Source organism: Lolium perenne, chromosome 5 (assembly GCF_019359855.2).
Source record: "Lolium perenne isolate Kyuss_39 chromosome 5, Kyuss_2.0, whole genome shotgun sequence".
NCBI classification, from domain to species: Eukaryota; Viridiplantae; Streptophyta; class Magnoliopsida; order Poales; family Poaceae; genus Lolium; species Lolium perenne.
Genome location: NC_067248.2, coordinates 65474907 through 65529434, shown reverse-complemented (window position 1 = coordinate 65529434; position 54528 = coordinate 65474907). Strand labels below are relative to the sequence as shown.

The 54528-nt window shown below is 44.7% G+C and overlaps 6 protein-coding genes and 1 non-coding gene across 7 annotated transcripts; 6 read left to right on the top strand and 1 right to left on the bottom strand.

Annotated features, from left to right (window-relative positions):
• The first annotated feature begins 10367 nt into the window (after positions 1-10367).
• On the top strand, positions 10368-12730 carry LOC127299376 (uncharacterized). Its single transcript, XM_051329331.2, has 3 exons — positions 10368-10579; positions 11934-12061; positions 12210-12730. The coding sequence occupies exons 1-3, from the start codon at positions 10420-10422 to the stop codon at positions 12501-12503; spliced, it is 582 nt and encodes a 193-aa protein (XP_051185291.1). The 5' UTR covers positions 10368-10419; the 3' UTR covers positions 12504-12730.
• A 346-nt stretch (positions 12731-13076) lies between these two features.
• Positions 13077-17664, top strand: LOC127299374 (acyl-CoA-binding domain-containing protein 6). The gene is made up of 15 exons (XM_051329330.2): positions 13077-13392; positions 13786-13965; positions 14063-14140; positions 14309-14419; positions 14532-14598; positions 14679-14740; positions 14867-15006; positions 15357-15483; positions 15557-15671; positions 15841-15929; positions 16265-16348; positions 16424-16546; positions 16613-16768; positions 17081-17140; positions 17273-17664. Exons 1-15 carry the CDS (start codon positions 13387-13389, stop codon positions 17441-17443), a joined length of 1569 nt encoding a protein of 522 aa, XP_051185290.1. The 5' UTR covers positions 13077-13386; the 3' UTR covers positions 17444-17664.
• Positions 17665-20972: 3308 nt separating this feature from the next.
• Positions 20973-27419, bottom strand: LOC127299372 (tryptophan--tRNA ligase, cytoplasmic). Its single transcript, XM_051329328.2, has 11 exons — positions 27119-27419; positions 26907-27026; positions 23850-24035; positions 23685-23736; positions 23430-23582; positions 23115-23207; positions 22210-22290; positions 21997-22068; positions 21651-21719; positions 21434-21544; positions 20973-21266 (listed from the first exon to the last, which is right to left on the bottom strand). The coding sequence occupies exons 1-11, from the start codon at positions 27322-27324 to the stop codon at positions 21216-21218; spliced, it is 1194 nt and encodes a 397-aa protein (XP_051185288.1). The 5' UTR covers positions 27325-27419; the 3' UTR covers positions 20973-21215.
• A 93-nt stretch (positions 27420-27512) lies between these two features.
• LOC127299373 (riboflavin synthase) lies at positions 27513-28513 on the top strand. Its single transcript, XM_051329329.2, has one exon. It carries the CDS (start codon positions 27565-27567, stop codon positions 28441-28443), a length of 879 nt encoding a protein of 292 aa, XP_051185289.1. The 5' UTR covers positions 27513-27564; the 3' UTR covers positions 28444-28513.
• A 1884-nt stretch (positions 28514-30397) lies between these two features.
• TRNAG-CCC (transfer RNA glycine (anticodon CCC)) lies at positions 30398-30468 on the top strand. Its single transcript has one exon. It is a non-coding gene; the product is annotated as a tRNA-Gly (tRNA).
• Positions 30469-37452: 6984 nt separating this feature from the next.
• Positions 37453-43344, top strand: LOC127299371 (uncharacterized). The gene is made up of 20 exons (XM_051329327.2): positions 37453-37782; positions 37861-37895; positions 37976-38097; positions 38252-38341; positions 38446-38565; positions 38658-38741; positions 38838-38915; positions 39033-39158; positions 39232-39321; positions 39812-39847; positions 39918-39973; positions 40062-40209; positions 40281-40737; positions 40827-40918; positions 41035-41587; positions 41735-41873; positions 42120-42161; positions 42257-42425; positions 42697-42780; positions 42888-43344. Exons 1-20 carry the CDS (start codon positions 37538-37540, stop codon positions 42981-42983), a joined length of 2862 nt encoding a protein of 953 aa, XP_051185287.1. The 5' UTR covers positions 37453-37537; the 3' UTR covers positions 42984-43344.
• A 3744-nt stretch (positions 43345-47088) lies between these two features.
• Positions 47089-50854, top strand: LOC127299370 (respiratory burst oxidase homolog protein B). The gene is made up of 7 exons (XM_051329325.2): positions 47089-48038; positions 48146-48305; positions 48394-48556; positions 48654-49475; positions 49564-49778; positions 49886-50062; positions 50161-50854. Exons 1-7 carry the CDS (start codon positions 47561-47563, stop codon positions 50771-50773), a joined length of 2628 nt encoding a protein of 875 aa, XP_051185285.1. The 5' UTR covers positions 47089-47560; the 3' UTR covers positions 50774-50854.
• Positions 50855-54528: the final 3674 nt, after the last annotated feature.

Sequence of the window (54528 nt, the reverse complement as noted above, 5' to 3'; positions counted from 1 at the left end):
AGTTCTACAGGACATGGTTGATGATTACTTATTTTATACTTCAAAAGAATAACTTTTGAAGAACAGGTTAATTAAGGAATAGTAAGTATTTTAAATAAGAACTAGGGTGTCTATGGTTTGATTGATATCTATACTTCAGAAGAATAACTTTTGAAGGATAGGTTAAATAGAACAAGGACTACTATAAATAGAATCTATGGCTTCTAGGGTTTACTATTGGATTCATTTAGTTTTCTAATAGGGACTAGTTGGTTCTTAACTTGGAATGGGTTTATATGTAGCAAATATTGGTAGAGTTATTATTATGGTTTCCCATATACATCATATCAAAGGATGGTTATTAAGATGGTTCCATAGGTTTGTTATTAGGTTTACTATAGCTTCATATTTGCCTTACCAAATAATCTTTAATAGTTTCTAAGCTAAGTGGTTATTGATCCTTAAGTAGAGTTTAGTGGAATAGGAGCATGTGTTGTGAATTGCTACACAAGATTGGTACTAGGGTTTATCATTATGGTTCCACTAGGGTTTGATGGTTAAGGTTGATCTTAATGGTATGTTATATAGGATAGTGGTCAATGGTACTAATTCAATAAACAAGTTAGGGTTTATACCTAGGTGGCACTAGTGGATCATATAGGTTTTAAATAGGGACATGAAATGATAATCTCATGCGACTTGGTTTTATGCTAGTGGATCATAAGCATGCATTCAATTGTTGCTTATTAAGGTTCTATATGCATAGATGAATCTTACATGATCACATGTGACACATAACTAGGGTTTTAGAATTACTACTAAAGTGGAATGATCACATGGTTAAATCTTTAGGGTTTTTAGAATTGAAACAATTTGAGATGATCACATGAAATAATGGAATCCAGATTCTAACTTATATTAAAATTAGGGTTTCTAAATTAGGATACAATTCTTAAAATAATAGTTGGTACTAGAATTAATGTGATTAAGTAATTTTAACAAAATTAATATTAGCCTTAGCATTTAATTATTTCAAAAGGTTTAGAAATTAAGACATATATTATTAGGGTTTAATTTCTAGAGTTAGGGTTTTATAATTATGATTAGGTTTTAGAAATAATAATTTGCTAAGTAAAAATGTTTGAGTTCACAATATTTAAGTTACCAAATTAATATTGGTTTTTAATATTTTCTTGATTTATTATTATAGAAAATTAGAATTTTCAAATTAGGGTTTATGAATTACCACTAATATTTTAATTGATGAGAATATGATAAAGAAAATTAATCTTAACCTTTTAATTAGTTACTGAATATTTAAAACTTAAATTTGAAACTTCACTAATTATTGAATTCAAATTGTGTTTTAAATAAATGAAAAGGCCTAATTAAAAAAGTTAAAAATAAGTGAATTTTTATTTTGACACACATTTTTATTTTATATTTTATTTGAATAGAGTTTATTTTTGTGAGCATTTTGATATATTATTCATAATTTTCTGAGTAGAAATGAATTTTATAAATTTTGGCAAAGTTTCAGTATTTTACTGGATTTTTAAATAACTTGAAAACACTGGACATACCCGACTCATTTCTACCCACAGAGACTGACCAGTGGGTCCATTGACTGGGTCAATTGCCACGCGGGCAAAGACCAGTCAATAAAGCCAAGGGACCCCACCTGCCACGTTGGCCTCACCGGCGTTTAAACGCCGGCGGCCAGTACACGGTGGCGCCGCCGATTTAGGGCACCCCGAGATGCGTGGTTAGGGTCATTCGAACGAGCACTGCAAGACAAAGCTAATGGTGGTCTCGCTTTTCTAAGGGAAGCATCGGAGCATGGCCGGCAACCATGTGCTGCGGCGGCGAGCTCCGGCGAGATCTCGAAACCGAGATACAGAGAGATCTAGGATGCTCAAGTGGACTCTAAAGATGCGTTGACTCACCCTGAGGATGATGGTGTGCTCGATGGCGACGATTGGTGACCGTGGCAAGCAGTATTTCGCGGATCCCGGCGATGGCCGGAGAAAGGGAACACCGAAATTGGCGTCACACCGAGATCCCCTTCTCGATTCCTTCCGCCAGGAGTACCTACATCGCCTGCCGCATCCAACGAGCTACTACCCGGAGCTTGGGGTGGTCTCCTTAGTCGGATTCGTCCTCGACCCCGGCGACAGAGAGTGGATAGTGGTGAGAGATAGAGAGGGTTAGGGAGTAAATGGAGGGGCGGAGATGAACAAGGACAACACGGAGGTCCTGTAGGTGGTTTTATAGACCACGACGAGGTCGGAATCGTCACTTCACCGATGGTGACCGCCGGGATGCAATGGCTACGGTGAAGTGAGCTTGGGCGCTAATCTTGATGCTCCGGGATAAGCTCGGACGCGAGAGATATAGGAGAGGATTCTGGAAGCTTCTGCCGCGTCCGGGGTGATCCTTATCGCCAACGGTGAGGTGGCCGAGATCTTCTCTGTGCTGTCGACGCCGGGGAAGACGACGCCCTCGTCTTGTTTGATGCCAGCGATGAATCGGTACGAGGTCGTGGGCTGGGCTGGTGCTGGGCTGTGTTGGCCTGCTACGGTGCTGGTCCTGGGCTGCTGATGGGCTGCATGGCCAGGTAAGCTCCTCTTTCTCTCTCTTTTCTATTTCCTGTTTTTATTTTCTGTTTTGAATTTGTTATTTGAATTCAAATCTGATTTCTATTTTGTTCTACAGGTTCTAAAATATTTTAATATCATAATAATTTGATAATGATACTCACTGTATTGTTTTGTTTTTAAACAACCATTTAATAATTGAATATTTTGTGTTCTTATGAGACACAATTCAAAATTCAAAGTAGTTATAATTTTAGGGTTCATTTAAATTGCTTTTTAATTTAAGAATCAAATCTGTTTTAAATGATTTGAAATTTATATCATGTGCATAGTGAACATATTATATTTTATAATGCTTAACCATAGATTACTCACATACAATTTAATTATGGCTAGGGTTTAACAAATGATAAAGAGTATGGGATGGATTCATGATTTTATGCAGATGATGGTGTCTTAGGGTTCAAGAAGATGGTTGAACAAATTCTATAATAACTAATCTTGTTTAACAATTTTTAGTTTGTACTAATTAAAATAAATCATAAGATCATCATGGTCCATTCACTTGTTAGATGAGGGTCCAAGTCATAACACAATATTCCATTTGGGCAACTAAGCAAGGTTCTTGGAAATTAAAGTAGAATTAGATATTTGTTTCACTCTACTCACCAAATGGCATTTAGTCTTTAGGTATATATGGTTTGGCTTTTACTTATGATACATGATACACAAGTTAGAACATAATATTTTATGTGGAGTGGATTCTATTTGAAAGGTTTAGGGTTTTGGTGATGCTTCACTATTTGAAGTAGAAAATAGGCATGAGGCATGGCAGGGTTCTACTTATAATCCAAAATAATCCATGGGTTGGACTTCAAATGTAGTTTAGGTTTTGGTTATGGTTCACTAATAGGACATGGCTTTCACCTCCAGGATTAAAGGTTGATTTGAACAAGTAAGATTTAATACTACTCTAGTATTCTCTAGGATAGACATGGCTATGATTAGCATCTATAATCTCTCATTTCTAAATGTATTGGAATGGCCTAAGGTCCTACTCAAGAGATGATGATATGATCCTCTAAATATATATATGGTTTTCCTAGGAATTTCTACCTTGGTATCTTATGTAGCTTGTTCTTCTGGAAATCTGATAAACCTGCATCTTGTGGTATGCCTCCACCTCCTAGCTTCATCATCTTTATCCTAGCTAATGTATGGAGTGGCTCTATGTGTTAGTTTCCTTTTATCATGCTACAAGATGATCAAATGGATGAAGGGTGTGGCTCCTTTTATAGGCTTGAGCAAGCTCTAGTATCATGACACATAGGTGGTGACTCTTGTGTTGGTTTGATGAGTAAGGTGCTTGGGTGTCATGCCCTCATCCATAGCAATCCTTTGAGCATGAGGTGGCATAGCTTGGAAAGCAAGTCATGTAGATATTTTCATCCTATGTGGCATGATCCTTATCCTCTCATATGATTTATCCTTGGATAGCCAAGTGGCATTTGTTACTAAATATCTTGTGGATGGTTTTATTATTGTGGATGAGTCACTATGACATATTTGTTTGGATTAACATTATAATATTGGTCAAAAGGTCAAGATTCCTTAACTTTGGATAGTTGGTGTTTGATTTCACCAGGGCATGATCATATGAGTTTCAAAATACTCATGGCTAGATTTATTCAAATAGTTTGAACAATAATTTGTAATGTAAATGGATTTAGTTTTATTATATTCCTTATATTTAATAAGTTATGATTTAAATAAGAATATGTGGCCTTTATGCACTTTAGACCCTGTGATTTACCTTATTTATTAATAAGTTTAGAAGTGAATTAATTTACACACCAAAGTAGTTGAAGATATACCATGAGAATCATGGTAGAAACATTTATTTAGTAAAAGACATGGAAAAGATAACTAAAGAATAGTTTCTTAATTCTTTGATTTATGGTTGAATAATTATTATGTGTTGTTGTAAGGAATGTCATGTTGAGATCTTTTATAAGATCTTGTAGTTGACCCTTACTTAAGGTGTTGTTTGTTGTAAAACTACTTTCATTTGATCTAGCCCATAGATCAAATCATATCTACCCAAAACAAGGTTTTAGCAAAGATCACAATGAAGTTTATAGCGCTTGACTTGATGATCTACTTCAATTCCAGCAAGTCAAGTGAAACTTCAGTTACTGTGGTAAGTTTTATTTGGAAGCGCGAAAATTCCCCGGATTTTCTATGCATGAATGCAATGCACACTTTGGTGTTCTCTCATTTTATAGCCTCTAAACCTGGGATATTACATCAAGCAACTTTGCACAAAGAATCCTACAAGAAGTAATTACAATTTCACCCTTATAAAAACCTATGCCTCGCCGAAACATCGTCCATCGTCCTTCGCCGCCACCATGGTAGCACCGAAAAAAGAGGCAAATAGCCGCCATATCTAGATCTGGGAGAGCACCATCGCATTCAAGGATGCTTTTTGAGCGGATGAACCGGGCCGCCACAAACGACAAACCTGAGACTTTGTGGCACGTCGGCCGGGGATCTTCCCTGTGGTCACCAAATCCCAACGCCGTCAACTTCATCCGACATAGTCGAAGAAGAGAAACGCTGCCGCCTGCCGTCATCCATGCGCCCAACTGCAAGACGCCACACACAACAGCAGTAGTCGGCGCGACCAACACCCGCGAGAGTGCTGAACGTCAACCATCGGACACAATACTCACCAGATCCAGAGACCGGCGAGACGACTAGGCCACCTGCCCCATGACGCCGAGACGGAGGAAGAGCAGAGGCAAATTATTTTGACGCGGCGCAGTCTCCTCCGTAGAAGCAGCACCTCAAGAAAACACTAGGCCAACCCACTACAGGCCAGAGCCGTCACTCCAGGTCCCCACCCCCTCCCGTCGCTGGAGAGGCCGACGGAGGAGGCAGGGACCGGCGAGTTGGCTACTGTAGTTGGGGGGCAGCGCCGCCCATTTTCCTTTCCCTGGAGCGGTTCCAAGGCAGCGAAACCACTCGGGGTGTTTTTCCTTTCATGGGGGATTTTGGTTTGCTTAATTTGCTCGGTGAGGTGACGTGGCATACTTACGGTTCCGGTTTACCCTTTTTTTCTGGTTTACCTGAATCGCATTTCTGTTACACTGGCAGCATCTTTGGCAACTTTTGTTGATGTTGTGTCACACAAATCTCAGTCGTCCCGAACTTAGACAGACCCAATATAATTCCATGAAAATTTAACATGATTTAAAATTTTATTTTATTTTATTTTATTTCCTTCCAGGTAGCTCGATGCACTCTATTTCTAGATTTATATTCATTCCAATGTAATTTCATGTGTTTATTCATACGCACTAACAAAAGCACCAATGAAAAATTATTGTGTTCTGATATCCATAAAAAAGGTATCTCTCCTAAAAATTCCTATATGATAGCTCAATATAGTGTATAGAACTCTCGTTGTTCGACGAATGCAAGAGAGGATGAAACTTGAAAGCCCACTAAAGATTCAATTACTTCAACTAGAAGAGGTGATTAAGGAACTACAAACCTCATTAATTTATATGACAAGATGCAAGCAAACAATACACAATACATGATAAAAGTAGTAAAGTGCGGTATAAGGATAGAGGTAACCGAGGTGGAGCACGCGGAGACACAAGGGTATGATTCCCTTAGTTTCTTCCTTGTAAAGGGAAGTACGTCTACGTTGGAGGAGTGTGGTGCCATGAAGGCCAACCAACGCCACGAAGGCTTCACCCTATTCTCCGGTGAGCAACACCACAAAGGCCTAGCTCACGCTCCACTAAGTGATTTCCTTAAGTTCGCAACCTTCACCTTTACACAAAGGTTGGGGCACACATCCACAACTCAATTGGAGGCTCCCAACAACCGGCCACTGAGCTTTTACAACACAAAGCAAGCTCCGAGGACGATTTCTCACAAAACTAGGGTTTCACAACATGGAACTCCTACAAACAAGTGGGATACTCAAATCCCTTTTGTAGAAGTGTAGATCTAGGGTTCCTCCCTTGATTCCCAAGAGATCAACAAGATTGAATGGCTATGGAGGAAGATCTTGGAGTTTTGAGCTTTGGAGCAATGGAGGAGACAGAGTTGAAGCCTCAACCTCTCGTTGGACAAGAAGGGTCCCTTTTATACCCCCACAACATCAGTGACCGTTGCAGAGTCTTTTGGTCCGGAGTCTCCGGTGTAAGTCCAGAAACTCCGGTGTAGATTCCGGCCTAGTCCCCGGACCCCCATACCGTGAGTGAGGCACACTTCGCCAGCATCTCGATTCTGAAACTCCGGAGACTTTTCTCGAGTCACCGGTCAGGGGAGACCGGAGTCTCCAGAATGCAATGACCGGAGACTTGAGAAAAGTCTCCGATCGAGAATCTGGACCCCCATACAGAGAGTGAGGCACCTTGGATGGCTTCTCAAAGATGGTCAGTTCGGAGATTTGTCTAGAGTCTCTGCCATGGATGACCGGAGTCTCCGGACTGAAGAGCTGTATTTTGGTTCTTTTGATGTGGGTCTCTTCCACCACCATTTCCATCCAACCCTTGTTCTTTTCTTAAGCATTGCAGACACTTCACCACAAAGTTGCAATGTGCATCTTGTTCGTTTCACTTTTTAGGGGTCGGCTACCGTGACAAGCTTATCACAAATATTATCTATTATACATAAGCACACGGTTAAAAATATCTCTATGTTGATAACAAACACACAAAATCATATTAGGAGGGAAGTGACCTTTCATCCCTGCCATCCGTCCTAACAACGAGGAGACAACTCAACCATCTTTGCTGAAAGCCTTGCAACTAGCCATCGGCAAAGAATCTGAAGAAAAAATATCGCTTGGACCTACCAAGCGGTGCATTCTCCGGTTTTGGACCACACACTTATTGAAAATTTACACACGGCTAGAATACAACATTGACTATATTTAAGTTTGTTTTTATCTTAAACTTTGAAATTGAATTTCCAAATTTTGAAGAAAAAAATGGCGGCTACCTTAGGCTATGCTCAAAAAGGACGCACTCATTGTGTAGAAAAAAACTACAGTAGTTTATATCACATGCCTTGTTCAACTAAGAGCTCTGAACCAACTTCCTACTAGGAAAAACGTCTCAGGCGATGCTAACGTGTAGAACCTTCCTTGTGACGGTAAAGCACACGTCCGTTGGAAACCCCAAGAGGAAGGTATGATGAGCACAGCAACAAGTTTTCCTCAGTAAGAAACCAAGGTTTATCGAACCAGTAGGAGATGAAGGCCATGTGAAGGTTTGATACGTCTCCAACGTATCTATAATTTCTTATGTTCCATGCTAGTTTTATGACAATATCTACATGTTTTGTTCACACTTTATGATGTTTTGATGCATTTTCCGGCACTAACCTATTAACAAGATGCCGAAGCGCCAGTTCCTGTTTTCTGCTGTTTTTGGTGGAGGAGTGTAGTGCGGTGCAACACCAGTGATTCCGGCGCCAACGTGGAACCTGCACAACACAATCAAACTACTTTGCCCCAACTTAACAGTGAGGTTGTCAATCTCACCGGCTTGCTGAAAACAAAGGATTAAACGTATGGTGTGGAGAATTATGTTTGCTTGCAGAAAACAACAGAGAACAATGATTGCAGTAGATTGTATTTCAGATGTAGAAGAAAAAGGACCGGGGTCCACAGTCCACTAGTGGTGTCTCTCCAATAAGATAAATAGCATGTTGGGTGAACAAATTACAGTTGGGCAATTGACAGAATAGAGATGCATATACATATCATGATGACTACTATGAGATTTACTTAGGGCATTACGACAAAAAACATAGACCGCCATCCAACATGCATGTATGCCTAAAAAGTCCACATTCAGGTTAGCATCCGCACCCCTTCCAGTATTAAGTTGCAAACAATAGACAATTGCATTAAGTATGGTGCGTAATGTAATCAACACAAATATCCTTAGACAAAGCATTGATGTGTGGCAACAGCACATCCACAACCTTAGGGGTTGCTGTCACTCCCGCAGAATCAATGGAGACATGAACCCACTATCTAGCATAAATACTCCCTCTTGGAGTCACAAGTATCAACTTGGCCAGAGCCTCTACTAGCAACGGAGAGCATGCAAGAACATAAATAGCACATATATGATAGATCAATAATCAACTTGACATAGTATTCAATATTCATCGGATCCCAACAAACACAATATGTAGTATTACAAATAGATGATCCTGATCATGATAGGCAGCTCACAAGATCTAAACATGATAGCACAAGAGGAGAAGACAACCATCTAGCTACTGCTATGGACCCGTAGTCCAAGGATGAACTACTCACGCATCATTCCGGAGGCGGGCATGGTGATGTAGAGCCCTTCGGTGATGATTCCCCTCTCCGGCAGGGTGCCGGAGGCGATCTTCTGAACCCCCGAGATGGGGTTGACGGCGGCGGCGTCTCTGAAACTTTTTCCGTATCGTGGCTCTCGGTACTAGGGTTTTCGCGACGGAGGGATTAAGTAGGCGAAGGGGCAGCGCAGGGGGGCACCCGAGGGGCCCACACCATATGGCGGCGCAGCCGGGGTGGGGCCGCGCCACCCTATGGGGTGGCCGCCTCGTGGCCCTTCTCCGTCTCCTCTTCGGTGTTCTGGAACCCTCCGTGGAAAATAAGACCGTGGGCTTTTGTTTCGTCCAATTCCGAGAATATTCGTAAACTAACTTTTCTGAAACCAAAAACAGCAGAAAACAGGAACTGGCACTGCGGCATCTTGTTAATAGGTTAGTCTCGGAAAATGCATAAAAACATTATAAAGTATGACTAAAACATGTTGGTATTGTCATAAAACTAGCATGGAACATAAGAAATTATAGATACGTTGGAGACGTATCAGGCGACAGGGTGGCGATCGCCCATCTCCCTCCCATCTCCACCAGCGAAGGCGTTGGTCTTCTCTTCTTTCTTACCACTCCGACGGCAGGAGGGAGAGGGATCTCGTTCATTTGTGTCCTACTAGTTAGGGTTATGGTTTGTCTGTTGTGGTGCGTCATTAGGGTGGTGGGAGCAGCGCCCGGACGAATAAATCTGCCTCAACTTTTCTCCCACACCAGAGACGACCTTCACGATGGCCCCTTGTACTTCATGACAACGTGTTCTCGTCCTTCAGATCGACAACTGGTCTTCTCGTCGTTCTTCAGATCTGCGAGATCAGTTTCTTAGCGTGTCGTTGGGGTTCATCATTATCTACATCGGTGCTGGGGCCATGACGAGGTAGATGCTCTGAAGCGAAGATGTTGCTACAGAGGTGGTTATCGTTATTCTCTGACTTCGTCAACTGGATGTGGTGGATCTTGGTCCAAGGTAGCACGGGGACGTCTCCCAGTTGACATGCCACATTGACATGTGCCTTGCTACTTGCGCCAGGTTTGTTCATCGATTCACAAAGTCTCTTTAATGATGATGCTTCTTTGAATCTAGCAATGGTGGAGCCTCGATGTCTCTTCCAACATACGTTTATGTATCGTTGGAGTTTGATGATACCCGCTAGCTTCGACAATTTGACAAGTGCAGAAAACCTGTGAATGATTATGTATTCTTTATCCTTTGGGTTATATCGGCAAAGTTTGTAGAACAATTGTTTTCTCCTGATCTGTTTGTTCATGTAATTTATTTTTTACTAATGAGGCTGCTAAAAAAGAAACTAACGAGTTCCACGAGCCCGCTAACCGTATGGGCTGAAAAGCCTCCACGCCTCCAAAAACAGCCGACGAAGCTCCCCACGCGTGGCCACCACCCCGCGGAGCCACCGCTAGCTCCCGCCGGCGCCGACACATGGGCCAGGCCCTGCGCCGCGCCTCGGGGCGCCTGAGGCCCCCTCCCCCGCCTCCGCCGCCGGCGAGGCCGCCGCCGCCTCCACCCCCACCGCGAGCCTCGCCGGCGGCCGCTGCCGGCGACAGCCTTCCCCAGGACCGGCTCGACGTGTCACAGGATGGTAAGGCTGGCTCCTGATTTTCCCTCGGATCTCGCTTAGCATTCGCGTATTCTGCCATTTGACTTGCCGTTGGTTCTTAGTAGATGCCACCGTAGCTGTCGCTGCCGTGTAATTGATGCCCGGGTATCCTCGGGCTCTTGACTTGCACAAATGCTCCGTTTTCTGTTCATATCGAGCTACGGTTGTTATGGACTATGTAGAAGCTAGTTCTTGATTCTTGATGCTTCTTAGGCGTCCTGAACACGAAGATCCCCTGCATACTGTTGAATTGACATGTGACATGTTAAAGTAGGTAGTGAGTACTGTTTCATCTAATGAGGTATGGTCAGGGGAAAATCAGGTCTGTGATCCCTGTGACATTTGGGTAACTGAAACCAAGTATGACCAATTTAGCATGGGTTGTATTTAGGTAAGTTAGCCAATTCGTTCCTATTCAGCTAGTTTCGGAACCGGTCTTCCACAGGAACTTGTTTCAATTAGTAAAACTACAAAAGTTTGGTTACTTTGTGTGCGGTGTTCACTGATTACTGAAAGCAGCACAGTTGCCAGTACGTATGCTCTTGTTTCGGAAGAGAGTGCGGTGTGGTATGAAACGATCCACTCAAGTCGGCATTGCTGTTGGTTCATTGCATTATTGGTACCGTTAACAACTCAGTATGCTGTCAATTTCTGGTCAGCTTCCCTCCTAATAAACACATTGCTCTGTTAACTTGTTAAGGGATTGCAATTCTTTGTGAGCTGAACTAGATTTTACTTGCGTCATATGCATAAATCATCTGCAGAGTTAGTTATTTGATCTGCTAGGCGTGTGAAGTCCATATAATATAAAAATTCTAATTATCAGAAACGTGACTTCCCCAACGCAACACATATCTTCATGATAGGCACTGCATCTCTGTGTGAAGTGTGACCTGCGATCGAGATGGGTTTTAACTAGGGTTTACTGATTTCAGACTCTTGTATTAAGAGCCCCACAATATATTGGTTGAATTCTGTAGAAAAACATTTTATATATTGTACCGTGTCATTGTGTGAATCCTATATGTCGAAATTTAAATTACGTTAAAAGGTGAGCATATCTTCTCTAAATCAACACCATCTGCTATGATATTTGATTTGCTATGTTAACATCATTTACTTCAAGTCGGCTTTTCAATCATGCTAAATTTAATTTGGATATGTGGTGTCAATATGAGTTAAGAATAGGTGTACTTGTGGAGCGTGAATATGAGTTAAGAATAGGTGTCCTTGTGGTGTCAATATGAGTTAACACCATTTACTTCAAGGCAGATCTTCTCTCGATGTTTCAGTTTACCACTTTATGATTTATTTATTTATTAAAACTGCACTGCAGATGTTACAACTCCAACAAAAGATACCCATGGTGTACTTGTGGAGCGTGATCCAAGTTATGATGACATGCTTAAGCACATGGTCGGGAGAATCACTACTAAGCCTGGGGGAAAGCCAGAAATGGGTGAAGTAAGCCATCTGACTTTACACTGCTCTCCCAGGCTAAAATACCATAGTTCATTTGGTGATTTTATTTACATAAATCTTTAAACAGTGGAACTTATTTGGAATTTTCATTTGTTTGAGGAAAAGTGTAATCAGAGGCTTGTGTATGCAGGCTTCCGTCGTGGAACGATACAACAGGCCACTACCTAAGGTGAGAGCATCTGAACCCGAACCTGGGCAAGGTGGGCACAGACAGCTACCTCCAGGAACCCTGAACGTCGGGCACATCCAGGAGATCATTCAACTTTACCAAGGGAAGTCCGGTAGCCACCATGGCTCAATGAGCGTGGACGATATCGCCTCGAGGTTCAGAGTCGAAGCCTCCGTGGTCAGAGGAATCGTGCAGTTCGTCTCACTGCCACAGGACGAAAGCATCGGAAAGAAAGATGAGCACTGGGAGCCTTGAATGATCTTGCAGGCCGTCTAACATTGCGCCGACGCTCATGTTTCTTTCTGAATGAGTTAGTTGGGAAGAGAACAACTGGAGAGACAAGTTTCATAGTCTTTTCGTAGGTTTCTTTCTTGTTGTTGTTGCTGCTGAGCTGAGAGTGAGGTATGATGGGAATTGTAAACATTACATGCCATGTTGCCTAAATAAAGACGCTGGCTGCGTTTTACCGGAGTTTCTCTTTATTTTTGTTGCGTTTTCCTAAATCCGGATGCCATTTGATCAAGCCTGACAAACCAGCACTGATGCACACTCATCCTTGCGTGACCGTGTTGTTTTTCTGCAGCATTGAAGTGTCATTTTTTGGGCTTGTAGCTAAACTTACCCTACATGAAACCAAAATCAAACATAGGAGTAATAATTATTATTTTTCACCAGGTGTTAATAATGAAGAAAAAATCCGCAAGCAAAATTCTGAGTTTATTTTGGCAGTATGAATATTCAGTCAGAGTTTTATACATGTGCAATGGCGCTGCACTCTGAAGCAAAGGGGTCGTCGAGGAAGCTTCAGTGGCGAGCAGTCGGTCGCTTCGATCCGGACCTTTAATCGAGCACCTGCACGAATCGCGAGGCACGCCGCTCCCGTCGTCATCTCCCATTTCGCGGCTCGCCGGAGGAGTGGGCAGCGATTCTCTTCCGCGCGCGCCACCGTCCCTTCCGCGCCAGATCTCGAGCCTTCTAGAATCTTCCCGCGCCGGCCAGCCTCGTCCAGATCCAGAACCTTCTGCTGCCACCTCTCCAGATCCCGAGGCCGCGGCGGCCCGGAGGACGCGAGCGGGGGATCCACGGGCGCTCTGGATCGCCGCACCCGCTCTCCGTGTACCCTCTGCGCCTGCGCGGGATGCCGGTGAGTTTCTCAGGGGAGTAGTACTAGCAGTACACGGGTGATCAACTGATCGTTGTGGCTTCGTTCGGCTGCGTGCTAGCTCGTGAATCGTGATGCCAAGTTTTGGGCGAGTCGCGTCTCTCAGGAGCTTAGTGATGCTGCTGTGAGTGTAGAAAAATATTGTTCAGCTAGTCAGCGAGCACGTATGCTAATCGCCGGGATCATTAGCTAGCTGCAAAAATGTATCCCTTCTGCGGTATGTTGATTATCAGAATTGCGCTGTTCTAACAGCCTGACAGGTTCCGTGCTGCGAATTGCGATACATTCTTTTGAGGGGAGCATTTGGTTACGTGATCATGACTGATCTGTAATGCCTTATCCATGTTTTTTTTTGTTTGCTCCTGACGTCGCTAGAGTATACAAGAACCAGTGCGATCTAAACCCGAAGACCGCGAAGTAGTCGTGGCGGAGAACGTGAAGATGGTTGACATTCAGGACAAGGAAGTTACCATGGAAGGAATCTGCTCTATAGCCGCTTACGACGAGTGGACTCCTCTCTCTGTATCCGGACAGCCTCCGAAACCCCGATACAAGGTCCTTGTAGTACTTACTTGTTGGTCACCTTCTGGTTTTGTGCTGGACTGCTTTCTCTTGTTGGTTCTCATGTACTGGTTGGAATTATGTTCTGCAGCATGGAGCTGCTGTTGTTCAGGAAAAGATGTATGTCTTTGGTGGAAACCACAATGGCCGTTACCTTGGCGACATTCAGGTAAACCGATCATCATGATTCTCAGTGTGCTATGCCTTAAGATGCTATAACTGTTTTCTTGGCAATTGAATTCCAGCGAGGAATTTGCCTTTAATTGAGGCATAGATTCCTTAACTAGTTATGTTGGGGATCAACCTGATAAATGAATCTTAATTTCTTTGATCAAAGGTTCTGGATTTCAAAAGTTTGTCATGGTCAAAGCTAGAAGCTGAAATTCAACCAGTACCTTCAGAACCAGCTGAAGCAGTTTTAGTTGCTCCATGTGCTGGTCACTCTCTGGTAATCATCAAACACTCTTTGTAGTTAGTAGTGTGACTGTGAAGCTGCTATATCTTCCAAAGGTTGTGATTTATAACTTTATCAGATTGCACCTGCCTTATAATCCATGTAGATTCCGTCCGAAAACAAGATTTTGTCACTTGCAGGACACACCAGAGAACCGACAGAAAGTCTCATCGGTTAGCCATCGCCGCTCATTTTTTCTGCTCCTATCTTATTATGCCAGATCTCATTTTTTTATTCGATGTATTTGTACCAGTAAAGGAGTTCGATCCGCAAACCTGCACTTGGTCAACCTTACGCACTTATGGGAGGTCGCCGGTATGTATGTTTAGTTTCTATTTATATTTTCCAAAAGGGTCGCAAGTTTACACCTATACTATTGCCTGGAGGTTGCTCTGTATTGTTGGTCAATATATATCTCAGAATACTTTGCTTCTTGTGTAGAGCTCACGTGGTGGTCAATCAGTGACTCGTATTGGGAACACTTTAGTTGTGTTTGGAGGTGAAGGTGCTGGGAGGTCTCTTCTGAATGACCTGCACATTCTTGATCTTGAGACCATGACTTGGGATGAATTTGAGAGCACGTAAGTTCTGTGAATTTGGTTTGATGATATTGTTAAAATTGCACAACATTCTGTGTATTTAGTTTGATTGATCTAAAAAAAAGCGGAGCTGCTTTGTTGAAAAACGGCAATAAAAGTTCTTTGTTTTCAGAAGATTGCTTTGTTGTGGTCCTCATTAGAGAGGGATCGTTACATTTGCATGTGGAGACATAGATTATGAAGTTATGTGAAAAAGCTGCATCATTTATCACTACTAGTTGACAACCATACTCTGTTTAGAGTGTCAAATGAAACTTGCAGTTAATGCATTATCTGGTTCTGCTTTAAGGTGCTGGATTGATATGTGATTATTTAAAATTATTTCTTTGCAGAGGTACTCCTCCTTCTCCAAGGTCAGAGCATGCTGCTGCATGCTATGCTGATCGGTATCTCTTTATATTTGGTGGAGGATCTCATTCTACATGTTTCAGTGATCTGCATCTCCTTGACGTGGAGACAGTGAGACTTCTCTTCAGAGTTGGTATTCGTTGCATTGGGAATTCCAAGCCAATAACCTGATTGTTAATTGCAGATGGAGTGGTCAAGGCCAGACCATCATGGTATAACTCCAGAACCAAGAGCAGGGCATGCAGGCGTAACGTTTGGTGATTACTGGTTTATTACTGGTGGTGGTAATAGTAAGAAAGGTAAGGTTGAAATATTATGATTTTTTACATTAATGCGCTCGTTCATTTCCACTGTTTGGTAACCCAATGAATGTAGCTCCCTGTTCATGCATACTCAGTTATTCCACTTTGCTTTCTAAAAAGCAGCCCGCAGAGCTGTTATCACTCACATGTGGCTAATGCATTGCAGGTGTTCCAGAAACACTTGTACTTAACATGTCTACTATGGAATGGTCGGTTGTTACTAGTCTTGAAGGCCGTGCGCCCCCTACAAGTGAGGTTAGCATCTTTTTTTCTTCCTCTTGCAATTTATGAGTGCATGGGGAACCTTTATTTTGGATAACATCATGCATGCTTGATGCTTCCCATGGTTACTTGGAAACTCCTTGAACATATTTTTATAAATGAAGAAAGCGTCCTTTGGTTCTAGAAGTCCAAATTGCTTATTTCAGCTTGGTTCACGAATACAATGCTAAATGAGTTTTCAGAATCTCATAATAGTGAAGTTCACATAGTTGTACACTAAATGGTGTCCCTTATATTCTTGGCTAATTGTGATTCTATGATGTTATGCACCAAGCTGTCAGTGATCTTCATAACCTCCTTTACCGCAGGGCTCGAGTTTAGTACTACACACAATTAATGGAGAAGATTTTCTGTTGTCATTTGGAGGATACAGTGGACGTTACAGCAACGAGGCATGTTTCTTCATCATCAGTTTCATTTTTCTGATGTACATCTATATATATTTAGCTGATTTTGTTGTTGTCTAGGTTTATGCTCTGAAGACAAGTTTCAGACCAAGTGTGTCATCCAATGGCATGGCCCCATTATCTGCAGATGCAAATTCTAGCAGGGGGCCCATATTCGAAATTGAAGAACTTCAAGATAAAAAGGTAATATCTCAATCACATGGTTGCTTGATGGAACCGCGGTTTACATGTTCTCTCTGTCATTTTCAGAATAACAAGGGAGGAGATACCAGCAAAACCTTGGTGCAAACTGTTAAGCATGAGAGGAACCAGCTAGAAGAAAAACTTGAGCGTGAAAAGATTCAGACCTTCCACCTGAAGACGGAACTAGCTGATGTCGAGAACAAAAATGTGGAGCTTACTCAGGTAAGCAATACCACACTCCGCACTCACTTAATTGTTTTAGGAAATTCCATACGTTTTCCTTGCAGTGTTACTATTTGTGGAGTAAAGTTAGTCCTCTACTATCCACTTCTCTACTTCTTCGGTATTCATAAACAATTACTCATAAGTCATAAGTCTTTTGTATGATTTCTCGTTTAAATATTTAAGGCTGTATCAAACCTCAGTCAAGTGAACTGACATCAGTTTTTTGTGCTAGGATGCTCTCTTGTTTTGCAAGAAGAAACTTGCTTTTAAGCTTTGTGTGATCAAATTTATGCGATCTTTGCTATGCAGGAACTTAATTCAGTTCGCGACCAGCTTTTGGACGAAGCAGCAAGGGCTTCCAAACTCGAGGTAGGAGAAAGTTCTTTGGTAACTGGTCAGAACATTAGCAGAATGATGAATTGGATATAGGACACTCCTTTTCGTGCTCTTCTCTTGGGATTGAACTGATGATGATATGTTTTCCTTTTGCGAAATTGGCAGAATGAAGTTTCAGAGATTCATCAACGGTTGCAGAAGATGGCGGCCCTTGAAAAGGAGTTCGAATTGCTTCGGGGTGAAAGGGACAGTGCGGGCGACAAATCAGCTTCAGGCAGCAACAAGAGACCCGGTGGTGTGGGCTTCCGGAGGTGGTATGGAGACGACGAGGGTTGAAGCGGGGACTCTTCTGCAGGGTCATGTTTTCTTTCTTTTTGGGTCGTTTCTGACCATATTCTTTTGGTGAATCCAATACTTATGGTTATATGAAGAGTTTAAATTCTTTTTGCAAAGGAACAGGATGGGCAAATTGCAGGATCAAATGATCAACTGTACCAAGAACTTGAGAAACTTCATAGTATGCTATTATCTCGAGTATATTCTAGTTCTATTTGCCAGTTTTGTTTTATTGGTTCACCAAGAAATTACTGGCAGCTTCATGTTATTAGCCTGCCAGTTTCTTCTATTCAACATAAGTGTTTCAATCGTACATACTCCCTCCGTCCATGAAAGGATCTTGGAGATTTATCTAGTTTATCTATATAGGAAGCTCAATTGGGGCACCATGGTACCCAGGCACCATACATCATGACCTTACAATTACATCGTCAATTACATCGTGGTTGTTAGATTGCATTATAGGTGTATAAAGGAGAGAAAATCACTTATGTGTATTGGTATCAGAGCTAGCGTTTAATCATTGAAAGGTTAAAGTATTTAAATTTAGAAGTTAGCACAGGTAGTAAGATAATAAAAACTAAGGAAAATATTGACATAAGGTGTAGAATAAATCCCTCCGAAGATCATACTTGGCATAGTACGCATAGCCAGTTAAATATAGTTGTTGATCTGATATATAACTTTTTCCTATCTTGGAGAAAAAGACAAGAAATATTAGATCAAAAGCTTGAAAGTTTATTTAAAGAATGCCAAAAACTCACGGAAAAATATTCAAATATGAATAATAAAATTGATATAGTGCTACATAAGCTAGAAGAAGCAAAAGCAAGACAGAACATGGTTAATAGAAATAACCATTATATACCTGAATATTTGATAAATCTTTGAAATTCAATTTTTTGAAAAATAATGATAATGATAATAGAATTAATAATAATAATAATAATGTATTTAAGATCTCCATCATCAAAACACATGCCAGCAGCCCAAAGATTTATAGTGGTGATAATTCTTCGCATGCGATCAGCAAGGTGCAAATTTAGTAAAAGTGAAGGCCAAAAAATCCAAGACATAATCATGACGAGGAAGAAGATTCTCAAAATGAAGATAAGAAGGAAATGCCAGGTTTATAACAGGCCAAAAAAACGTGGAGGCTGCACAATTGTCTCCTCCAACATGCTCACATGAAGCTATAAAGAGAGGCTACAAAGGCTATAAAGCCTAGAAAGACCTATAATATAGAGGCATGATTTGCAAGAAGAATGGAGAAGCAATAATAGAAGAGAATGCACCAGAATGCTACTCTCTCGTCTATAAAACGGGACTCCAAGCAGAAGGACACCAAGCAATCAGCAACCAGAGCATAACAGCATTCGCAAAGAGCAGAGAGTTAGGCTAGCAACACTCCCTGCAGTAGTAGTAGTACAAACACCCTTCTTGTAGTAAAGAGTTGCAATATTCAAGGCGTTGTAATATTGCAAAGGTAGGAAGGTGATTTCCCTTCTTGTGTAAACCCGTCGGGGTTCCCGAAAGAGAAACCCGTATGTAAATTATATTGTGGAAATGAAATAGTTCTGTGTTTTCCCTTGATCTTTTTATCATGTTTATATGGGATGGGTTTTTTATGCTAGTGACCATATAGGAGAAACCTCTACGTGTAGTTCTCTATTAAGCCTTGTGTGGGGCGTTAGAACGAGAACCGAAGCCGTAGAGAAGTGTTCCTTTCGGGTGGAACTGCTTGGGAAGACGATAAAAAATCAACCCTTATAAATTTGACTAAAAACATCTAGGAAAAGAAACTTAGCTTCTTTTGAAGCAATATAGTGATAAATACAGTGAGTACCGGATTTCGCACACAGTCAGATGTATAGTTGGCCTTGCTAGGCTCCAAGATCGTGCAAAAAATCGCAAAACTAATCTTAGATTCAAGAATACTTTTTAGCTAAATTTATTTTCGAAATTATAAATTAAATACTTAATCTTAATATCCAAGTATATTACGTAAGTTTGTGTGTGAATATTTCTCCACAGATATAAAACTACATATATTTAGACAAATTTTACACAATAACTTTTTTAGAGAAATATTCATACACAAATTTACGTAATATACTTGGATATTAAGATTAAGTATTTAATTTTTTTCGAAAATAAATTAAGCTAAAAAGTATTCTTGAATTTTATGATTATTTTTGCGATTTTTTGCAGGATCTTGGAGCCTAGCGGGGCCAATTGTATGTCTGACTGTGTGCGCAGTGGTGTATTACTCCTACTCGGTACTCACCGTATTTATCACTATATTGCTTCAAAAGTTGCTAAGTTTCTTTCCCTAGATATTTTTAGTTAAATTTATATGGGTTGATTTTTTATCGTCTTCCCAGACAGTTCCACCCGAAGGGAACACTTCTCTACGGCTTCGGTTCTCGTTCTAACGCCACACATAAGGCTTAGCAGAGAACTAGACGTAGAGGTTTCTTCTATAGGATCCCTAGCATAAAAAAACTCATCCCATATAAACATGATAAAACAAGGGAAATCACATAACTATTTCATTTCCACAATATAATTTACATACGGGTTTCCCTTTCGGGAACCCCCGACGGGTTTACACAAGAAGGGAAATCACCTTCCTACATTTGCAATATTACAACGCCTTGGATATTGCATCTCTTTATTACAGGAAGGGTGGTTGTACTACAGGGAGCGTTGCTAGCCTAACTCTCTGCTCTTTGCGAATGATGGTGTGCTCTGGTTGTTGATTGCTTGGTGTCCTTCTTCGCTGCTTTGAGTCCCGTTTTATAGACGAGAGAGCAGCATTCTGGTGCCTTCTCTTCTATTATTGCTTCTCCTTTCTTCTTGCAAATCATGCCTCTATATTGTAGGTCTTTTTAGGCTTTATAGCCTTTGTAGCCCCACTTTATAGCTTCATGTGAGCATGTTGGAGGAGACAATTGTGCAGCCTCCACAGTTTCTTTGGCCTGTTATAAACGTGGCCTTTCATTCTTATCTTCATCTGATAATCTTCTTCCTCATCATGATTATGTCTTGGACTTTTTGGCCTTCACTTTGCTGAATTTGCTCCTTAGTGATCGCATGCGAAAAAATATCACCACTATAAACCTTTGGGCTGCTTACATGTGTTTTGATGATACATTGTTATTTATTACTAATTCTATTATCATCAATTTTCAAAAAAAATGAATTTCAAAAATTTATGAAATATTCAGGTATAGGTCCTCCACACCCGAATAATTGATAGCAATATCAATTTAAATTTTGATTGGATGGATTTGGGCTGTATAAACAAACTTGCGACATTCTTTTATGGTCAAAGGTAGTACTGAAAGTTTTCCCAATATACTAGAAAGGGGCTTGTAGCATGTAATGAGACACTGCTGCGCTAAACCATTGGCAAAAAAGAAAAAGAGGAAAACTGAAGTAAATAGAAAGAAAAACTTATATTGAGGCACTGATAGAGCAAGGCATTGGCAAAAACAAGAGAAAATACAAAATAAAAAAATGGCCATTTGACGACGCTGTGCTCAACTTAAGTGCATATATGTATGTCTTCTAATTCCCAAAAGGCACACCTTGTACGTTGATAGAACAAGCTTGAAAATAAACACATCACATATATTTTACAAAATCAAGTGGCCACCATTGAGCAGCCAGGTTCGCATTGACGAAGACAACTAAGTCATGAAACATATGCTGCCCCCAGAATTCTATAAATCCACTAAGAAAAAAGAATGATCTTCGCCCCCCAAACTTAGCCAAACATGTTGGGAAGAGGCCTTCTAGCCATGAAGGCATCAACCATCTGCATAAACAGGACATCGTTCAATCAGCGCAAGGCATATATCTGCTGAGGATGATACATCATTCGAGCATTTATTTTGTTAAGCATGCATGCATCGATGGGCTGTCCGTTTCAGTGTTTACTTGTGTTCCTACAGATTCGTGATATGTACAGAGTGCAGTGCATACCTCCTCAGTAACTTGAGCTCTAGCTCTTTTGTGCCTTTCAACCATCTCGGATAGAACCTTAATCAGAATCTGCTTCACTTCACCAGTCAGCAACTTCCCTTCCTTGTACTCCTGGTATTGAGTTTCAGAAATTAGTACAGTTTAATTAAGGGAAATAAGTGGATAGAATAATATCAAGTAGTAGTTTATTACATGCAGCATAAACTTGTGATATTACCTTCTTTATGTTCTCGAGTTCATCATCATCTTCAAGGAAGAAGTTCAACCACTTGATTGAGACATCCACCTAAATACACCAATGACAGTTCGCCAGTATTAAATACATTATTTGTCGGCTATTCCAGGATACAATGTCGCACATTTTTGTACCGAATATACTATTGTTGGCTTCAATAATGGAAAAATTCAATTAAAGAGGCATGTCTCTAACATCTTTTTTTTTTTGGAATTTGTAGCTTTTCTTCATATAATAAAATTACTTCTCTTATTCAAGTTCTGTATGTCAAAGTGGTCCATAGTACACACAATCAAAGCCAAAAAAGCTTGCTACCTACAAGGCGTACCTCAAGGTTAGCTCCGAGTTTTCTATGGAGTTCTACAGAGTCCTGGCCACCTGAGAAGGCATACTTATTCACCTGGAAAATAGTGGGAAGTAAATAGAGCAATGAGCCTACAGGCTGAAAGTTTCATGTTTGGCTCAATCTAGCAACCGTTTGACACAAAATAGGTCCAACTGAATACATGTAATAGTTGGAAAAAATTTAGTGAGTACAGACCTTTGTCTTTATTTCTTTATTTGTATCTGTCACATAAATCGCAGAGTTAGGATCACTAGCTGACATTTTCGTGTTTTCACCCTGTAAAAGAGAAATAGGCAATGTAAAACAATGAGGTAACAAAAGACATGACACATGGGATCCATAATAAGTTTAGTCTTATCAAGTTCAAAAACAGCTAGATTGAGAAAATAGCAAGTACAAAATAAACTAGAAGCAATCAAATTGCACCTGCCTTTCTCATAATTAGAAGTGGTATTGCAACTTCACAAATCATGATATACTTTACAAATGTGGCACCTATAAATTACAATACTTACGATACCTGTAACCAAAAAAAGATACTATTTCTATGGAGCTATGTAAGCAATCATTTTGCTGTAAATCCCTGACTGGCATAACATGAAGAATTAGATCATCAACGTACAGAGCATGAGACCTGTGTAAAGCCTCTAGGCATAAACTATTTTTGTGTGGCCATGTTGAACTTCTATGGAGAGTCCTATGAGCAGCGGCCATGCGGCCTGAAAACAGTAATAGCCTTGCACACACATAATCAGAACGGTGTAGGATATAGTAGAAGAGTCTAAGCGTCCATGTAGGATACGATTGGTCTTTTGAATTAAGTAGAATTCAATTCAATTCAATTAGGAAAATATAGTTCGCTCAAGAGTTTTTCTTGTGATTCAACTTGTGTATCAAGTTAGTTGTTCTACATTTTAGACAAGCAATCATAAGCACAAGTTCTAATAAGCCTCAGAGCCTCTCTTCCATGTCAGGGATGAGCCTCGCCCCTATACTCAGCCATCAGACCATAATCACCCGAACTACTTGTTGCAGACTAAGGCCCATAACAAGTGAAGACATTAAGTTCTAAATCCATGTTCCTCAGGAAATAAGTTTACCTGAAGAGCTGGGAAAAATCTTGATTCGATCAGTGATGGCTTCTGATAACCAATTCTTGGAGCAACGTCACGGGTCATTCTGAAATAAGGATCCTGGAAGAAGAAAAAATAACCGAATGAGAAACTAAATTTCACAAACCAAGTCAAGAATTTACCAACAATTTAGTACCTTTGATGAAATTACTCAGAGATGCATTCATGTCAACTTTTTACAGATAAGCATATCCATAATTTGCACACAGTAAATTATAGGCATGCCTTCAAGCACATATGTAACCAATGATGTTGGACCTTGTTCCAAAAATGTGTCTTTACCTGGTCTATTGCACAAGGAATCAAGCACCGTAGTTGATCATTGCCAGGAAAGAGGTGGGGAAATGATGAAGGGAATGATGGGACTGCCTGCACAGGAGGAAAGCTACTCTTTCCAATGTGATCCTCTGGAGTGAATCCAAATATTCCTACAACCTGTTTCAAGAGCAAACTATATCAGCAAAAGATAATGCTTGAACAGAAGCAACTGAGCTCCCTGGTGAACAAAAACAGTTTTCTTAATTGAACAGCTCTCACTTTATTATAAGTCACACATCTGGCAACTTTAACCATGTTTTCGTAAAAGGCACTGCCAGAAAGAAAAGAGGATTGTTAATTTTTGACACAGTAACTAAGCTAAGATTGATCGTATACATAGGGTGAAAGATCAACCAAGGAAAAAATATAATAAAGTAACCTTACCCGCCAACAAAATTAAAATCAGAGAAGATGAAAGTCCTCTCGATGTCAAATCCACATGCTATAATGTCTTTCGCATTTTCACGAGCAAGCCTTTTACTTTCCTCAACAGTCAAATTTTTCCACAGGAACTTTTCGTCATCAGTTAGCTGTATTACAAGAGGAACCTTGAAAGCATCCTGGAGATACCTGAAGAAATATCCTGATGGTTAATCATCATTGTCAACTGTTACTTTAAATAAGAAAGTGATACCGCAATGCAAGGTTTATAAAACAATACATATGGAGTAGAGCTAAGATGAACTTTTCAAGCAAAAAATATTCTAAGAGCTCTAAGCACCCTAGAAATAACAAGCTGTGGTTGCTCCACTGTCGGCCCTACATGTCAACGTGCTACTACCGTGATAGTTTTTTTCTCACGCGCGGGCTCACACAGTCGTGTCTGTTTGCGTGTGTGTCGATTGGGGATGCGTTGGAGAGGCGCATGTGTGGTACGTCCGCCGAGTCAGTTCTGTCTTGGCCTTTGACTCGGCGGGCCAGTCATGTTTGGGGTTGGCGGCGCTTGTTCTTTGGCATGTGGTGCTGCAGCGTCTCCTCGCTTTCCGGCTGCCGTTGCTGCAGCTTCTTCGTCGCCGTCGACGTCTGCCGCTTCTGCACCGGTTGGTCTTTGCTCCGTCGTTCGCCCTATTTCTGCTTCGTCTCCGAACCTAACCATCGGTTCTGCCGGCACCATTTCCCATGGCTTCCACCGCTGCCTCTGTTGCGTCGGAGGAAGGCGTCTAGGTAAGCACCACCACTTGATCTTCCCTCCCGCCCCCACCCCTTCGCTGCCAGGGCTCGTTGTGATCTCCTCATCCCGTGCGTGTTTTGTTTGTGGAGGAATTCATTGTCTGATTCGGGTGATCCGCTGATGCTGGTGTTCGCTTTTGCACAGGCAGCGAAGGTTCTGATGGACGGGGCTGGAATCATTGGATGCGAGCTGCTCAAGACCCTCGCCCTCTCCAGCTTCAGCGGCAAACACATCGTAATTTGATGTTAGCTACATGACCCCTTTGCTTCCTTGCTTCTCTGTTGACAACGTGCCTAGGTTTATTTCGAATCTAGCATTAATCTTCCCAGGATGCTCTGGATGCTATTCTGAAATTTAGGCCAAATATTAATTATAAAATCATAGCACGCAAATGTTAAGGATTGCCTGTTCTGTCGTTTTCTGGTTACAGGAATAGTAAACTTGATTTTTGATAAGGATGACCAGCTAACGGTTGAGTTTGTTACTACTGAGGCTAATATCAGAGCATACTCTTTTGGGATACTCACTGCATAGCCATTTCGAAGCTAAATGTGTTGCTGGGAACATGGTTCATGCTGTGTCAACAATAAATGTTATAATAGTTGGTCATATTATTATTGGAGCAATCAAAATTCTCCGATGTGATTATAAGGACCTTAGGTACTTAAGTTGTTCCATCTCATTGTTTTTGACAATGCTTTCTACCTAAGATATTACAGTTCTGTACCTATTTTCTGGATACAGTAGTTTGGAAGGAGTGCCGCTGATGCCACTTTTGTAGACTTTAGTGACATCTTTTCAGAATGCTATCATCTATTATTTATGTGTTGTTGCCCTATGTGTAGGCAATACAACAGCACTGTAACTACATTGTTTGGTCTTTTTCAAATGACATTTTGTCTTGGACATCCTAGGAGGAAGATGCTCTTGATGCCTGTAGAACCTTTTGAGCCCAATAAATCAAGCTGTGCCCGCTCTGAGGTATATTACAGTGTCTCAGATATGGCAAGCTTACATGTTATTCCTCTCTTTTGGTTCTGACCTGGGTGCTGCCGTGCCACAGGGCACAACCATGGAAGTAATATTATGTAAACCCACCGGTAATTGTCTCCTGGAGTCGTGGGTTGACAATTAGGTATCTTATATGCTTTTGCATGAATGTTGGGCAAGGTGCTTGAATGTTGCAACAGTGAAAGAAGAGAATCGCATGTCCATATAATAGTATTGCAAAAGATATACCGTGCTCCTGCACTCAAGCGCTTATCATATATTTAAGAGCAAACTTATATTTACAAATCATAGCCTCTCCACAGCTAAAGGGAGCAAACTTACTGGAGATGCACGTTCTCTCTGTTAGGGCCATGGCATTTTCCATCTTCCTCTGACTAGCGCTTCTTTCTATCATTTATTTCATTGTAAAGAGTTGCACGATATATGATTTTGCAAAAGGGAAACATTAATATGGACATCTTTATTTTACTCCTTTTCCTAATTACTTAACTGGTCGATAAAATATATTCTGGGTGTGATAAAGCTCCAAGCAATCACGATCTTTCTCACAGTTGACGTAAGCCATGGTAGTGCTATTTTATATTGGGATATTCCATTTTCATGTCATTTTTCAGAACCCAGAGTCAACATAGAAATTAGAGAGCAGAAAAAGGTTCATCACATTTCCAGTTTAAGTGCACATATATGAATAAGAAAATCCAACTTAGTTATTTTCTCTAGAATATAAAATACTTTGCATGCTAGAGAAATTGAGGACATTATCTACTATACAATACTACTGTAGCTTCGATTTTTTGTATGTAAATTTCCCTGTGTAATTTCTCATTTCTGACTTTATGAACATGTTAACATTCTTCATATTTGGATTCTCTCTTTGCAGCTCTCAGCATTAAAATTCCAGACTCCTCTCTGCAATGATTCTCTAGAGATGATGAACTACTTTCCTCCCCCCATTTCATTGTCTAATCAAGATTTTTCGATTCAGCCCAGTGCCTTCATTTTTCAGGATACGGTTCATGTGATTGAGATGAGTATCTTTTCTCAAATCAAACTACGGCATGCCCTTCTGAAACAGCTCATACTAACCCAGGATCATTCTTCTTGTACATGCTAGTATACTTCTGGTACGGCATATCTTTTATAATAGCATGCTATTATACTGGGCAATTACTGGCTCATACTTGTAGTACATGCTATTCGGCGGCGGGCAGCTTCCGCCGCAGCGCAAGCAACAAGAGTGATGAATGAAGTGTCCTTACTTGGTGAACATGAAGGGGACGAGGTGGCCAAGGTGCAGCGCCTCCGATGAGGGCCCTCTCCCCGTGTAGAGGTAGAACTTCTCCCCCTTCTCGTACAGGTCCAGTATCTCGTTCAAATCCCTGCAACACACGCACAAAGATTATGTTAGTGATTCCAGTTCCTCATCCGCCTGCAAGAAAAAAAAAGAAGTAAGTAAGAGGTAGGGTTTGACCGGTGGGCGAAGAAGAGGCCGCGGCGGAGGAAGCGGTGCGGGGCGCGGCCGGTGAGGCGCCCGATGCGGCCGATGATCGCGGCGTCCAGGCGCTGGCAGCCGAACTGGTCCACCAGCTTGTCGTAGTCGATGCCGCCCTTCCCCGCCGACACCTCCCACGGGTTCACCACCTGCTCCTGCTCAGCCTCCGGCGCCGCCGAGGCCATCGCTTCTGGCTGCCTGCTCGTCGGCGGAGAGGGCTGCGGCGGCGGCCGTAGCTGGAGGGGATTTGTTTCTGCTGGGGCTCGTCCTTGTGCTCGTGCTGGGCCCGGACTTCATAGGCGACAATTTACGTAAACGTGCATCGTTTACGTATTTCGGAGCACGGCAACATCCCCGTGTAGTTCACTCACTGACGCGTTCCGATTTCTAACCCCATCCTAAATCCAGGCAAGAAGGATCTCGCCATGGCGCCGCCGCCCACCGCCGCCGCCGCCGCCGCCGTCCGGTGCAACCCGCAAGTCCTCCGCAGGGGCCTGCACCCCGCGCCATCCCCGCTCCCATTCGCCTCGCGGGCGGCCTCCACCGCGCCGCTCCGCGTCCCGCCGCTGCGCTTCTCGCTCTCCCCGGTCCCCAAGAGCATCTCCTCCCCGTCATCCTCCCGCATCCCCGTCCGCTCCCTCTTCACCGGGATCGTCGAGGAGGTCGGCCGCGTGCGCCGCATCGGCCCGCCGCCCACGCCTCCATCCGGCGGCGGCGGGGGCGGGGACGCTCCGGGCGTCGACCTCGAGGTCGAGACCAAGAACCTCCTCGCGGGGACGCAGCTGGGGGACAGCGTGGCCGTCGACGGGACGTGCCTCACCGTGGCGGCCATCGACGCCGCGGCCTCCACGCTCACCTTCGGCGTCGCGCCCGAGACGCTCCGCTGCACGTCCCTCGGCGACCGCGCCGCGGGCGACGACGTCAACCTCGAGCGCGCGCTCACGCCGGCGTCCCGCATGGGCGGGCACTTCGTGCAGGGCCACGTCGACGGCACCGGCCAGATCGCCGCCTTCCGGCCCGAGGGCGACTCCGTCTGGGTCACCGTGCGCGCGCCGCCCGAGATCCTGCGCCTGCTCGTGCCCAAGGGGTTCGTTGCCGTGGACGGGACCAGCCTCACCGTCGTCAACGTCGACGAGGACGGCGGCTGGTTCGACTTCATGCTCGTGCGCTACACGCAGGACAATGTTGTGCTGCCCAAGAAGAAGGTAGGGGATAAGGTGAACCTCGAGGCTGATATACTGGGCAAGTATGTGGTCAAGCTCCTTGCCGGGAGAATGGAGGCAACCTCCAAGGCAGATTCTTGAGCTCTTCCTTCTGTTGGTGTTACTGCAATGTATTCTTATTATGTTCATCAATAAAAGTGTATTTTGTGCAGGTGAGTTAGACTTCTTCTTTTTTGTACAACAAAGGGGTATATAGTCCATACACTTGCTTTCATGTAACAGAGTATTTCTGAGGTTTTTTGTGGTGTGCGTGAGATTTGCTTTGTAGTTCATTCCATGGGGCCAGCATTTCAAGGACAACAATGAGAACTAGCTCCTGTTTAGAGTTTCTGTTTGATCATTGCCTGTCTTATATATTGGTTGAAGGCTAGTACTACCTGATTCATATGTCATGCTCTCTTGGTTGCAACTTTGATGAAGATGCATGTTTGACTAAAACAGGCGCAGCTTCTCTGACTTGGCTCACATGGTTTCCATCTGCCGTCGCGGTAATTCAAAATTATCTGTGCGCCCAAACTGTGATTATAGACAGGTGTATTATTTCTGTGTGGATTTAAGTTCATCATTTTGTGATGCATATACTGAATTGGATTGTAGAGTAGGCTTGGGTCCATAGTATTGGTCTCTGTGTGTGCTTAACAGGCTTGTCTGCATATTGGTAATTGAGTAACACTTCTTACTCTATGAATTTGGAGAACGGGACTATGTGATGAATGGCTTAAGTTGCCTCACTCGACCTTTTTTCTTGGTGAACCAGACTAAAAATCGACAGAATTGTCGAATATGTGTCTTGGTAATTTAGGGAATGTGGATTATAAATAATTGCAGGTGCTACTTGGTGGTTTAGGGAATGTAAGTAGTTGTGCTATGACATAGTAAGTGTCACCACCTGAGCAAAACTATGTTAGTTTCCTCCTTTACTTGTCAACTATAGAAAGAGTCTTGTTCTTTGCTAACAAAATGTAGAGGTAGCAATGGTAAGGTATAGTTAGTACTACATTATTATTCTGTGTATGTTTGGTTTTCTGATCATCACATTGTATTGTTACTCATAAAGTCATAATGCTGTACAAGTAGACACGAGGACGGAGGACCAATGCAAACATCACGTGTAGGAAGTATTAAACGTGTTGCTGTGTTGTAGCATAGTAACAACTACCACGGAAAAGCTCCAGTTGAACCTGGGTGCACGTGAACCTAGGTTGGAAATGTATTTTCGAAATGTGAAAAAATTCTGAAATAAAAATATCAGGTGTTCCATGGGTGAGTAGAAAGTTTTCGCGGAGAAACCACTTTTTTATTTCAGAATCTAAAAAAGACAAAATACGTCACATATATACTGCTATATAGCCCTATAAAATTTGTAAAATTTCACTTTTTTGCTGAGGCAAAATAAAATCTTTTTTCAGAACGAAACTCATGTCCAGGGCACATGTTTGAGATCATCTTTGCAATCATTTTGTGTTTCGATTTTTGAAACATGTTTTGACATCACAAACCCATTTTTTTAAAAAGTGGGTTCACATATACCCAGATTCACAAAAGCCGGTCTCCAACTACCACAAGCTATACATGCTAGCTCATTGTAGTTCTGTAAGAGTAACATGATGCATTTCTGTATCCTCTCTCTCGCTTGTTTCAGTTGACCGAATACACGATCTGCTTATGTTGTGTTGTGCAGGGCATAACCAAGGACATGTCAAGTTTTTATAATGCCTTGTGCCACATTTTGTGTTGTGTCAAAGGAATCACCTGCATTATTTGTTATAGTAACGAGACACTCGTAACTCCATGCTGTGTCCTGACTCCATGTTATGTTTGTGCCTCTAAAATTACGTCTCTTTGAGAAAAAAATATTTCTGGTATCATAATTACATGATAGCACACAGGCAGCAAATGTATAATGTTACGGAGTACAATTTTTTTATTGGCTTCTTGAGGGCCCAGCGCATTAACTCGATTGTTCTCCTTACTTCCGCATGTATCGAAACAGAACACACAACTAGTAACATAGGAATGGAGATTAAACAAAACAGCGCATCTGGTGTAGTGGTATCATAGTACCCTCCCACGGTACTGACCAGGGTTCGATTCCCTGGATGCGCATTTTATTATTTTTCTTTCTTACTATATTTTATTTTTGAGAGAGGTCGTTGTACCTTGATGTTTGTTTGTATTTTTTGCATGGACAACATATGGGCTTTGCAGAATTCATTACGAGTGTTATTTAATTTTCCTGTATTCTTACTCTGCATAAGCTTAGTGCGGGCCGAAAAGATAAAGCAAAATGGTTGATATAATGTTGCCAACTTGAGTTGCAAGGTTTTATGTATAAATATGATTTTTCCAAGTGTCTAAGATGGGTTCGATTCCCTGGATGCGCATTTTACTATTTTTCTTTCTTACTATATTTTATTTTTGAGAGAGGTCGTTGTACCTTGATGTTTGTTTGTATTTTTTGCGTGGACAACATATGGGCTTTGCAGAATTCATTACGAGTGTTATTTAATTTTCCTGTATTCTTACTCTGCATAAGCTTATTGCGGGCCGAAAAGATAAAGCAAAATGGTTGATATAATGTTGCCAACTTGAGTTGCCAGGTTTTATGTATAAATATGATTTTTCCAAGTGTCTAAGATGGGTTTATTTTTATGAAGAAAGTACAACGACTCAAAATGCTACCAATTAATTAACCAAAATTTTGCGCAAATAAAAGTATACCATATTTTATGAATTGCTATCCACATCTAAAAGGGCTATTTTAATTTAAACTTTAGTAACTTATTACCCTGTTATTTCCATCCCAGATCGCCTCGCGTGGGGCGGCTCCGGAGACCCCCCTTCCAAACCCTAGTGAGCCCTGCCCGATCTGCCCGATCTTCTTTGTAGTCGTGTGCTGGTGGCAGCTATCTTCTAACTAGCCTTGTACAAAGGCTTAACATGGATAGGTAGGGTCGTAGGGACACATGGTCGTGGAGCAACCATCCAAGCTTTGCCTCAGTCCACAATAGGGTTTGGGAGGAGCGCGGACCTGTAGTGAATTTGCATACCACCGTTGTTAAGTTGTCTACCAATGTTGTGAAGTTGTATACTGGTGCAACGTAGTTGCTTACTACCATTGTGAAATTGCCTACCACTGTAGTGACGTTGCTAACCGCTTTTGTGAATCAAGCTACCATTATTATAAAGTTGCTTACTGACATTATGAAATTGCCTATTATTGTAGCGAAGTTGTAAATTATTGTTGCGAAGTTGTCTACCATTGTTATTAAGTTGCCGACAAATATAATGAAGTTGGCTACTATGTTTATGAAGTCGTGTTACTGATATGAGATATGGTAGCACTAGTTCACAACATTTATTGGCAACTTTACAACTTACGTAGTCATCAAATTACATAACATCCATATGGAATTTTAGATATTCGTTGCGACAAATCACAACTAGAGTGTACGGCTAGATAACAATCCAATACTCCTCTTTGTCACAATTATCTTCTTCCCTCCGCATCTCCCTACCCTCTTCCGATCAAGGCTACCCAGCCGCCTCCTGCCTCCTCTTCCGTTTTCATTCACCAACAAGGCCCGATTGGCATCCTCTCCCTCGATTCCTCACCGCCGAGACGCTGTCCCACCACCAACTTAGCCTCGTCCGAACCTGACGCTGCGAGGAGAAGAGCTAGCCAAAGCAACACTTGGACGACAGCGCAAGTAGCGTCTCCTCCTCCCTGTTACGGTCGGTACTTTCCTGTCAACCGCCTCAACCCAACCCTCCCCCGTCCCCAACCCTCTCCAATTTCTGCCCGGTACGGAGGTTGTACAGGACGACACTGTGGGTGGTGGCCGAGGCGACGAGCGGGGAGACAAAGTGAGTGCTTCAGAGGAGATAAGGATATACGAGTGACCGGGTGTGCGTGTGCCAGACCTGCTGGTCGAGGATACGCGTCTAAAGTCCTACTACAATTAACTAAATCATCCTCAAAACCACCAACAGATCATCTCAATGTAAATAACAGATCATCTTAATGTAAATGCAGGTGTAGCCCTACGTGGCAAGTTGCATATGTACAAAGTCTAAATAGCATCCTTTTTCCGTCACCTTTTTCCATCCACGCCGTCCATCGCAAAATAGAGGGTTGGCGCTTATCCTCTTCCACACTCCCACCCACTAACACTTCTGATCCAAAAGACTCCGGCACTCAGCAGTTCAGACACTAGTAGGAAAACCCTTATAGGCAAAGCTTAGTTCTGTGGCGCACCGTTTTGAATGCGCCACAGAAACTTATTTTGTGGCGCACCAGGAAGTGTGCGCCACAAAAATAGCTTATTTTTGTGGCGCATGGCTGAACCGTCCGCCACAGAAATTATGTGGGGCCCACATTCTGCCACCACGAATTATTAGGGTAGGTATTTCTGTGGCGCACAGCGCTTTCTGCGCCACAGAAATAACTATTTCTGTGGCGCACTGGCTCTGGTGCGCCACAGAAGTAGTTATTTCTGTGGCGCACCGGGCTCGGTGCGCCACGAAGTAGTTATTTCGTGGCGCACTGGCTGGTGCGCCTGTAATTAGGGTAAGTTATATCATCCCCGTACCCCTCCCCTCCTCCCCACGCCCGTACGTTCACCTCCCTCCCCTCTCCCCGCCGCCGCCGCCATGGTCGTCGCACCGGCCGTCGCCGCCGCCGCCTCCTTCCTCCGCGAGGGCCGCAGGCCGCCACGCTCCACCCATCCCCGCCACCTGCAGCACAAGCCGCTGCGGCGTGGAGGAGGAGGGGCCGCCGCATGGAGGAGGAGGGGCCGCCGCGTCAAGGAGGAGGAGCCGCCGCGTCTTCCTCCTCCTCCACCCCTGCCGTCGTCGTCAACCTCCTCCTCGATCCACCCCTAGCGTCGGTGAGCTCCACCTCTCCCCTCCCCTCCCTCTTCCTCTACCCCTGCTCTGGATGTGTTGATGTTGTGCTCGATCTGGATGCTCTTGTGCTGCTGTTGTTCTCTGGATGTTGATCTTGCTCTGGACAAAATTACTGAGAGAGGATGATGTTGTGCTCGATCTGGATCTTTGTTGTCTTCTTGTTGTGGTCATCATGAATAAAAACACCAAACATTCTTTTTGTTTTACCGTGTCTTTAGCTATATATTTTTTCTATGCTCGCATGTGATGCTTGTGTTTTGGAGCAAGCAGTGGCATGGCATGTGAGAGAGAGCATGAGAGAGTTCTTGGGGGCAGAGATGATGGCAACATCAGCACTGGTCCTGCATTGGTCCTGCTTTGAATTAGTAAGATCAAGTAGTGGCTTGAGTTCCTGTTGGTAACCAATACCAACAGAGAGCTACTTCATTTTAAGTAGAATTTCTTTTAAGGACTCTAGCTAGATTAGAGGGGAAAAAGATTGCTGATTTGTTGCCTATGATAATGGATCATCAAATGTTTCCCTTTGTCCCTGGTTGCCTCCTTAATTGATGCCTTATGATCCAAATGATCCAAGTCCCTTGCATGATCCCATTTGTCCCTAATGTTGCTTAATTAAGATGAATAAATTCCCTCTAATCACCATTTGGAGATCAAGACTAGTTCTTGATATCCATTAGCTAGATTCTAATATTAAAAATGTCTCCCAAATATGGAGACAAACATTTTAACATTACCCCAATTGATGCCTTTGTCCCTGGTTGCCTCCTTAATTGATGCCTTATGATCTATTTCTTGTTGGCTTTGATGAAAATAGAGATATCCACAGTAGGGGATCATGTAAATGAATGCCACTGTGGTATCCTTTGAAGAAAAAGGACTGTTTCTGATGGTTTTAAAAGGCTAGGTGGTGCTAGGTGATTAAGTTGGCTACCAAGACTTGTCTCATCTGGTTAGCTGGGATATGCTATGTGTTGTTGCTTGTTTAGGCATATCTATCACTTACTGGATTTACTGGTTCTTGATTGGCCTCTCTTTTGCCAGCATCACTTGGTCTATATACCAAGTGATGAATAATCCCTTTGGAGCATCTGCTCCATGCATGCTATGTGTGTTTGTGCGTCTTGACTTATGTCACCATGGTTGCTGGTTTGGTGGTGTTTTTGTACTTGCCGATGATTAGATGGTTGGTCGATATCACTCGTACACTCGGGGGTGGAGCAAGTGAGCCTGGTGTGATGGCACAAATATCAATATCTTGTGCATCCTACCTGGCCTCACTTACTCCATCCCTGGATGTTAATATTTGTTTCAACCAACAAAGTATGAGGCATATGCTATTTAGTTGATACCACTTGGCTCTTTCTTCCATTTTAGTGCCGATGATTAGAATGTTCGGTCAACTTTACACTCCGGGGTGTCGCTAGTGAGCCTGGTGTGATGGCACAAATATCAATCTCTTGTGCATCCTACCTGGCCTCGCTAACGCCATCCCGGGATGTTCATATTTGTTTCGACCAACAAAGTATGAGGCATTCCATTTAGTTCATACTAGCTACTTCTTAATTGCATTGGCCTTTCTTCCATTCTAGTGCCGATGATTAAATTGTTTGGTCACTTGTACACTCTGGGGTGGGGCCACTGAGCCTGGTGCGATGGCACAACTATCAATCTCTCTTGTGCATCCTACCTGGCCTCGCTGACCCCATCCCTGAATGTTAATATTTCTTTCGACCAACAAAGTATGAGGCATATGATATCTAGTTGAGATACCACTTGGCTCTTTCTTCCATTTTAGTGCCGATGATTAGAATGTTTGGTCACCTATACGCCGCAATATACTTTGTAGACGGGCCCCCTTTCCCCGGCCGCCGTTCCGTGAACGAGTCTTTGACGAGACAACAACGCCGACATGCCTCTCCGGCGCAGAACCACGCCAGTCCCAGCCGCCTCTCTTGTGGCCGCGTCTCCTGCGCCATGCACTCTTCGCCTTCTTGCCCAGTGAACAATAGACTGATCGTTGGAATAAGGAAGCCGATGACGGCCGATCGCAATCTAATCTTGCGACCGACCGTCATCGGTTTCCTTATTCCAACGATCGCCTATTGGTTCACCGGCAAGAAGGCGAACGATGGCAGACGCGAGACACACGGCCACAAGGAGGCGGTTGGGACTGCCGTGGTTCTGCGCCGAGAGGCAGATCGGCATTGTTGTCTCGTCAAAGACCCGTTCACGGAACGGCGGCCGGTAAAGGGGGCCCTTCGCAAAGTATCATGCGGTGTATACCGCAACTATGGTTTCGACCATAGTATTTGTGTTGACCAATAATGTATGAGGCACTTATTCCATTTTGTCATTCCATTTGCTTTGAGATTTTCAAAATGCCGATGATTAAAATGTTTGGTCCCCGTACACTTGGGGGTGGCGTAAGTGAGCCTGGTAAGATAGCACAAATATCAATCTCTTGTGCATCGGACTTGGTCTCACTTACGCCATCCCTAAATGTTAATATTTGTGTTGACCAACAATGTATGAGGCATTTATTCCATTTCTCTTGTGCATCGGACTTGTTGGTCTCACTTTCTTCCATTTTCATCATAGTAGGAACTGGATATGAAGACCCCGATGCAAGCGAGCCTGGTGGGTAGAGATGAGGGAGCAAAGGAGGAACCGGATGAAGACTACTTTGTATCTCGAAATTGTGAAATTTGTATGAATTAAGAGTTGTATGCAAAACATTTGACACTTAATTGCCACTATATATGTATTCGATCGGGCTCTAAGTAATGTGATGATGATGTTATGTTATATCTGTGCAATGTACATGATATTTATATTATATCTGAATGTTCTCGTATATAACCCGTGTATCTGTATTCTTTGTCTATAAACCGCATGTGTATAGCAAAGCGGCACAAAATCGTGTATAATACAAGCAAATTCGTGGCGCACTAAAAACCAATCCGTGGCGCACGCTTTTACGTGGCGCACCTAAGAACAAGTGCGCCACGAAACCTTAATTCTGTGGCGCATGGGCAGGTGCGCCACAGAAACCTTATTTTTGTGGCGACGTTTCTGTGGCGCACCTCCCATGCGCCACAGAATCCATTTTTGGTGCGCCACTGATGAGGCTTTTCCTACTAGTGAGATACAACCCAATAAGAACAACAACTCTACCAGATCTGTAAATCTCGAGATGTAAACTTGGGAGTACATGATGCAGTAAACATGAATTCTGGGCTTGTGCGGACCGCGTTGGATCAGATCCCGTAAACCGAAACTGTAAGGGTGTGTTCGGTTCCAGAATGGCAAGGAACGGGACGGAACCAACTCGTCCCTAGCTCCCATCCTGGCGTTCGGTTCCAGAATTCTGAGGAATGGGACGGAACCAACTCGTCCCCTGAAAGAGCATATTACCGGAATATGCCATCCCAATCCGTCCGGCCGAATCGGTCGAACGAAGTGGAACGAGCTCTGTCATTGGGCTAATCGCGTCTTCCCGGCCGCTTATCTCTCTCCCTTCTCTCCCCCGACCGGAACGAGCATGGCGGCGGACGGAGCAGCGAGGCGGCGGACGGAGCAGCGCGGCCCGGCGGACGGAGCAACGCGGCCGGACCGGCAGCGCGGCCCTCCTTGCTCGTGGCCAGGACGGCGGAGGCCCGGCGCGGCGCGGCGGCCGGCAGCGCGGCCGGACCGGGCAGCGCGGCCCTCCGTGCTCACGGCCAGACGACGGGGTTGGCCGGCGGCGGCCGGAGCAACATGGCCCTCCGTGCTCATCCAGGCCATGGTGGAGACGAAGCCTATTATTGCTAATCCGTTTAAATTAGGCTAATTATTTGCATGTTTACATTAATTACATTTGATTCCATTCTATTCTTTCTCAAATCAACCGAACATGAGGATGGATGAAATGGGATGGGATGGAATGGAATGGAAGCGAACCTTGTCCCAAAAACGAACACATCCTAAAACAGCCTACTGAGCAATATGGCAAAAAGGGCCCGCCTGTGAGCTATTTTTCTTCCCCCCCCTTCCTTCCTCCCAGCAACTGCCCCCCGTGAGCGCCTCCACCCGCGCCGCCCCTGCCCGCGCCGGCCGCCGCCCGTCCCACCCCGCGCCCGGACACGGCCGCCCGCCCCGCGCTCGCACGTACCGGCCGCCACCGCGCCGGCCGCCCTGCCACCCGCCCCGCCTCGCGCCCGGCCACGGACTCCCTGCCGCGCCGCCGTGCGCCCGGCCACGACCGCCCCACGAACGCCTGCCGGAGCCGATGGCGGCTCCGGCGAGACACCGCCGCGAACCCACCCGAGGCCGCTCGTGGCCGCTGATCTTCGTCGCCATCCTCGCGGTCCACTCGCTGGCGATCTTCCTCTTCACGCGCGGCTTCCTCCTCACCCGCACCGAGCTCGACCTCCACAGCCACCGGGACGACCGCACCGGCGTCTCCCCCGGGTGCTCCTCCTGGCCCCCGCCCGCCGTCGACCGCCTCGTCATCGTCGTCCTCGACGCCCTCAGGTACCGCCACCGAGCCTACCCTGGCCCGTCTCACTTCCCAGGTCTGATTCTGAGCAATCTTTCTTTGCTGTCTTACAGGTTCGATTTCGTGGCGCCGAGTACATTCTTCCAAGGTGGGTTAGCGTTACATACTGACCTTTTGCTGAGCACATTGTTGAGCTGGTAATGAGTAAACCCTGACATTTTTCTGCAGAGAAGCAGCCATGGATGGACAAGCTGCAGGTCCTGCAGAAGCTGGCAGCTGATGAGAAGAAATCTGCTAGGATCTTCAAAGCGCTCGCTGACCCACCCACCACCAGCCTTCAGCGTCTTAAGGTGATGAGCACTGCTGTGTGTCTATTCATCCTATCAGCATTACAGATGCTATGCCAAAAAAAAAAAAAACTGTTATCTCTTGCAAACCTCAATGCAATACAAAATGGGTGTGTACTCAATGCTCACCATTCTTGCTGCAAAAATCAATGCTCAGGCTCTCACGACGGGTGGCCTCCCTACCTTTATCGACGTCGGCAACAGCTTTGGAGCTCCAGCAATAGTAGAAGACAATATAATGCATCAGGTTCTTTGCACCTTACATTCAACTTTAGTAAAACTTGTAGCTCACGCTTGGATAAGCTAAGCATGAGGTTACATGTTTGCTTTTGTTTCTTTTTGCACGATTAGCTGGCCAAAAGTGGAAAGAGGGTAGTCATGATGGGAGATGATACATGGACACAGTTATACCCAGAGCACTTCAACAAGTCATTCCCGTACCCTTCTTTTAATGTTAAAGATCTTGACACAGTATGTCCTCTGTTCTGTACCATTTGTCCTTGTTGTGTGATGTGCCTTCCAATGAATTTCCATGGAATTAATCATCAGATTATATGTATTAGGTAGATAATGGTGTTATGGAGCACTTGCTTCCGTCATTGCACGAAAATGATTGGGATGTTCTTATTGCACATTTTCTTGGTGTGGTAAGTTGTCATGTCTTCACTTGGGCACTGGCTTGCACATTTGATCCTTTTATTTCTGGAATGGAACTAGAGGCATATGGGATCAACTTTCTTTAGGATCATGCAGGGCATATATTTGGTGTTGACTCTACCCCAATGATCCAGAAGTTGGAGCAATACAATCAAATCCTAGAGGTCAGTTGCCCCACTCATAATATAACGATCTGTTTTTTGAGCTAATTGTTTGCAGGAGACATTATCTGTTACATGGTCCTAAATTTTGTTTGTTAAATTTCCCTCAAATTTACTCAGGATGTAATTGACACATTGAGAAGTCTATCAAAACCTGGTGGTCCCCATGAAAACACTTTACTCCTTGTAATGGGAGATCATGGCCAAACCCTAAACGGTGACCATGGAGGAGGAACCGCTGAAGAGGTGATCTGACCTTGTTTTTGTTGTTGTTGTTGCTAAGTGCAGAACTATCTGAACTAATGCAGTTCCATTGTAGGTTGAAACATCGCTGTTTGCATGGAGTCCAAAGACACCACCCGATGCTGTCTTAGCTGTTCTTGGTGAAGATTCATGCAATTTTGATCTGGTATATTTCATTTATTCTGATAAATTGACTGAACTTCTCCAATAAGCTTGATTTTCTTGTTTGCATGTACTTGTTATCTCATTAGTTTTTAATTTTAGCTGAAGGTCTCCTTCGTCATTTTATCACCGGAATTTAACTTATATAGAAAAGATATAAAAATCACACATAGGGAAGGTACTTGTACTGCCATATTGAGTTCTTTACTGTTAATTTGGGTTTGACATCTGACATTCTGCGAGAAATTAGGTATTTATACTGTCGTTAACTAAGTGAGTTATGCATGGGTTTGAAGTAATATTCCATGACGCATGCTCGTAGTCATAGCCCTGATGATAGAGGCAGTGCTAGGGATGTTGATATTTAGTTCATCGCCTTATTTTTTAGTCCTTTGCATTTTATTTCGCAATAGTCAGCTTCTATCTGTGCATTAGCAATATGAGTACTAATAGCTTGACTTATTTCCCTTTCTTCTGATGGTTTACTATTCTAGCATGGGAATGAAGTGTGCGTCAGCACTATGCAGCAGGTCAGTTATAATTGTGCTCTGATGTGGATTTTCTATTTTATCAAATATCTTATGTTTTTCTTGGTTTCAGCTTGACTTTGCAGTAACTGTATCAACACTACTCGGTATACCTTTTCCCTTTGGAAGGTATGCAAACTTAACATGGTGCCTATTCAATAGCTTCAGTTGTATGTCATTGCTCTGTTATGAAATGTGTTTGTTTTTCCATATCTAGCATTGGACGTGTAAACCCAGAATTGTATGCTCTGAGTGCTGGGACATGGGATAATCAAAAGATGGATATCAAATCATGTACACCGTGGAATGACCTAGAAGCATGGAGAAGGAGATATGCTGAAGCCCTTTGTGTAAATAGCTGGCAGGTTAGTATGAACTACATTTGCAGATATGCTGATCTGGGACTACTCCTTTAATCTTAATCTGCACCTTGTAGGTGAAGAGATACATTGATCAATATTCTAGTAGTTCTATTATTGGATTTTCGGCTGAATACCTGCACCATGTCGCGGACCTGTATTCAAAAGCTCAGGCAAACTGGTCAGACGCTCTGAAGTCTACATGTCAATTGGAAATAGCCAGGGGAGAAGAATTTAAGGAGAGCGCGAGTTCTGTTCTGCAGCTGCAAATTGATGCATACTCTAGCTTCTTGGAAAGCTTTGCAAATCTTGCTCGCTCTGCCTGGACGGAGTTTGATTTATGGTTGATGGGCACTGGTCTTTTACTTATGATACTGTCAGTTATCGCTCAGGGATACACACTTGTGAAGCTGAATTCTGTATGTCAACCATCAGATCAGAAAAATGCTGGTGTAAGGGTCATCCCCAAATTATCCTTAGCTTTTACATTGGTCGCAATTCGAGCAGCGAGTTTACTATCCAACAGCTATATATGTGAGTTCATCAGATATACAAATGTCACTGTACATTTTGAGATTACTTTGGTTTCTACTGATTCGTGAAGTTGTTTTCTTGTCATGCAGTGACAGAAGGTAGAGTTGCGAACTTCCTTTTGTCCACGAGTTGCATTGCCGGCGTGTGGCACTCGGTCACGAAAGGAAACTTCAGCATAGAAGTTAATACTCCTACCTTATCAATTGCTGATCAAATTTTCCCTTGTTCATTTGGCTTCTTATTTTACTGTTGGTTGTATCATTTATCTTCTAACACACGTACTCTTTTAATTGATAGGAATTTGTTTTTATTCTTCTAAATATTTTTACACGATTTGGAATTGAGTTTGGTATGTCAAAACAAATTGCTGGGTCAACAGCTACAAAAGAGCACCCCGTGAGCATTGTCTGTGAAATTTTTGGTTCCAATTTTTGCAATGTCTTCATGGCTATATTCCCCATCATATTGCTTGCCTTGGTGGCATACATTGTATTGAAGTTCAGCACCTCTGCGATCCACGAGAGGTTCTTGAAGTACTTAATTATGTCTGGAACCATCTTGAGTTATGCCTTTATAGCAAATCATTGGGCTGCTGAAAGTACTTTGTTGTCTCATCCTAAAGCTAATCGAGATATTGGAATAAGATTGGCTCCTCGCTTTGTTTATGCTATTGGAGCTTTCTCACTGGCGATATCTGTACTTTGCCGATTGTTTGGGCCAGTCGATTGTTTGAAGTTGAACAAAAGGATAACTAGTTTATCAGCAGCCATGCTGTGTTCATGGAGCCCAACTATCTTGATCTTGTTGGGGAGGCAAGGTTCTTTGGTGGCGTTAATTTGCATCATCGGAGGTACTTTGCTACTCACTCTATTCTTCAACAGACGCGTACTTCTCAGAATATGGCATACTGCTTTAGGCCTACTTGAGTCTTTTTTTCCCTTTCATATTCCACATTAGGAAGCATAGTACCTGAAACTTTTAATTAACCATTTTGCAGCTTGGTGTATAATTAAGTTACAGCAGAAGTATGAGAAAGACTTGAAACTTGACATAATCGGGAGTTGTGTTGTTAACCCTGTATCGGTAACACAATGGAGCCTTCTTGCAGTTTGTCTGTTTTATCTGACTGGTCACTGGTAAGATACTTCATGGTTTGATGCATTTACACATTTATTTTACTTTGATTTATGTTTCTGTCTTCATCATTTGTTTTCACGTACCATGTTTACTAGTCCGAGAGATAAGGCAGGTCCATTTGTCCTTGCTGTTATATGGGGGTTGGGAGTGGCGGGTGGGGGCTTTGGGCTTATGGTTAAGGTTATTTGATTTGCATGGTTAGATGGGGTAAAAATGCATTCTAGCTAATAAAGAATAAATTTCAGGTGTACCTTCGACGGCCTCCGCTATGGTGCTGCATTCATTGGGTAAGTATAGTTATGTTCCGAAGAATACTGTGACTGTAAGAATAATTATTTCTTGCATTTTATGTAATATATTTTTCACATTCCTAATATCACAGGTTTGATCATTTCCATATCATCCGTCAAGGGTTTCTTCTGTCCATTGATACCTTCGGTGTTTCTCACATCCTACCAGTTCTCAGTCTTCCTTTTATTGCCATCTACTGTTGTAATATGGCGTCCAAGAAAAGCAAGGTGAAGGATGTTACCATCAATATTCTAATACAGGTACTGGACAAAATCCTGTTGTCAGTAACTTAGTGACATGATTTCAGTAGGTAAATATTATGTTTTACAAAAAAAGTTGCATGGTTAGGAAAACTAGAGTAGCCATTATACTGTTTAGCCATAACTGTGTTGGCCTAAAAAACCAGTAATCTGGATTTCCCTACTGTTGACCATATACTGAAATACAACAGTATAAATCATGCATCGTGGAACTCCTTTAGTCCTTTTATTGATCTAAATATGTGACATCTAATCTGTCTGTCGAACTCAGGTCCATTTGATGTATGGTCTAATTACAGCTATCACTACGACAGTTACAATCATATGTGTCACGATTCAAAGGCGTCACTTGATGGTAAATTTGTGGACCTCTTTTCTTACCCAGCAATAGCTGCTGCTTTAAGTATCACCACTTTACGTTGCAGATTTGACTTTATACTACCTATCTTTCAAACTTTTCAGGTCTGGGGTTTGTTTGCACCGAAATATGTATTTGATGCGATTGGGCTTCTGCTAACAGACCTGCTGATTTGTCTCGCATCTCTCTACTACTGCTGACGTTGCTTCTCTTGGTTCCCCCGGTACAAGATATTATACATTTAATGAGTGCCTCGCAACTAGTGCTGACAATTTTTCAACGAGCTAGTCAATGGTGTAAGATCGTTTAGATTAATTCATAGTCCGTCCTTGTACCTTTTTTGTGTGCTGGAGACTATGGTCCTGCAGTTTTAATGAACAAGCTTATATGATGATTAGCTAATGAACAAACAAGGATGCTTATCCGACTCAAGTGAGTTGATTAGCGGATGCTTACTCAAGTGAGTTGATTAGCGGTGTGCAGTTTATCTACTTCAATTTGTACAGACATCAATGTTAAATATCACGTCAATCATCATAATCTTTAGTTGTAACATTTTCAGCTAGATTAGTGCCCGCTTTGTTTATAGCGTTATTGGATCCATCTGTGAAAGCACAGGTTGGCTGGAACCAGAAATGTTAGAAGTTTTGGAGAAACATGCATGCTGGTGTTAAGCACATAGCTGTAGGGCGCGTTTGGTAGCCTGCATGATTTTCTTGCACCACTGACGAGTCCCTGCGTGTCGCAGACGGGCCATGGCCATAAAAGCCACGTTGTTTGGTGGCCTGCATAGAGTTTTGTCGGCCCCGTCGAGATTTGGGTTCTGCCCGTTTGGTAGGTCGGTTTTGAGGCCTCCTAGTAGTCCAGAACGGCGCTGCTGTTGTTTGGTTGCAACCCAGAAACTGCTTCTTACCAACGATCAAAGCACAAGGAAGAACACAGTTCACAGTTCAGACAAACTTAGCAGTGATAATAGTTCAAACACTTTCATAGTTCAGGACACAGGACGATCATAGTTCAGGACACAGGACGATCATAGTTCAGGACACACCATAGACGATCATAGTTCAACAAGACGACTGGAACAACAAGTACACACAGACCAGGAGCTTCAGACATGACTTTGGAAGACGACACACCTGGTCGCGCCGCCATGGTAACGACACATGGTCATCACCTCAGGTGTAGTCGAAGATGACCACATTGTACTGGAAGGTGGACACCTTCTGGAAGACGAGGAACTGGCCTATCTGCAGCTGATGAGCGACGGCGAAGGCCGCCCACCCCTGGTTGATGTATGCGTCATCGCCTTCTCTCACCGTAGTCATCCTCCAGTAGCAGCCTGTGTTGGTGGTGACGATGATGTTCGAAGGGATTTCTCCGAACCACCTGACGAAATCATGAGGGATCTGTAGCCGGCTGAAGGTTGGCTTGAAGACGATGCGCAAGAACTGGTCCGGCCCTACGTCCGGCTGGAAGTGGCCGACGTTAGCCGCCCTTCGCTTCTTGGACGGTCCCTCGTCGGGGGTCTCAGGTGACCCAAGCTTGAGCTTCTCAGTCTGCCACAAGAACACATGTCATTAGAGGTGTGTCTGCTCACAAGTATATAGATGAAAACGAACATTGAAAACATGTGATGCCTCATGCATTGGATCACATTGCAGCTCAAGGGACTGCCCTTAAACTAAGTCTAGTGTGCAAGATATCACACACCAACGACTAAGTTTGAGGGCAGCACCTTGCCTTCCAGTGTGCCATTGTTGAATCATTGGCCAGTGCACTAGACAAACCAAAACGAGGCCTCATATATGTAGGATCACACGACAGGCAAAGGGAATGTCCTCAAACTAAGTCTAGTGTGCAACAAATATGACACACACGACTAAGTTTGAGGGCAGCACCTTGCCTTTCAGTGTGCCATTGTTCAATCATTGGCCATTGCAGTAGACAAAGCAAAAGGAGGCCTTATATATGTAGGATCACACGGCAGACAAAGGGACTGCCCGCAAACTAAGTCTAGTGTGCAAGAAATATGGCACACACGACTCAGTTTGAGGGCAGCACCCTGCCTTCCGTTGTGCCATTGTTGAATCATTGGCCATTGAACAAGTGAAGATGTACAAACATGGAAAGCAAGGTAGTATAGGCCTCATACAATGAGCACACATGGAGGAGATGTTTGATCTGAACCAATGGCATGGTGATGTTCAGTCATGCCATAGGTTCAGATCAATTATCTCCTCACACTATGATTACCGGTTACAATCATCGGCATAGTTCAATCAGAAACTACACAATCTACAGCAAACTATCGTGACTCACTCCGCACAACAACCTCAACATGCTAAACCCCAGCACAAAAAACCCTCCCCTCTTTGCATGCACAGTAAGATCTGCCAGTTTCTGCAATCCAAAGCCCGATCTAGTAAGGATCTACCGCAATCCCATACTAGACTCACAGATCTAACCAAATCGAGACCGTGAAAAGCAAAACTGGACAAGAACATCAAGAAATGGAGGACGAACACCTTGCAATCGTCAATCCGACCGCTATCCTAACGAAAACCCTAGCAGATCTAATGTGCATGTCGTCGGAAATGCCTGAGAATGACATGTTCTGCCAGAACAAGTACGGAGGTGAGAAGGAGAGGTCGTTACCGCCATTCTTCCGGCCGAGGACGAGGTGGAGGTCGAGGTCGCGGTCGAGAGGACGAGGTCGAGGTCGCGGCCGAGGACAAGGTCAAGGTCGCCGATGTCTCCTTCCTCCGGTACCGGTGCTCCTCCGTGCGGCGGTGCGGCGGATTGGTCGGCGGGAGGGGAACCGCCAGGTGATGTGATAGTTTGGGGGAGGTCGCGAGTGAGAGAAAGGAGAGAGAGCGGTGAGCCTTATTATGGCGCATGTTTTCGAAGGAACGCCGCGTCTCCGCCTCCTTTCTCCACGTGTGTAGGCTTCTGGCCGCAACGGGCCTGGCCCCGGAGAAACTGCCATTCCGGACGTTCCTCCAGGGCCTGTCCCGGGAGTGCTTTAAAACCCGGTTCATGCAACAACGCAGTGGGCTGCATGCATCCAAACAGATCGAAAATTGCTGGTCCCATACGAGCCAAGGGGATGCAGGCTACTAAACGCGCCCGTAGCTGCTCAAGAATATTATACGTTCTTTTGGGATGTACTCAATTCCTTAAAAATATTTGCAGCTTATGTACATTCTTCCTCTCTCCTGCTAAATCTCCCATTCCGTTGGTGGCGGAGGCGAAGCAGGGAATACCGATCTAGTGTCAAAAGGAGACACCAGATAATCTAATGAAATGACGGCGGCTGCCTAAACCACGAGCACATGCAGCACAGGAGAGAGTGGCCGCCGGTGGTTTTCTCCAATACACCAGCCCTTCTTCCCTAGTTTTCCTTCCATAACGTGCTGTGCTGTTAGGCTGTGTGCGTGTTGAAGCCCATCCAGCTGTGCTGAATTGCTGATAATTCACAGGTGCCTCGCCCTCAACAACCCTGGACACTTGGAGTTGTATAATGTGACTTCACCATAGTTTTTTCTTCCTTTTCCTTTTCACCATAGCTAGTGCAGAGCAAAGGCTGCGTTGAACTAGACACCTACTCCCTCCGTCCACAAATAAGTGTACATCTAGGTTTTTTGATAAGTCAAACTTTATTACATTTGACCATTTTTTTAGAAAAAAGTAGCAGCATTTATGACACTAGATTAGTATCACTAGATCCACCTTGAAATGTAGTTTCATAATATAGTAATCTAATGTCACATATGCGTATAATTTTTGATAATAAGTTGGTCAAAATTAAACAAGTTTGACTTATCCAAAAACCTAGATGTACACTTATTTGTGGACGGAGGGAGTACAAGGGTAACAGACCATGCTCTGTCTCACATACACATCCGACGAAAACGTGTGGATTCGAGCACTCGTAGCAAAGTTCTCGAGGCGCGGTTATGGTTACTAATTCTATCATTATATTCCCTCGGTCTCACGAAGATTGTCTAAGATTTGTCAAAATTTGGATATATCTAGATGCTATCCTAATTTTAACAAAGCTCAGACAATATTCATGGGACGGAGGGAGTAGTATGATCCCAAGCACCATATCTAAACGTGTTTAAAAGGCAAAAATATCCAACGTTTCCAAATGTGCATCAGTTTATTCAGTTATCCTAGCCTGAAACCAGTTTCTGTCAAACCGGATGGGAATGGCTGTTTCAAACTTTCACACAATGATGAAGAAGAAGCCCACGAGAATCCAGTGATTTTGTATGGGACGGGAGCGAGAACAGACCCCGTAACATGCAATGATTCCCTACTGTCCAAAACGGTCTCTAACGATTCCACAAAAAATTGCTCCAAATCTGCAATGATCTAGTAGACTCCCATTGTTTAACCGGCACTAGCTTCACTGGTTTTGAAGGCTTCCCTAACCAGCGGCACGATTGCTGGACTGCACGAGCCTTGAGAGTCAGAGGCGCCCACTGTTTCCCTTCTATCCATGCAACAGCTTTGTCCCTTGACTCGTGCCAAATCGTAAAGAACACAACAACAACCTTAAAAAAGAATCGCAGGCATCTGTCCTCACCAAATCCTACTAACCGCCACTTGCAACCAGTCCGGTCTATACATACACATTCTTGGTTTCTTGGCTCTCACAGCAGTCCAGCACTCGCCATTCCATTCTGCTTCCATTGTTTTCTGGAGGTCAAGATCACTGCATACTGGTGTTTCTTGACGAGGCATTGCTTGCCAAAGAATTCTGGCGGGCATGGAGAGGCAGGTCGGGACCGGCAATGGCGGGCCACCGCCGGAGTATAAGGGCCCGGACGGCAAGAGCGCGAGCCGGCGGAGCACGCGGTTCAAGGAGGAGAAGGAGTACCTGGAGGTGACGCTCGACGTCAGGGGCGACGGCGACGCCGTGGCCATCCACAGCGTCAAGGACAGCAGCGGCTTCGAGATGTCGGAGGCGGCGCTCCTGCCGGCGGCGACGCCCGGGTCCGGCGGCCTGTCGTCGAGGCTCAAGGCCGAGCTGCGGCGCATCGCGTCGGTGAAGAAGCCGCAGCCGCCGACGGTGGTGCCGGCCCGGCTGGACCGGAGCATGACCGGCGCCCGCCAGGCGCTGAGGGGCCTCCAGTTCCTCAACCAGAGCGTGGTCACGCAGGGGAGCTGGCCGGAGGCGGAGAAGCGGTTCAACCGCCTCGCCGTCGACGGGCTCCTCCTCCGCTCTCGCTTCGGACAGTGCATCGGCAAGCTCACTCGCAGCTTAGCTCGTTCTTGCATTTCTCTGAATTTTCGGTTAGCGAGCAACACCGCCACTACTGCTACAGTTCTGAAATGAAATTTTGTGATGTAGGGATGGTCGGGTCGGATGAATTCTCGGTGCAAATGTTCGACGCCCTTGCACGGCGAAGGGGAATCGTGGCCCAGGTGCTCACCAAGGATGAGCTCCGGGAGTTCTGGGAGCAGCTCTCGGATCCAGGCTTTGATGCCAAGCTTCAGACTTTCTTTGACATGTATGTTCGTCTTCAGATTCAAATCCAATCTCGTAGTCCCACTTTAAGTCTGTCAAAATTGACACCGACACTGCTCAACTTGTTGCAGGGTTGACAAGAACGCAGACGGCCAGATCACCGAAGAGGAGCTCAAAGAGGTCCTCACTCTGACAGCCTCCGCGAACAAGCTCACCAAGATCCTCGACCGCGTCGACGAGTACACGGCGCTGATCATGGAAGAGCTCGATCCCGCCCAGCTCGGCTACATCGAGGTACATGCTGTCACCCTTCATCTGGAATTAATTGGGTGTGACATGGTCGGCAATTCAGTGACACTGACACTGTTCATGGCAACTCCATCTTGGTCAGATTGCTACGCTGGAGTCGCTGCTGCTGCTGCCCCCTTCCCAGGCCCCGTCGGGCCTGCAGGTGCCGCACAGCTCCAACATCAGCCAGCTCATCAGCCAGAGGCTGGTGCCGGCGCGCGACGCGAACCCGCTCCGGCGCGGCCTCACGGCGGCGCGCTACTTCCTGGAGGACAACTGGAAGCGCGTGTGGGTGATGTCGCTGTGGCTGGCCATCAACGCCGGCCTCTTCGCCTGGAAGTTCGCCGCGTACCGGCGCCACCCGACGTTCGACGTCATGGGCTACTGCGTGTGCGTGGCGAAAGGCGGCGCCGAGACCACCAAGTTCAACATGGCACTCATCCTCCTCCCCGTGTGCCGCAACACGGTCACCTGGCTCCGGTCCCGGACCAAGCTGGGCGCCATCGTGCCTTTCAACGACAACATCAACTTCCACAAGGTGGTGGCGGGCGGCGTGGCCGTCGGCGTGGCGCTGCACGGGGTGACGCACTTGACGTGCGACTTCCCGCGCCTGCTCCACGCCAGCGACGAGGCGTACGAGCCGATGAAGCGCTACTTCGGGCAGACGAGGATCCCGGACTACTGGTGGTTCGTGCGGGGCGTGGAGGGCATCACGGGGGTGATCATGGTGGTGCTCATGGCCGTCGCGTTCACGCTGGCGCACCCGCGGTTCCGCCGGAGCAAGCTCGGCGAGGGCAACCCGCTGAAGAGGCTCAGCGGGTTCAACATGTTCTGGTACTCCCACCACCTCTTCGTCGTCGTCTACATCGCCCTCGTCGTCCATGGCGTCTGCCTCTACATCAACCGGACATGGTACAAGCAGACGGTAAGTGTCAGCTCAGTTTTTCTTATTTCAGTTCGTGGCTTCGAATATCCATATTGCAGAATTGACATGTGCTTTGTTAAAAATTCAGACATGGATGTACCTTGCCATTCCGGTCTTGCTGTACGCCGGCGAGCGCCTGCTCCGGGCGCTGAGGTCGCACGGCTTGACGACGGTGAGGATCGAGAAGGTGGCGGTGTACCCTGGTAATGTGATCGCCATCCACATGAGCAAGCCCCATGGGTTCAGGTACAAGAGCGGGCAGTACATCTACGTCAACTGCGGCGAGGTCTCGCCGTTCGAGTGGTGAGCTTCCTTCATCGATCGTCTCTGCCAATGCAGGGAGGGCTCATGTGACCTCCTCACACACACACACACACACCTGAGTTGACACGATCAATGGCATGTTGCAGGCACCCCTTCACCATCACCTCTGCTCCCGGCGACGACTACCTGAGCATGCACATCCGGTGCCGGGGCGACTGGACATCGAAATTCAGAGCCATCTTCTCGCAGAGCTGCCGGCCGCCGGCGATGGGGCAGAGCGGGCTCCTCAGGGCCGACTTCTCGTCCATGGAGCACAACACCAAGTACGTCTGAATTAATGGCTGTCGATGTTGCTGAGAATACTTATATGTGATGTGATCGGCCGGCCCATGGATGTAACTCTCTGTTTGACAATCATCAGGACGTTCCCGAAGCTGCTTATCGACGGCCCGTACGGCGCGCCGGCGCAGGACTTCCGCAAGTACGACGTGCTCCTCCTGATCGGCCTGGGCATCGGCGCCACGCCGCTCATCAGCATCGTCAAGGACGTGCTCAACAACATCCAGCAGAAGCAGCCCGGCCACGGCTACACCGACGAGGATGATGCGCCGTTCATGACGAAGAAGGTGTACTTCTACTGGTGCACGCGGGAGGAAGGCTCCTTCGAGTGGTTCCGCGGCGTGATGGACGAGGTGGCGGAGCGCGACGCCGCCGGCGACGTGGTGGAGCTGCACAACCACTGCACGAGCGTGTACGAGGAAGGGGACGCCCGGTCGGCCATGGTGCTCATGCTGCAGGCGCTCCACCACGCCAAGAGCGGCGTCGACGTGGTGTCCGGGACGCGCGTCCGCACCCACTTCGCGCGGCCGTGCTGGCGGGACGTCTTCAAGCGCGTCGCCTGCGACCACCAGGGCCAGCGCGTGGGGGTCTTCTACTGCGGCGATCAGAAGGTGACGCCGGAGCTCAGGCGACTCTCGCAGGACTTCTCCCACCGCACCACCACCAAGTTCGTCTTCCACAAGGAGAACTTCTGAGATTTCGGTCCACGAAATTGATTCCGTTTCTTGTTTTCTGGTGATGTTGATTAGGCATTATACGTGAATGGACGATGTACATATACATACACAACACGCTGAACATTTTGGTGATAGTATTTACTGTATTAATATATGCAGGCACTAACTTTTTTTTTTTTGAAGAAATGCAGGCAGAGCTTTTTCATGAGAGCAACCACCTATTTTCACTAATAGAAAATGATAACCAAATGTGAAAACTAAAAGGATGAAAAATAAATAGTTGTCTTAAAAACTTTGCAGATAGAACTCTAAGAAAGAAAAAATACAAAATGATCGCTAGAGTTTCCTATACAAGTGGAAGGTAGCGGCCGCCGCCCACTCCGGCACCGCCGAGGCGCATGCCGAAAGACACATAGAGTAGGGATAAAAACGGAGTGGATATAGACGGAAGTGCGTGCTGCCACATTTATTTTCTTACTCTTTTACGAAAGTGAACATGAATACATAAATTCGAGAAACTAATAAGAAAATAGATACTATTGAATACAAAAGTTCCGGTCTTGCTGAAAGGGTATTTTACCCTTAACCATTATTTTGGTTAACATTGACATCGGACCTATTGTGTGGACTAATGGTTTATATAAGTGTATACACATGTTTTAGTCCGCATATGAGGTTGCAAGGTGGTGAGAGCCCCCCATTTGACATTTTTAAGAAGCGACGGTGTTTTGGCTCTTTTCTCTATTGCTTATATTTGAGTCTATAGGAATCACCGCTCTATTAAGAGGGGCGGTCTCGGTGAGCTTAACGGGGATGTTGCCAAAACAACATATACACATCCTACCACATATTCTTCACACCAAAAATGTTGAGAGGTATAGTTGTTCCGAGAAACTTTCCGTTTGAGCAAAGTTGGGAACCATGACATAGGGCTCAGGAGGAGGAACCGAAGTTCCAGGCAGGTCGGCACACAGCCCGACATGCCGAGTGCTGCTGTCGGGTAACCCGGCACACAACCCGGCATACCGGGTGCTGCTGCCGAGCAACCCGGTACCTTGCCCGGCATGCCGGAAATTTCGGACCTACCGGAACCTATGCCGGGTATCGCGACTCTGGCACCAAACGGCTCTTTTTCTCGGGAGGACTATATAAGCCGCTTCTTCTTCCTTGAAGAGGTAGGTTGACCAGTCCAAAAGCTCAAGACATTTCTCTCTCTCACACACTCCATTGCTGGGCTCCAAAAGCTTGAGATCTCCCTCCTCCTCGAACCAAACTCAAATCCCTTTGGAAAAAGCTTGAGGAGGCCTAGATCTATGATTCCACCAGGCCAAATCTCATTCCCCCTTGAGTTCATCGAGCTAGCTTGTTACTCTTGGGTTTGTGGAAACCCTAGGTGGCTAGTCACTCGGAAGCATCCGGGTTGTGGATTTGCTCGAAGAAGAAGTTTGTGAGGGTTTGGAGACTACCTCTAAAGTCTCAAAAACCTCCAGGATCTTATCCCGCTATTCCTTATGAGTACCCTAAAACCAATCCCCTCATGCCTCATACTAATCATTGTGGTCCCGCTCCTCATTTTGATGGAACCCACTTTCCATTTTGGAAAACTTCTATGGAGTCTCATCTTCGCAGCTGCAGCGAGGAACTTTGGGATGTGGTGGCAACATGATTCAAGGCCGTCAATCCGGACAACATTTCTCCATGAGAGTACTATGATCGTCAACTCAATGCCACCGCCCGTGACAAGATCCGAAGTGCTCTTCACCGGTCTCTCCACAACCAAGTTAGTGATCTTGAGTCCGCCAAAGAGCTTTGGGATCGTATCATCATTCTTCAAGAGGGAACGTCCCTCATTCAAAGATCCATGCATGAGGCTGCCAAGTCCGAGTTGGGCTTGTTCATGATCAAGGAGGGTGAAAGTCTTTCCGATTGCTATTCAAGACTTGATGCTCTCCGTGTGAGGATTAAGGGACTTGGTTGTGACAAATATCATGATGGCTTTGATGTCAACGATGAGACTATCAAGTCCAAGATCATCTCAATAATTGCTTGCGGCAACTTCGAAACCGCCCTCAACTTGACACTTTTCGATGCTCAAAGAAACTTCACTCCGGATGATCTTGTCTCATACTTTGTGGCCATGGAAAATTTGGCCAAGGAAGGAAAGAAGGTCAAGGAGATGAACCGTGTGTTGGAGGCCAACCATAGTCTCGCATTGAAGACCAAGGTTGTTCAAGATGTCCATGAATATCAAGGGATTGAAGAAGAAGAAGAAGAGATGACCTCAACTAGTGATATGGGTGTTGATCCTGCTTTCTTCATCAAGAAATGGAAGAAAAGCTTTGGAAAGAAGGGTTTGAGTTTCCCTAGTGAGAAGAAGAGGAATTGTTACAATTGTGATGAAGCCAACCACTTCGCCGACAAGTGCCCATATGAGAAAAGAGAAGACAAGCCAAAGTATGAACGGGGTGTCAAGCCAAGATTGAAACCAAACCCCGTCAATGAAAGAGACAAGAAAAACAAGAGAAGGGAAGGAAGAGCTCTTGTTGGTGCCGAGTACACCTTCAAGGAAGGAAGTGATGATGAGGAGAAGGTTGTGGGTGTGGCCGGTTTGACTCTTGCCGTACCCGGGTCACTCTTCACCTATGACTACACCAAGGACTACTCCGACAACTCCGACATTCCTAACAACACCGGCACGTGTCTCATGGCAAGAGGATCTATGGAGCACAATCTTGAACTTTCCACCATTCCCAAGAACTCCAACATTTTCCTCATGGAAAGAAGTTTGAATGTGATTGCTTTATTCTCCCTCTCTCTCTAGCATCTTGGATGATAATGATGTTGTTGAAGAAGAAGATATTATCACCGGCTTGTTTAAAGTAAGGTGCTCTCTTCGTGGTTATGATCTTGCTAAGTTTAATTACTTAATGGAAACTGTCACTTCACGTGATGAGACCATTAAGGAATTGACAACTCATATTGAATGTGAGAAGCGGAGAATCAATCTCCTAAAGCAAGAGCTAAGCGATGAGAAGAACACCACATTTCTTCTTAACAAAAAAATCGAATCCTTTGAGGTTGATAAGGTTAAAGACATGGAAACTCTTGATAGGGCTTGTTTATTGTCTCAAGAGCACTACAAGAAAAGTTCTGATAGACAACGTCCCAAAATCGTCAACTAAGGGGAATTTTTCGTCGCCTATGGGCCTAACCCGACGATATGGGTTCCGTTGTCGAAACTGCGTCAGGCAAAGTCCAACGACGATTTTTTCGGTCCGTCGCGCTTGGGCGCCCTTCCGCCACGGAAAATCGGACCGTTGCGGAAGTGTTTCCGGGAGCCCGTTGACTGCTGACGTCATGCAAACTGACACGTGTGACGCCGTTAGCGCGATTAACGGCGTTAACCGGCTGAAACCCCGTGGTAGATGGTAGGCCCACACGAGGCCTGCCACGTCTTAAGCGGGCCGGGCCAGATGACATAGTTTGACCGGTCAACTATATAGCTGGGCTGGTCCATTAGTTACGTGGGCCGGGCCTAACCTCTAATGTTGACTGGTCAAAAGTTAAATGGGCCGGCCCATTTAACATGTGGGGTCCCCCTTACAGCAACTGGGCCGGCCCAAGAAGCAAGTGGGCCGGGCCAAAAACACAGGTGGGTCCCACCATCCTGTTAAAAGGCCGGCCCATTTAGTGTGTGGGGTCCACCATATAGCAAGTGGGCCGGCCCAACAAGCTAGTGGGCCGGGCCAAAAACACATGGTGGGTCCCACTAT

What these genes read in the sequence shown, in the direction of transcription:
- LOC127299371 (XM_051329327.2), top strand. Translation starts at nt 37,538, where the DNA reads ATGGCGGCTCCGGCGAGACACCGCCGCGAACCCACCCGAGGCCGCTCG. An exon ending in AAGACAATATAATGCATCAG is followed by an intron (nt 38,342 to 38,445) that starts GTTCTTTGCACC and finishes TTGCACGATTAG; the next exon opens with CTGGCCAAAAGTGGAAAGAG. An exon ending in AAGGAAACTTCAGCATAGAA is followed by an intron (nt 40,919 to 41,034) that starts GTTAATACTCCT and finishes TTTAATTGATAG; the next exon opens with GAATTTGTTTTTATTCTTCT.
- LOC127299374 (XM_051329330.2), top strand. An exon ending in GTTACCTTGGCGACATTCAG is followed by an intron (nt 14,141 to 14,308) that starts GTAAACCGATCA and finishes CTTTGATCAAAG; the next exon opens with GTTCTGGATTTCAAAAGTTT. An exon ending in CAAGGGCTTCCAAACTCGAG is followed by an intron (nt 17,141 to 17,272) that starts GTAGGAGAAAGT and finishes CGAAATTGGCAG; the next exon opens with AATGAAGTTTCAGAGATTCA.
- LOC127299370 (XM_051329325.2), top strand. Translation starts at nt 47,561, where the DNA reads ATGGAGAGGCAGGTCGGGACCGGCAATGGCGGGCCACCGCCGGAGTAT. An exon ending in CCCAGCTCGGCTACATCGAG is followed by an intron (nt 48,557 to 48,653) that starts GTACATGCTGTC and finishes CATCTTGGTCAG; the next exon opens with ATTGCTACGCTGGAGTCGCT. An exon ending in GGACATGGTACAAGCAGACG is followed by an intron (nt 49,476 to 49,563) that starts GTAAGTGTCAGC and finishes TTAAAAATTCAG; the next exon opens with ACATGGATGTACCTTGCCAT.
- LOC127299373 (XM_051329329.2), top strand. Translation starts at nt 27,565, where the DNA reads ATGGCGCCGCCGCCCACCGCCGCCGCCGCCGCCGCCGTCCGGTGCAAC.
- LOC127299372 (XM_051329328.2), bottom strand. Translation starts at nt 27,324, where the DNA reads ATGGCCTCGGCGGCGCCGGAGGCTGAGCAGGAGCAGGTGGTGAACCCG. An exon ending in ATAAAGAAATAAAGACAAAG is followed by an intron (nt 22,069 to 22,209) that starts GTCTGTACTCAC and finishes ACTATTTTCCAG; the next exon opens with GTGAATAAGTATGCCTTCTC. An exon ending in AACTCGAGAACATAAAGAAG is followed by an intron (nt 21,545 to 21,650) that starts GTAATATCACAA and finishes ACTCAATACCAG; the next exon opens with GAGTACAAGGAAGGGAAGTT.
- LOC127299376 (XM_051329331.2), top strand. Translation starts at nt 10,420, where the DNA reads ATGGGCCAGGCCCTGCGCCGCGCCTCGGGGCGCCTGAGGCCCCCTCCC. An exon ending in GCTCGACGTGTCACAGGATG is followed by an intron (nt 10,580 to 11,933) that starts GTAAGGCTGGCT and finishes ACTGCACTGCAG; the next exon opens with ATGTTACAACTCCAACAAAA. An exon ending in GAAAGCCAGAAATGGGTGAA is followed by an intron (nt 12,062 to 12,209) that starts GTAAGCCATCTG and finishes TTGTGTATGCAG; the next exon opens with GCTTCCGTCGTGGAACGATA.